Raw genomic sequence first — 72,089 nt, forward strand, 5'->3', positions numbered from 1 at the left:
ATCATCTTCAAGCTCAGTGTCACTTAGAGTTGCAGCAAGTGCCTTGCTTTTCCCAATGCTCTTGAGATATGTAGGACACTCATGTTTCATGTGTCCGAATCCATGACACCCAAAACACTTTGGTCCTGCAGGAACAGTGTACTGACCGCCATCCTTAGCATCCTTCTTGCCTTTGTCTTGGCTTTTAAACTGAGAAGAACTGAACTGCCTGCGGTCCTTGTCGAAGCTCCTTTCCATTGGCATTCTCCATAAACTTCTTGAATTGCCGGGTGATGTAGAACTTCATCTTGGAATCTTCATCATCGGAAGACTCATCTGTATCACTGCTTTTTGCCTTCAAGGCCATGCTTTTGCCTTTACTTGACTTGCCAATCCTAGATAACCCTATCTCATAGGTTTGCAAATTTTCAACCAGCTCAGTCAAAGGAATCTTGTCAATGTCCTTTGATTCCTCTATCGCCGTAATCTTGGCATGGAATCTCTCAGGTAGAGATCTGAGTACTTTCCTCACAATCTTGGGTTCAGGGATGGTTTCCCCAAGATTGAAGGCTGAGTTCACTATGTCCTTGAGCTTGGCATAGAACTCATCAAACGACTCATCCTCCTCCATCTTAATTTCTTCAAAGCTAGTAGTGAGCCTTTGAAGTTTTGAATCTTTGACAGCCTTTGTTCCTTCATAGGTTGTCTGGAGGATGGTCTAAGCCTCCTTAGCAGTTTCAGTTGAGGATATCTTTTTGAACTCCTCATTGGTGACTGCGCTAAATAGGGCATTCAACGCTCTGCTGTTGAAGTTTGCCGCCTTGATCTTAGCATCATCCCAATCGGCCGGTTCTTCTTTTAGCTTAGTCCAGCCAATCTCTACAAATTGCCACACCTTTTCATCTAAAGACTGCAAGAAAGCTCTCATGCGTACTTTCCAATATGCATAGTTAGTGCCATCAAATAAAGGAGGTATAATTAAAGATTATCCTCTATCCATGACAAGCAGGGGTCAATGGATCAACACAGCAAAGATTAAACCCTAATCAGAGTGTGCCCGCTCTGATACCACTTGATAGGCCACAATCTGAATGACCCCTTATGATTAACTCTAATTAATTAATTAGCCAAGTTATTAATTAATCAATTAATCATGCAATTGCGTGGAAGCACATACACATCACCAAAAACTAAATATGCAGTGAAAATTAAATAACACGGTGATTTGTTTACGAATGGGGAAAAACCTCGCGGCAAAAACCCCACCGGGTAATTTTTAGGTCACCACTCCCGAAACTCCACTATTATCAAATCAAGTGGTTACAAGTAAAGGAATCCCAAGTAACTTACCAACCTACAGTTGAACCCTTACCTCAATACCCAATTGGACTTGATCTGTACCGACAGTTCCCACCTTTGATGCACGGCTCCCAAGTACGTGACTAATCAATGCGCGGATCCTAGTACGCGACTTCAGAACACCAACTTAGGAAGAAAGGTTGGCTGCAAAGTTCTTCAGTTCATGCTTTATGATGAATAGCAGGAAGGTGCTTGGTTACAAAACCCTACAGTGCAAATACACAGGTGAAAGTCCAATATGGGTATGAAACACCCTTGAATGTTTAGACCCCCAGATATAAAAATACCAATTCAAGCTTTATATCAGACAATTAATGTGCGGAACATGATAACAAGCTCACAACAGAATTGATAAACAATCTAAGCCAAATAAAAACACATCCACAGCAGTAAATATAAGGCAAAGATAAAGGGAAGGAAGATGCAAACACACGGACAACACACGATGTGTTATCGAAGAGGAAACTGAAGTCCTCGGCGTAAAACCTCTCCGTCGCCCTCCAAGCGGTCAAATAATCCACTAAAGAATGTAGTTGAGATACATGAACAGCAGAAGACCCTCCAAGCCTAATCTACCCAAGTACCTAAGCCCTCCAAGCTTCTTGCTCCAACGAGGTTACGCCGAACCTATTTCTTCTTTAGCTTGTCGGATTCCGTTACTTAACCATAGCATCAACCAATGTATATTGGTTTCTTTCCAAACTGCTTCCCAAAGCACCAAATGGACCTTCTCACAGACGTGGGTGTGGTGAGATAAGGGTTTGGTAAATGACCTCTCAAGGGTATGACAATGGAGAGGAAGAGAGTAGAGGAATTTGTAGAGTTTCTTTAGATGAAGATTTGGGATGAATCAATCTTGTTTTTCTCTAGGGTTTTCTCTCACAAAATTCTCTCTAGAAGCTCTCTCAATATGATGGGTATAAGGGTGTATATATAATAGGGTGAGAAGGGAATGCAAAACGTCAGTTTTTGCCAAACAGGGCAAGTTGGCGACTTGATCTCGCGGCTTGGCCAAGTCGCGAAATCAAGTGGCGACGTAACGGCCTGGCTAGACTGGAACTTTTGTTTTGTAGCGTGACAGCTGGCACGACCCTTCAGCTTCCCAGTGTGCCTTTCACGTGCCTGCCTTTTGCGGCTTGCCAGTCGCGAACCACCCGCGAGTCCTAGCCGCGAGACTCTGTTTTTCTTGCACACTCTTGAGCTTTTCTTCACATTTTCTCACACACTACCCTTACAATTTTTCCACCTAAATACAGGGTTTCTAAGTGCTAAATTACAAGCAAATTGGTCACGGAATAAAGCCAATTAAATGGTTGATTAGATTCAACCTTACAATCTCCCCCTTTGGCTATTCCGTGACAAAACCCTACAACAGACTCTAGACTTAAACGTGAGTTGGGAACAGTTGGAAAACTCACTCACACCTAACTCTAGATTCTGTAAAGCTCTTGAACATATGAATAAGTAACTCCTAAAACACAATAACATAGCAATATCATTGTATGCAGAAAACTTAATATGCATATGGAGCAAAATATGCCACAGTTCAGCATATCAACACGAGCACTTCTACATGAAATAGGTGCTGTAGGTACTACTCCATAGCAATTATCAGTAGTCCTATTTCCTTCCAAGACTTGAATCCCTTTCTCATCAATGATTATGCACCCATTCTTTGAGAATTGAACAAGAAAATCTTCATCACATATTTGAGTAATACTAAGGAGATTTGCCTTCAATCCTTTGATGTATAGTACTTCTTTCAACAAAGGTAGTCCCGGTATTTCAACCGTTCCTTTCCCGAGACTTGAGCATGACTCCCATCACCAAAAGTCACATAATCACATGCCTTCTCTTTAAGAGTCATAAACAATGATTTATCTCTGTCATATGACGAGAACATCCACTGTCAAGGTACCATAAGCATGAATTGAATACCTTCAATGAGGTGTGCACAAACATACACGCATGAGACAAGCATTCTTGACCATCAAACAAAAATTCATGTTATTCTCCATGCTCATTCCAGATTGATTTGCTTTTTCAGATTATCAACCTTTTCACACAGTGATCTATTTCTTCTTTTGTATTTCTCAATCAAAGTGGTAGACTTACATAGACTATTGTGAAGAATGTGGTTCTTGCTTTCAAAATATTTCAGCATGTGAATGAACATCCTAGCATGTTTTCTGGATTTAATTAACTCTAAGAGTTCCTTTTTAGAGTATCCCTCAAATATACTGATAGAATCATTTTCACAAACACTTATACCACAATTCAGCATAACCCTTTTTTCAGCAGCATCCATAGCCAAGGGGTCTAGGATCGCACTCAGGTAATCAAACCACAAAGAATACACCCGCTCTGATATCAATTGAAAGTCCAATATGGGTATGAAAACCCTTGAACGTTTAGACCCCCAGATATAAAAATACCAATTCAAGCTTTATATCAAACAATTAATGTGCGGAACATGATAACAAGCTCACAACAGAATTGATAAACAATCTAAGCCAAATAAAAACACATCCACAGCAGTAAATATAAGGCAAAGATAAAGGGAAGGAAGATGCAAACACACGGACAACACACAATGTGTTATCGAAGAGGAAACCGAAGTCCTCGGCGTAAAACCTCTCCGCCGCCCTCCAAGCGGTCAAATAATCCACTAAAGAATGTAGTTGGGATACATGAACAGCAGAAGACCCTCCAAGCCTAATCTACCCAAGTACCTAAGCCCTCCAAGCTTCTTGCTCCAACAAGATTACGCCGAACCTATTTCTTCTCTAGCTTCCCGGATTCCGCTACTTGACCATAGCATCAACCAATGTATATTGGTTCCTTTCAAACCTGCTTCCCAAAGCACCAAATGGACCTTCTCACAGACGTGGGTGTGGTGAGACAAGGGTTTGGTAAATGACCTCTCAAGGGTATGACAATGGAGAGGAAGAGAGTAGAGGAATTTGTAGAGTCTCTTTAGATGAAGATTGGGGATGAATCAATCTTGTATTTCTCTAGGGTTTTCTCTCACAAAATTCTCTTTGGAAGCTCTCTCAATATGATGGGTATAAGGGTGTATATATAGTAGGGTGAGAAGGGAATGCAAAACGTCAGTTTTTGCCAAACAGGGCAAGTTGGCGACTTGATCTCGCGGCTTGGCCAAGTCGCGAAATCAAGTCGCGACGTAACGGCCTGGCCAGACTGGAACTTTTGTCCTGTAGCGTGACAGCTGGCGCGACCCTTCAGCTTCCCAGTGTGCCTCTCACGTGACTGCATTTCGCGGCTTGCCAGTCGCGAACCACCCGCGAGTCCTAGTCGCGAGACTCTGTTTTTCTTGCACACTCTTGAGCTTTTCTTCACATCTTCTCACACACTACCCTTACAATTTTCCCACCTAAATACAGGGTTACTAAGTGCTAAATTACAAGCAAATTGGTCACGGAATAAAGCCAATTAGATGGTTGATTAAATTCAACCTTACAATTTCCCCCTTTGGCTATTCCGTGACAAAACCCTACAACAGACTCTAGACTTAAACGTGAGTTGGGAACAGTTGGAAAACTCACTCACACCTAACTCTAGATTCTGTAAAGCTCTTGAACATATGAATAAGTAACTCCTGAAACACAATAACATAGCAATATCATTGTATGCAGAAAACTTAATATGCATATGGAGCAAAATAAGCATGATCAAGCAAAAATGAACATAAGCATAAAAGCAATAATTCATGGCAAGATCAACACCAGTAGTCACTTAAGCAAAAGTGATTACTATGTTCATTCACACAAGGAATGAACATCCGGACATGCAAAAATGATAAACTCAATTGAAGAGTATCATTTGCAAGTCCAACACTCAACCAATGCATACAAACATATATGCATCTAGGAACAATCCTACAAGGGCACAAGAGTGTTGTACTTAGGGTAATGCAAAGCATTAACAAGTACCAAAACACAAAGCACAAAGGCTGCATATGCAAAGTTTTTGCAAATACATGGCACAAACCATACAAGCCTACAATCATGCAAAAGTGCTAGAAACAACCCTCAAAGCTTACAAAAGCAACAATGGGTACAAAAGACAAACAAACAATGCTAAAAACTGAATAACATCATACTATATAAGTGCTGAAATAAACAACTACTACCAATAATTCACATATTGAGAGTTTTAAAACAGACTTAAACCAGTGTATAAAGCAAAAAGACTTTTTCAACAAAAATATTTAAACTCCCCCTTTCAATTCCAAAATGCACAATGTACAAACTCCCCCTTTCAGTATGCACCCTTCTTCTTAGTCTTAAGCTTCATTTCCCCTTGCTATGCTTCAATTATCTCCCCCTTTTTGGCACGAATAGCTAAAGGCTGTCTTCCAGCTTCTGTTGTATGTTATCTAACTGTAACTCAATGGTTCCGAGACGCATTTGAGTTTGATTATGAAAGGAGTTGAGAAGTCGTTCTAAGTCCAAAATCCGATGTAGCACGGTTTCAGTGAAATAACTTTGTTTTGGCATTTGGAAACCAGGTGGAATAGACGGAGTGCCGGTTGATTGTGCAGGAGGAACTGTAGTAGGGGCAGATGGGGATGCCTGTGTGGATGGCTCAGTCTTAGGTTTCTTGGAAGAGTGACTCTGGCTTGCTTGGAGAGAGTAGTGGGATATTGGTCGGGAACGAGTCAATACTCTCTCATTTGATGAAGGGCTAATACCTTTACTAAGAACAATCTTCATGACTAGACTGCAGAAGGGAAGAATTGTTCGTGTTGCTGAACGGGCCGATGTTTTCCCGATGATATGGAATATATGAGCACAGATGTCTATTGGGGCACCAGAAATAAGATCACACAGAAACTTAGCCCTTCCTAGGTTGATGAAGGTAGTGTTTGACAGTGGATAGAGATTGGAGAACATGATCAGCTTCAAGGTTGTCAATTCTGGAGAAAATAAGGCAGTGCTTATAGATGATCCTGTGCTTCCCACTTCATGTTCAGTTCCCAGAACATGAAGGATGTCTTGTGCATGAAGTTCGCGATCATCGTATGGAGTTCGATCCACATCTTTTGGTCTGGTTATGTGAAGAATCTTAGCAATGGAGTCTGGATTTATGGAAAATTCTGTTCCTCGAACCCAGCATTTTAACTCGACTCCTGTGTATCTGGCATTTGAAAAGAATTCCTTGACCAAATCTTCAGTTGGATCCTCAAACTTGCCAAATAAGTCAGTCCAATCTCTTCCTTCAAATATCTTGGGGATAAATGTTGCCTCTAGAGTATCAAACTTGACCACTCTTTCCACAATGGGAGTGGACTCTTTGAAGATATCAGTGTAGGTCTTTGAGTCAGTAGGAGTCCTGAACCTTTGAAATGTAGATTCTTCGGATGACTTATACGATAAACGAGTCCGTTTAGCAACCGGGGTTGGCGGATCATCAGTGACAATGCCTTTGCCTCTGGATGAACAACGAGATATCTGCAACAATGTTGACATACAGAAAAGAACCAAAATGCAATAGCACAGGAAGCAAACATCAGATTGCTTATTGTCAGGAAAGAAAAGACCAGATTTTTCACAAAAGCACAATAACAACATATTAACTAGACTAACCACAACTCGGAACACCAAATATAATGAGTGGCAGAACATTTCAGAACAGATACTCACAATATTACACATGACAAAATGCCAAAAACATAATATGAGGAATGCAACACATTCTAGAACCACATCATATAACACCGTCTTTCAATAGACAAACTCATGAACAAAAAAAAATCACAGAGAACCACAGTATGAGCAAGATAAACCATCAAAACACACAACATATAAACCCATAGACACATGTTCAAACCCATTACAACTCAACACAACAGGGACACTATTCACACCAAAAAGATACTTGAACCAAGTACAATGAAGGAAGATAGAAAGAATCCATACCTTTCTTTTGCTGTTTGATGAAGACATGATGTAAAAATGGATACTTTTTCAGTGAGAAACGGAGTGTTTGAAAGAAAAATGGGGAAGACAGTGAACAGTCATAAAACTTCGAGGGAAAAACTGAAAAACGATTTTAAAAACTGTCTTTAAAACGCAAAACACGCGTTTTTCGCGACTTAACCAAGTCGCCAGTAAGTCGCCAGATCAAGCCGCGAAACACTGTGAAGAAAAGATTCTAGAAAAATCTTCTAAGTGTTTTTCGCGACTGGAAGGTTTAGTCGCGAAGGAGTCGCGAGCTGAGCCGCGAAAATCACTGAGTAACCCTCGCGATTGGACCTTCCACCCGCGAACAAGCCGCCAAAATGAGCCGCGAAAAGAGCAAAACACAAGTTTTTCAAAAATTTTCTAAGTATTTTTCGCGTCTAGAGTAGTAACTCGCCAGTAAATCGCGAGAATCTCTGACTGAGCTCGCGACTGGGGCTTGCGGCTGAGCTGACCCGCGACTTAGTCGCCAAAACATGGTACCACTGTTTTTGAGAAAAATTCACAATTTTGGAAACACAAAGTACTTTCCAAAAACAAAACAAAAATACTCAAAAATCTTTTTGTGTTTGTCCACTAAGATTGAGCATGTGAAAACACATTTAAACAAGTACAATCACACAAATGAATATGGCATTCGTTGAACATAGACTTGAGTGATGTGTGTGGATATCAAAAATGAGATAGTTCTTAGTCCAATGTGAAGCTTCAATGATCAATTCAATCAAGGCATACACAACTAGCACTAGATAATGTGACCTATCTCAATTATAGAAACATGCATATATGACCTCCCACAAGTACTTGATACCAATACTTTGAAGCTTTTCATTTGGCTCCATATTCAACATATTGTTTGCAACATTTGAGCAAAGAGAATCTCATTGTGAGATAGATGCCTGAAATTTTTGATATTTCAATTGATGAGTTAGCCTTTGGCTTTTTGAGCATCACACATTTTATTTTGGTCGCTTTCCCTTTTTCCTAGTCAAATACTAGTGTGTGCGACAGGCTTTTGCAGCTCTATATCTCTTTTCATTTGGAGATTTACATTTAGAGAGCTCTTTTAAAGCATAAAAAAAAAAAAGTGGGAAGATATATAGGCATGAGTCTATGCATGTCTCAAGATCAACAAAACCATTCACTAATCATTCATGACAAGGTTGAAGATCTATTTACAACAATCACATAGATTTCAGAATTTCTTCCACAATGATATGAGTGCATGAGAGACAAGCTAAGCTCGTTAAATGCACAAAGCCATAAGTACAAAGGTACAAGGCAAAACATGCTTTGAGACAAAACTCAACAAAGTGATCAAACTTTTTGAATTTTCAACTTTTTATGTGTTTTTGGATTTTTGACACAAAAACAGTAGAAGAAAGATCAAAAACAAAAAGAATAAAAGCATTTTAAACACAAACAAACCACAAATTAAACAAATGCTCAAAAACACAAAGCAACTAACCAATCTTATCCACAAATCATAGGAAGAATTGATGCATGGACACGTTATGATGCTTATGCATGAGTACCCTTTGTCACCCACACGTCACGTGCGTTTGGGGTGATATCCTTGATGGATCGGGTACGAGAGTTAGGACTTTCAAACCTCCTGTTGAAGCTCTCCAAGCAGGTGGTGAAGGCGCCAATCATTTTCATCACGTCCGCCATTCCGGGATCATGGTTTTGGCTCCTTGATTGCTCACCACCCCAAGACCTCAAGACATTTCTTCTTCCTCGTGACCGAGATACACTCGCATTGTTGTCTGCTCTTAGCTTTTGACAGTTGGGTCTAGTGTGTCCTTGCAGTCCGCAATAGTGACAAATATAGTTTATTCTAGGACCCTGCTGCTGTCTTGGAAGAGATCTTCCTCTAGCTCCAAATCTGACTTCAGATTGATTTCGGGACTTGTTGAATTCCCGTTGATTTGCCACATTCTGTTTCTTCTTGACCTCAACTTTCTCTGGAGTAGGCTTATCAACAGCCGTCTCATTGGTTTTTACAAACTTTACTTCCTTGGTGACTTTGGCTGATGAGCTGCTCCCTCCGGTATATCCCAACCCGGACTTGTCTGAGGCATGTTTTTGGGATGAAATAACATCATCTAGCTTCCTGGAGGAGATCCTATCTACCTTGGCATGAGATTGTACTACCTCTTGCTCAAGGAATCTCACTTTAGTGTAAGCTTCTGATAGCTCACCATTAAGTGTTTCAATTTCACATTTTGCCTCCTTATATCGTGCCAGGAGACTTTTGTAATCTTCCTCAGCTCTCTTCATCTTCTTGATGGCTGCATTAGCCACTTTAGCATATTCACCGGTCTTCTCAAGGAGCGAGTTGTAAGTCTCTTGCAATCCCACCGTTTCTCCAACTTCCTCATCTTCAGACTCTTCGACTATTCCCATAGACTCCAAATCAGAATGTTCCCCAAGCTCTTTTACAAGTGTACCCAACTCATCCAAAGTCTCCACATGTGCAATGGTCATGAAAGCGGAGTAATTTCCTTCTCCGTCACAGCCATCTTCAGAGTCAGAATTTGATGAATCAGCATCACTCAAAGTTGTGGCATAGACCTTTCCTTTTGATTTCAAATAATTGGGACATTCCTTTTTGAAGTGTCCATGTCCATTACACTCGAAACATACAATGTCCGAGGAAGATTGAGACTCCTTCCCTTCTTTCCTCGCGAACTCTTTCCTATCACCTCTTGAAGATGAAAATTTCCTATCATTGAATGGTTTTCCACTGTTCTTCATCTTCAGGAATTTTCGGAAGTTTTTCGCCAGATATGCTACTTCCTTCTCCACTCCATCTTCTTCTGAAATATCATGAGATGCTACTCTCTCATCAATTGTTTTAAGAGCAAGTGATTTGCTCTTCTTCTGTGAGGGCAGGGACAATTCATATGTCTGCAGAGAACCAACCAGCTCTTGAACCTTGATGTCGTCAAGATCCTTGCTCTCTTCAATGGCTGTAACTTTGGGCCGGAAAGTTTCTGGTAGTGACCGGAGGATCTTCCTTACAATCTTTGAGTCCTCCGTCTTTTCTCCCAAGTTGAATTTACCAACAACCACTTCGTTCAGTTTGCTATAAAATGAATCAAACGACTCTTCCTCACTCATTTTTAACTCCTCAAAGCGAGTGGTCAGCATTTGAAGTTTTGTGTCCTTCACTTTCTTAGTTCCCTCATAGGTTGTCTCCAGAATTTCCCATGCTTCCTTAGCAATGGAGATGTGAGAAATCCGGTGGAATTCTTCTGGAGAAACACCGCAGAAGATAGCATTCAATGCCTTGCTATTTGCATTTGCTGCTGCAAGAGCATCCTTATCCCAATTTGCCTTAGGAGCCTCCGGTTTAGTCCAACCTATATCAACTGCATCCCACACAGTCTCATCCATAGAACACAAAAACGCCCTCATTCGGACTTTCCAAAATGCATAATTATTACCATCAAAAAATGGTGGAACATTGAGAGATTGAGACCTATCCATCTCACCAAGGGGTCAAGGATCACACTCAGGTATTAAAACCACAACAAGTGCACCCGCTCTGATACCAATTGAAAGTTCAAAAAGGGTATAAAACACCTTTGAACGTTTAGACCCCAAATTACAAAAATACCAATTCAAGCTTTATATCAAACAATTAATGTGCGGAATATGATAACAAGCTTATAACAGAATTGATAGAACAATCTAAGCCAAATATAAACACATCCACAGCAGTAAATATAAGGCAAAGGTAAAGGGAAAGAAGATGCAAACACACGGACAACACACGATGTGTTATCGAAGAGGAAACCGAAGTCCTCGGCGTAAAACCTCTCCGCCGCCCTCCAAGCGGTCAAATAATCCACTAAAGAATGTAGTTGGGATACATGAACAGCAGAAGACCCTCCAAGCCTAATCTACCCAAGTACCTAAGCCCTCCAAGCTTCTTGCTCCAACGAGGTTACACCGAACCTATTTCTTCTTTAGCTTGCCGGATTCCGCTACTTAACCATAGCATCAACCAATGTATATTGGTTTCTTTCCAAACTGCTTCCCAAAGCACCAAATGGATCTTCTCACAGACGTGGGTGTGGTGAGATAAGGGTTTGGTAAATGACCTCTCAAGGGTATGACAATGGAGAGAAAGAGAGTAGAGGAATTTGTAGGTTTTCTTTAGATGAAGATTTGGGATGAATCAATCTTGTTTTTCTCTAGGGTTTTCTCTCACAAAATTTATTTTAGAAGCTCTCTCAATATGATGGGTATAAGGGTGTATATATAGTAGGGTGAGAAGGGAATGCAAAACGTCAGTTTTTGCCAAACAGGGCAAGTTGGCGACTTGATCTCGTGGCTTGGCCAAGTCGCGAAATCAAGTCGCGACGTAACGGCCTGGCTAGACTGGAACTTTTGTCCTGTAGCGTGACAGCTGGTGCGACCCTTCAGCTTCCTAGTGTGCCTCTCACGTGCCTGCCTTTCGCGGCTTGCCAGTCGCGAACCACCCACGAGTCTTAGCCGCGAGACTCTGTTTTTCTTGCACACTCTTGAGCTTTTCTTTACATCTTCTCACATACTACCCTTACAATTTTCCCACCTAAATACAGGGTTTCTAAGTGCTAAATTATAAGCAAATTGGTCACGGAATAAAGCTAATTAAATGGTTGATTAGATTCAACCTTACAACAGCAACTTCTTGAAGGAAGATGAACTAGGTCAAGAACTTCGTCTTTTGATCACAATTTGCTTAAACAGGGATTGCTCAATGATTTTTCAACTTGTGTCACACTTGACGGCTCTTAAAATAATCCTTTTATATGTTTAGGGTTAGAAGAAAAGAAGGCCTAAAAACATATTCACGGATCCCACGAAAATTGGATTGGAAATCTGAGTTTTTAAATCTCGACAGATAGCAGGTGTTGAGGTAGCTGTCGAGCAGGTATCGAGTTTTAATGAAATTACACTTCAGCTTGCTTTTTCTTGGACAGACTTGATGACTTCAACACTTGACCTTAAAACCTTATTTCTTGAAGTATTAAAAACACATAGAACTACCAAATTACAAGTAGAGTGCGTTTTCTCAAAGGATTAGCCAATTTACATGAATAAGTGACATATATTCTTAACAAGTGAAAATATATATACCCTAACAGTACTCAATTTTATAACATATTTGAGTGAAATTTCTATTATTCCGTGTGCAAGAGGCACTTCTCTATCTTCCAGGTGTTTTCCTTTTATTTTAATTTTGGATAAGCTTCCAGTATTTTTCTGTGCATAAGACGGAGGTCGGCACAAATGGAGCCCACGTGAAAATAGCAACAAAAGTTGGTTTGGTAGTAAAAGTAAAATACAGAAGAATAAGAAAAGGTCTGCAGAGGGTGGAGCCCACATGAAAAAGCAGCAAATTTTGTTGGGTTTGAAAGTCCAAAAAAACAACGACAAATATGAAATGTCACTAACTTGTCTGGCCACGTCGTTTTGCATATGTTGCTTTTGCCTTACCATATGTCCGCATGGCCCTACGGGCGTAAATAACAATTAATGGCCAACTTGATATTTGATAAACAAAAATAACCAGACTTTATGGTGTGAAAATGGCCAACTTGATAGACAAAACAAAAGCAAGTGGGAAACTTCGCAGCTGATCTTCAGCCATAAAAAAAGTTCATAGCTGATCACCTGGAAGTTCACTCAGCCTTGCTAAGGCCTGTTTGGTCTCTTAACTACTCACATTTTTATATTTTAAACAACATTACACACATTTCCACCTACATATATTTCAAAATACTACAAAAATCTCATCTCAAATTACTCTACCAAACACCCCTTAAAATCTCTTATATATTGTTGCTCCCATTCTCTAAGTCTGCAACACTCTCTGGTACATATCGCTTAACAAGCTATAAGTTACCAATTGCTTCCATGGCCACTCAAGCAACTTCCTCCTCTCCCTCTTCAACCTCTTCACCTTCTTCTTCTTCTTGCCCTCGATGGAAATACCATGTGTTCCTCAGTTTTTGCGGTGTTGATACCCGCAAGAATTTCACAGATCATCTTTATACTGCTTTGAAACAAAAGGGTATTATTACTTTCCGGGATGATGAGAAACTTGAACGAGGAAAGTATATTTCTTCAGAGCTCTTGAAAGCAATAGAAGAGTCCAAGTATGCTATTATCGTTCTCTCAACAAACTATGCTTCTTCAAGGTGGTGCTTAACTGAACTAGCAAAAATTTTTGAATGCATGAAAAAGACCAAATTGATAGTTTTGCCTATCTTTTATCATGTGGATCCTTCTGACGTAAGGAACCAGAAAGGCACTCTTGCTGAAGCCTTTGCTAAACATGAGGAAGATACCAGAGTTAACACAGAAGACGTGCAAGTGTGGAAAGCTGCTTTGAAAGACTTAGGTCATATATCTGGATGACATTTGCATGATAGGTAACATTTGTCTTGAGTAATATTGCTCATACTATTATCTTTTTGTTTTGTTGAATCATACTATTATCAACATTGTAATTTTCTACACTAAAATTTTGCTGACTTTCTCATGGACTAACAGGAAATTTACTATTATTATTATTATTATTATTATTATTATTATTATTATTTACTTTTTCTAGTCAATCAAACCAGAGTAGATTTCTGTTTATCTCCTGTATGTCTATTATGAACTTAGGACATTATAATATCAAATTGGACTCTGGTTGAAAGAACCTTTGGGTAGTTTGAAGCATGGTAGTATATGTATATTAGTGATTTACTCAATATATACAAGTTAAGACACAAACTTAGCAATTAATCCGCATTCTTTAAAGTGATTGGTTTGGTATTTATAGTTGACCCTTAATGCCTCAATTCAAATTCTTGCCTCCTTTTAGTTCAAAATGTCTAATACTTATTTATCTCAAAAGCGTAACAAGACTCGTTACTAGACAAATGTGTTTAGACATCTACTTAATTAGTAGTTATTTCCAAAGTCTATAATAAGTAGGTTCTAATCCCATATATACTTTTTTTTTTTTTTTTTTTTTTTTTTTTTTTTTTGTATTTTGTATTTTGGGTTATAATCCAATAAATAAACAATGAATGCCAAAACTGTGTTTGTTTACAATTGTTGGAGTACAAAAACTAGAAGTAATATATAAAAGGCTGGCTTTCAGAATTTGATCGAGCTATATAGCTTGCAAATCTAGCTATGGAGGAAATTAATAAGAGCCCCAAACCAACGAATCATGCTGATAAGTGCAAGGTCGATATTGTACTTTTGATATTATCATCATTTCAATGGCTAGCTTAGCTTTACAATTGTGCTGGCAACTTGTGGTGTCAGCCATTACATTATTGGGGTGGTGGTAAATACTATATAGTATTAGTGCATGACGCTTGGGTACGTCATAAATTAATAATTACATATTTAACTAAATAATCAGACAGCTATGAGCAATGCTCTCTCTCTCTCTCTCTCTNATCACTACAATTAATTTGTAAAGATAGGAACAGCAGACCAACACTTAGACTTCCTATCTAACAGGATGAATCAAAGAAAGGGTCCAAATGGAAAGAAGTAAAATTTAACAAGCAAAACAAGAGTAAAAAGGCATATTAATGTATCATCGGTTAGCCGAGGAAACTTGTTACACTTTAGAGGTTACAAGTTTTAGTTTTTCTTCTCTCTAATCTCTAGATCCCAATCCCTGTTCACTGGATCCCTCCTCCTTTTATATTGGTCTCCTTTTAATCCCACATGGAGGGTGGTTGATTTCCCCACCAGATACCTGTCACATCCTACTTTTGGAGGCAGCACTGAGTGAAATACAGGTTGTCTTGACACTGTTCAGGTGTCATTCAGCCATTAATGCAGCTAACATAGTGGTTGCAGGGTATTTAATGCGGAGGAGATGGATGCTTCCCTTGGAAGTTTCCCTCCTCCTTTTTTCAAATACCTGTTATTGTTGCTTACCTCGGTTCATGCTTCCCAGCTTAGGGTGGAATGCATCTTGTCTACCTCAAGAGGCCCATATCCAAGGGGTTTCTTCATACGCTATGGGTCTGGCCACCAAGTTCCTCTTCCCATCCCTCTCAAGTTACACAGCCTACGACCATTCAGTTAAGCTCGTATGTTCCTTGAGCATAGCCTAGCAGAAGTGCCATCCTTGGATTCCCCTCCCACAACTACATATTTTGAAAATCTAACTATTGAATTGTATGTTCTCTTAATACACATGTCAAATTTTGTGTCAATTAGATATTATTTACTATATGATCTAGCTTATATTTTATGCATAATTCTAAACTACAATAACTTGCAATTTAAACAATTTAACAATGACATAACTATTGATTTTTAACATTCTAAAAATTTTGCAAGCATGAAAGATATAAAAAGAAGATATAATTTAATTGTGGATTTGTCAAAATTCACCTTCAATAAAAAGATATTGAGGAAGGATGTAACCTAAGGCTACAACTAATTTTGTAGCTAAACTTTGTCCATAAACAGAATTGTCTCAGTTTCTTTAAAGTTCCCTCCTCCAAAGTGTTGTATGAGAGGGACAAACACACTAGTTAATTGTTTTACAAATTCAACTTTTGTCTCTAAGTTCGCATCTTGTCACGAAGTTCGTAGGAGTGAAATACCTTAGCAACTTACTTTCATTTTAACTCTTTGACAACTTTACCTCACCGACCCAATACAAATGAAAGCCCCACAAAATACATGAACATATTAAAATTAAGATCAACAAAATACAAAAATATTTGTCATAAAATTAGCCAGAAGAGACCTAACAGGTATAATACATGCATCTTTTTTTTTTTTTTTTCCTTCTTCTCATTGGGGTCTATCTACCTTATAAATTAATTATTGAATTATCATTAAAAATTGGGAAAAAAGTATTTTTCCCTATTTATGTTTGGGTAGTTTACAATTCCCCCTCTTATCTTTAAAACCAATGTATTCTTTCTTTAATGTTTGGAAAATAATCAAATATCCATAATCCGTTACTTTTAAATTTGATGGAGTCACAATGATTAAAAATACAATCCAAGAAAATAACACTACAATTCTTAACTTTTTCCTCAACTTTTTCTCTTCTTTGTGATGTACAACTAATAACTTCTTGAAAAAACTCCATTGAATTTAATTAAGAAAGTAATAGAGTGAAAGTATTTGTTCATTTCCCGAATCTAGAGATGAAAATTGATTGGTTTTAGAGATAAAATGGGAAAATTGTGAATAATCCAAACATAAGGGGGAATGCTTTTTCCCAAAAAAACTTAGATCTTGTAGGCAAAAAGGGGAATGCTTTTTCCAAAAAAAACTTAGATCTTGTAGACAAAAAATTACAAATAAACATGAAAATCTAAAATTTAAATAAAATAGGAGTTAGATCAATTGTCAAGATAGAAAATGAAAAACATATTGAGGTAATGTTAAAACGAAGAATTTAATAAGTAATTATAAAAGTCAAGAATCTTGTAAAATCTGAGCTATTGTCAAATTACGTTTTGGAATATAGAAATGAGAAACTTTTTGAAAATGTAAATTTTAAATGACTATTGATATGATTTGAAACCGTCCACAACCATGACTATGACTCTCATTGAGGAGTAGTTAATTTTTTTTTAATAATTTAATTGTAGGGGAGAGGCGACGTTTCCAATATTAAAGACATCAGGGGCTGCGAGTACATCAATTGGTCTATTTGTTATAACTTTTTTCTTACTGTGAAGACTTAAGAAAATTAAAAAAGGAGTATGACATAGAAATCCCAAAAATGTAAAAAAAAAAAAAAAAAAAATGATTTCATAAAATTAAGAACACTCAAAACTTATTAAATTGTGTTAGTCATAAAGAAACATTTGGTTCTCACTTAGATTAAATGATCTGCTAAACAAATTAAACCTCAATTACAGTGCTACATTATAAGGGCATGGTTGGTAACATTTTTTTTTCCCCTTATTTTCTGTTTCCAAAAATAGTTTTCTATTTTTTAGACTAGAAACTTGTTTGGCAACCCAAAATGAATAGAAAACAAAAATTGTTTGCAAAATTTAATTTGTGAAGAAAAGTGAAAACAAGAAAATGGTTGTTTTCAATTTCTATTTTTGAAAATCCAATGAAAACTAATTTAATGAATTCACTCCATTAAATGAGTTAGCACTAAAGTTCTAATCCTAGTAATAACAAATTTCAATATTTTTATCTCTCTCTTTCCTCGCGCAAGATTTTTTCATTTCAACTAACCAAACATATTTTTGATTTTGAAAATACAAGAAAATTGTTTTTTCTTTCTATTCCCAAAAACAAGTTTTCTTGAAAACAAAAAATAAAAATGATTACAAAACATATCCTAAGCTTTTTGAATTGCATTTTTTTTTTTTTTTTTATTGCATGAAGCTAAGATTGTATTTTGAATGTTTTGTCTCCTTTATTTATACTATACTAGCTTAAAACTCATGTATACAATTAAGAATATCCACAATTAGATACATATATTGTCACAACCCAAATCCAAACCATGTATTTAATCGTACTGGCATGCTAATACCAACCCTAATTCTGATATTAATACAAACCAACTAACTTGACTATGAATTTTTTCTTTTTCTTTTAATAGATTGCTTTAATTTTATTTGCTAATCTCACAACATGGACAGCGTAGTCCAACTATAGGAAGCGATAACATCACATACATACTGTTGCATCTCCGTAGTTTACATTAACACCAAAATGCATAACACTGAAAGACTAATACCATCATAAAGAGATTAAATTCTATAAGGATGGAGTGTAAAACCTATGTTTTACACCATTCAATAAATGATTGCCACATTAGCATTTTACTTAAAATTTATTAAAATTCAATACATCCTACCACACCTAATAACATCTCAATAGATTCTCAATTTGGTTGGATTTATATATGGGTATTAGAATTGATTGAGTGTGATTGTGTTTATTCTTAAATATGTCATAAGATGATGTGTTATGTTGGGATTGGAGGGGTAAAACATGGGTTTTACACCACGTCCTTATAGAATTTAATCTCCCATCATAAATATCATTACAACCCCAAATTTTTGGTACAACATCACAATAAACTGCCCAACAGAGTTACATTACAGAACTAAACTTGTTCTACCACATAGCTAACTGTAGTTATGTACCATCCCAAAACTAGCCTCTACTTTGAGCTGCAAAAGGGTATCTGCTAACTAAAAATGTTAGAGGGGTGAGTTTTCCACTTGCTTAGTAAGGGATGTACGTGTGGCACGAGCATTTAATAACATGCATGGAATGCATGATAAACAAAATAATTTTCACATGAATATGACTTGCTTACAAACTGAGTTCATGCTAAAATGGTTTCATGAATTTGCATAATACATGATATAAACTTTCTTGAATTATAACATGTGATCAAATTTATTATGGAAACACGAATCATAAGCTTCATAGCATGTTAAAAGTCTCCTTTGAGAAACATAACATGAAATCATAGGTTTTGGAAAGCATTATCTTTAAAGTGAAAATGCATTTTTAATCTCTACATTTTAGGCCTAATCTTAGTTTGGTTCCTAACTTGATTTTGTACCTACCTCAGTCCCTTTAAACAGAAAGTCACATTTATTTTTGTCATTCCCGTCAACCCACTAGCAAAAATTCCTACCTAGTAAACGGAGTGTACTGTTTGCACAATAAATGCTAATGTGACTAATAAATAATAATAATAAAATTTATTTGATTTTAAAAATTCCACGTTAGCATTTAAATTAATCACAAATTTTTTTTTTTTTTAAATTTCAATTTCTAATTTTTTAAAATTTAATTATTCTAATTTTTATATCTAATTAAAGTAACTTAAAAAAAAAAAAAAAAAAAATCTTTAAACAACTCTTCTGGGACATTGATGGAAACAAACAAGAAAAGAAAAAATTGAAGCAGCCTCTTTTTCTTTTGGTTTCATACTTTTGAAGCATATTAGATGAGAGTTTTGAAGACTTGATGAAATGATGGAGTGGTTGTGTTTAAAAGTAACGTCAGCATCAATGGAGTGGTTGTGTTTCGGGGAATTCTTTTTCTTTTGCTTTCAGTTTCATACTTTCATCCGCCCACATGCTTTCCCTCCCTCCCTCTTCCTCCCACCCTCCCTCCATAAACAACTCTTCAAGCTGTGTAAAACCACCACAAAGTCACAGTTTATCAAGGAGCACCTTCGTTAATGGGTTTTGGTTTTCAAAGTTTGATTTTTGGTGGGAGTTTTTGGGTTTCTAACTTTCTAGATCTGTTGAGTTCTCTTACTCTCTGTCTCTCTGATTTCTCTCATTCTTTGTCTCTTTGATCTCCCATGAACCCACCCATGGCCAAAGACCCCAAGCTCTGCCTCTCATGACCACAAGCTATTGTGACTGGATTGTTGAGGATGATAGGCCAAGAATGTATTGACCCCTTATAATAAATTAATTGATTAATTAGCCAAGTTTATTAATTAATCAAATTAACATGCAATATGTGTGGTAGCACAAACAAATCACCAATTAAACTAAGTATGCAGTGGAAATTAAATTGACAAGGTGATTTGTTTACGAATGGGGAAAACCTACATGTCAAAAGCCCTCACCGGGTGATTTTAAAGTCACCACTCCTGAAAATCCACTATTATCAAAACAAGTAGTTACAAGTAAAGGAATTCCAGTACCTTATACCAATCTACAGTTGAACACTTACCCCAATACCTAATTGGACTTGTTCTGTAGTGACAATCTCTGCTTTTCAATGCACGGCTCCCAATACGTGACTAACCAATTGCGAGAATCCCAGTACGCGACTTGATCGCCAACTTGAGAAGGATGTTGGCTACAAAGTTCTTCTGTTTATCACATGATGAAGATCATAAAGTTGCTTGGTCACAAAACCCTGTGGTGCACAAATATAGTAGCTTCTTCAAGAACTAGGGCAAACAAGGTTTCCGGTCACACTCTTCTTCACACTAGTGGAATTTGCTCTTGTGCAACTTGTGTCACTTTTTACAGCCCTTAAAATAATCCTTATATATGTCTAGGGTTGTGAGAAAAGATAGCTCAAACATACATTCACAGATTGGATGAAAATCAGCTTGAAAAGCTGAATTTCATAAACCTTGATAGATAGCCATTTATCGAGCTAACTGTCGAGCCTCGAGCTTCAGTAGCTTTTAAATCTCAATAGATGCTAGCTGTCGAGCTTTAAAAAATCCTACACTTTCTCACTTGATTCTTGGATAGACTTACATGGCTTTAACACTTAAACTTGAAAACTTGTTTCTTGAAGCATTAAACACATCCTAGATCTACCCAATTACAAATAAAGTGTATTTTGTCAGAGGATTAGCCAATTACATAAAATGTTGACATATGTTCCTAACATTGAATCACATATGTCCTAACAATCTTCCCCTTTGGCAATCTGTGACAAAACAACAACAAACAAATGAGATATGAGAGAAGTCATAAATCACTTAACTCATATTCACTTGTTGAAAACAATAAAATCTATCTTAACACAAACTTTTGAAAATTTTTGCAAGAAGAGAGTTTATGACAAGTAGACTTTGACAACCTGTATTTTTGAAACACTTTAAAACAAAACTCATCAAGGCATCTTAGTGTGAAACAGAAATATAAGATTGCATACAAGAAATAAGAAACATGTGTATAAAGAAAGAAAAGAAGCAACACATGTAAAGATAGGTGAAAGAACTGTAATAACAACCTCAAATGTATATATATCAACAAGTACAAGGTTTGCTATCACAATATGATCACAAGATCTAAGGTACATGAACAATGTATCTAAAAATAGAAAAAAAAAATTAGAAAAATATACATAAAGTCTTCACTACATCCCTCAATATACATTCCCGAACAAAAATCTCCTATACTAACCCTCCCCCTATGAGTATGACTACTCTTATAACCAAAAATACTCCCACTTTTTGTCATGAGTGACAAAGGGTAAGAGTATTAAGTAGACATCTCGTCAGCACTGGAAGAGCTAGCATCTCTTTCCTTATTATCGTCATCATCGTCGGAGTCATCATCGTCCTCGGATGCCTCGAGAGGAGGAGAGGGAGACTCCACAAAGCCACCAAGGTGAGCTTGCCGTTTGGCAATACGGCCAACACAGGTGTTCACCTGACACAACTCATCACTAAGAGTGTCAAGGTGAGCATCCATGCACTGAAACTGCACCATGATCGTATCAAGAGTCACACCTTCTGCAGAAGAAAAGGGAGTGGAGGTGGATGGAGTTGAAGGAGTGGGAGGAGCTGCTGACCCGGACCGCCTCAAACGTAGCTGTGCCTTGCTCCGTTTAATGATAGCAGCGTCTATGGCATACATAACATGGAAGTGGTCGGAAAAATCCCCTTGATAGCCGAAGGGAAGATGAGCTTATCATGGGTTGCCGTATCCCTATATACATCTATGATGGAAAGAATAAAATGAGAGGAAAAATCTATAGTAAGATGCTCTAAAAGAGAAAGCAAAAATTGAGCACGGGGCTCTATAATGGAGTTATAATGAGATAAGGGATTTAAAATAGAAGTCATAACCATGTTAAGAAATCGAGGACCTTTAACAAAGGCCGTACAAGAAGTAAACTAACGATCACCCCAATCAGAGGGACGCTCACAAAAAGAAGATATGAGCTCGTCTTTGGACATAGTTCTCAGACGATCATAACTGGGGTAGTCAGGATGCTCTACCCTCGGGACATGGAGCACCTCGGATACAATATCCGGAGTGACCATGATGTGCGTACCTCAAACGCGAGTAACAAAAGAGGTATTGAATAATTAAATCCATGCATGTTGGAGTAGAACTCCTGTATTAGCATATATGGACAAGTGACCAGGACGTTACACAGTGCTCCCAACCTCGACTGTGAATGACAGTGGGTAGGTTAGTGTCGGAGAAGTCCGAAAAAATGACTTGGCGTTCCGAATGAACGCCTTGTCTAGAAAAGTTCTCAAAGAAGTCCAATTTGGCCTTCTCATCATGGAACTGGACAGATAAGGGAGTAGGGTCAGAAGAAGTGGATGCCCCGGATGAAAAGGGTTCCGGGACGGAGTAGATTTATGTTTAGGTGCCATGACGCAACTAACATAAACAAGAGAGAGAGAGAGAGAGAGAGAGAGAGAGAGAGAGAGAGGGAGAGAGAAACATGCAGAAAAGCACCAAATACAATCAATATAAAAGAATATAGAGAATGTAAGGTACGTATGCATGAAAATGCATGAGCATGTGATATGCAATAGTAAAGACATCATGGGCTCAACCCAATCCAATCCTAGCAGCACACAAGGAGACACCATATAGAGCACACATCTAAAATGAATGACAATATAGTTAAAATGCTCATGAAATGCAATGGATGATGATTTAGAACCATTTAAACACAAACCCATCCTAAAAATTTTACAAAAACCTCAAAAATTTTGAAAATTCCCAAAATTTTCAAAACAACCCCAAATTCTAGGTCAAAAGATGTGAAATGCATGATAAAGGGATGAAAAAGAATCATACCAGAGAGAGAAGTAGATCTTGAGACCAAAAAATGAGTGGGAAAGAAAATTTGAGTGAGGGAGAGAGGTTTGGGAAGGTGAGAGGTCAAAAACTGTCGAAAGAGATCAAGAGAAATGAGATCTAAATTGCGAGGAAGGCTTATATAGCAGCTTCATAAATCTCAACAGATCGAGAGCTATTGAGGTTTAAAATATGATAGATGCAGCTATTGAGCAGGTGTCTAGAGGTGTCCATAGCAAAAAGAAGCTTGATGGATCGAGGAGCTATCGAGCATCTATCGAGGAGACAGAAACTTTCTCGATGGATCGAGGTGCTATCAAGATCGCAATTAGAAGAAGCTAAAGAGCTCGATAGATAAGCCAGGTGTCGTGAGGTGTCAAGAAGCTGTCGAGATTGCTTAAAAACAATTTTTCAAAGAAGAGAGAAACATAGACATGAATGCAATCAAAAATGCAACTCAACCAAGAATCCAAACAACAATTTAATCTCTCAAAAACATCTCTCAACATGAAAAATGTTAAACACATAGATTTCAAAACACACACACACACACACACACACTAAACAAGTCTAACTAATTTTATATTTCAAAAATAAGTTAAGACAGTTTAGTGAGCATACAATAACACATGTATTCATTGTGATAGCCAAATCACATTGTACCTACACATGTATTAAGAGTAGCAAAGAATATTGCGTGTTGTGTTGTGAAAAACATTGCAAGATTGCAGAAGTGTCTACATGTTATGATGATTTGAGATATGAGAAAATTACTTTAACTCACACACAATCATAGCTGTTTGATGGAGACTATCACTTTTGAGGTACATCCTATAACTCCCACATTTCCTAGAATAGTCACTTACAATCATACATAAAGCATTTTGATCTTTTTACTTTTATTTGTCTTTGCATATTTTTCTTTTAATAAGCATATCATACACAGACATATAGGAGAGAGAAAAGAAATACCCAATGATGTTAAGATTTTGACATTGCACTTTTGCTATGTCGAAGCATACAGATGTCATTTCATGATTGGCGGGCAACAGTGGTGAGATGGTTATTTATGCCTTTCTCTTAAAATTTTCTAGTCATTCCCGTAAAAAAGAGTGATATGAGTGTTAAGTACAAGATATCATTTAATCTTACTCATCACAAACTCGAGTCACACAGCTCACTTGCTTAGTTGTGCATAAAGATGCTAATCTAAGCTACAAAAGATACAAAGTTTAGAAAACTTTGTTTCAATGGCCATCAAAAGTACACAAGTACCAATGTACACAAACACACACTGTTTTTGTATTTTTCTGATTTTTCAATTTTTTATTTTTATTTTTATGAAAAACAAAGTAAAACAAAACTGAAAAATAAACAAACAAAAACATGTTAAACAAAACGAAGTAATGCATAAAACTAGACTGACTCAAAACTAAAAAGCAAAACACACAAGTAATGCAAAACCAAAACACAAAGTGGAGAGAGAGAAAAAGTGACAAAATCACTTGGAGCCCTTTTCCTTCCATACCATGGAAGAACCTTTCCGTCTAGCAAACCCTTGATTCGGCTATGAGGGGGAAGAGTTAAAACCATTCAAGTTCGAAAGGAATATGAGGGCTTTGAGAAAATCTCCAAGAGGAGCAAAAGAGGATGGAAACTGATTTTGATCTCCCGACGCGATCATGCTATTGCTCTTTTGAGTGGCTAGCCACTTGTAGCAATTTGGTTAAGTATGTCCAGCTGCTCTACAGTAATGACAAAAATGTTGCTTTTTTTGCTTAGGCTTTTGAGAGTTTCCCTTCTTAGCCCTAGGGTGTTTAATCTCTTTTTTTTATCAAGCTTAAGGGGTGCTCATAAGATAGATTTACCCTTGCCTATGTTCTCACTAGCTAATTTTTTTTTAACATCATTGTTTTCAGCTTCAATATTATTAGCAGAAGGAAAAAAAATAGTAGCACTAGTAGAAGCAATACTAGGAGAAGAGAAATCATACCCTAAACCAGTTTGATTGGAAGTAGATTTCTGAAGATTGAGCATCTCATTGAGCTTAGCGCTTGAAGTCCTTTCCAGCTGGGCTCTGACTTGGAACAGTTCTACCTCAAGCTTCTTGGTCTTCTCAGCTAAGAAATTATTCTCAAATCTCAATGCTCCAATAGTCTGATTGGCTTCATCAAACTTTGTAGAGATTTCTTCTCGCTCAAGCTCCACATCACTAAGCTTCTCGGTGGCCAACCTATACAACTTCTCATACTTTTCTGATACCTTGTATAACTTTGCATAGGCTGTATGGATGTCATCTTGTTCATCCATCTTCTCAAACTTAGACTTCACCAATTCTTCCATTTCATCCACATCTTCAACAATCCCTTTAGTAGGATTTACGGTGGCAATAAAGGCATTTAGGATTCCATCATCCTCATTATCGGAGTCATTCTTAGGCTCAATGTCGCTTAAGGTAGTAGCAAGTGCCTTGCTTTTTCCAATGTTCTTGAGATAAGTAGGGCACTCTTATTTCATGTGATCGAAGCCTTGACAACTAAAGCACTTTGGTCATAAGGGAATAGTGTACTGACTGCCATTCCTAGCATCCTTCTTCCCTTTGTCTTGGCTCTTAGACATGCAAAGCCCGTGGTAGCACAAACAAATCACTAATTAAATTAAGTGTAGTGGAAATTAAATTGACACGGTAATTTGTTTACGAATGGGAAAAACCAACACAGCAAAAACCCCATCGAGTGATTTTAAGGTCACCACTCGCGAGAATCCATTATTATCATAACAAGCGGTTACAAGTAAAGGAATCCTAGTACCTTATACCAACCTACAGTTGAACCCTTACCCCAATACCCAATTGGACTTGTTCTGTAGTGACAATCTCTCCTTGTAATGCACGGCTCCCAGTACGTAACTAACCAATTGCGCGGATCCTAGTACGCAACTTCAATCACCAACTAGAGAAGGTTGTTAGCTGCAAAGTTCTTCAGTTCATCCAGACGATGAAGATCAAGAAGATGCTTGGTCACAAAACCCTACGGTGTACAAACACATCAACTTCTTCACAATAATGATGAACTAGGGAAAAACTTTATCTCTGGTCACAATTTGCTTAAACAAACTTTGCTCAACACTTGTGCAACTTGTGTCCTCTTTGACGGCCCTTAAAATAATCTTTTTATATGTCTAGGGTTGTGAGAAAAGAAAGCCCAAACACATAATCATGGATTAGAGTCAAAACAGAACTGAAATTCTATTTTTCATAAACCTCGACAGATAGCCATCTGTTGAGCAGCTGTCGAGCCACGGGGCTGGAACAGCTCTTCAAGCTTGATAGATACTAACTGTCAAGCTAGCTATTGAGCTTTAATGAACTTGCACTTTTCAGCTTGAATATTGGACAGGCTTGCGTGACTTTAACACTTGATCTTGAAACAAGATTTCTTGAAGTATTAAACATATCCTAGATCTATCCAAATACAAGTAAAGTGCGTTTTGTCAAAAGATTAGCCAATTACATAAAATAGTAACATATGTTCCTAACAAGTGAATCACATATGTCCTAACAGCTTTGCTAAACATGAAGAGAGTTTCAAGGATAACACAGAAAATGTACAAACATGGAAAGCTACTTTGATAAAAGTTGCTAATCTTGTTGGATGGGATTTAAAGGATAGATATGAATTTCTTTAAAATAATGCTAGTTATGGTAAACTCTTTTTTTTCTTTTTCAAAGTTTATTTATTATCACTTAAACTTTTTTACTAGGCTACCTGATAAGAGAATATATAAGTATTTGTAGTATAACCTTGACTAACCCTATTCTAAACCTAGTAGGACTAGATTCTAGTCATGCAAAGTATATACTTTACAACTTTGCAACAAATTTGGCCCTTAATAGCTCTAAAATTGCCCCCATAATACATAGAAATGAATTTCTAAATATAATTAGGCATTTAGGCACTATTTATGTGGTCAATCAAAGCTAAGATTATGTTTATGATGAATGTTTTGTCTCTACATGTGGCTAGCTCTGTGTCATCAAAATTATTGTTTTGCTATTTTCTCTGCAGTCATGAATCAATGGTTATCCAAAAAATCATTACAAGGATATTTAATGAGTTGTGTCACAAACTCTCAAATGCTTCTGAGGACCTTGTTGGAATGGACTCCTGTGTGGAGGAAATATTAGATTCATACTTGAGTGAAGAATTGGGTGATGTTTGTCTTGTTGGGATATGTGGGATGGGGGGAATGGGCAAAACAACTCTTGCACAAGAAATTTATCGAAGAATTTCTAGTAACTTTGAAGCTAGTTGCTTTATTGCCAATGTTAGAGATGAAACTAAAAATCAAGGTCTAGTTTCTTTACAAAAACAACTTCTGTCTAAGATCCTTATGGAAAGTGAAATAAACATATGGAATGTTTGTGAGGGAATCAATATTATAAGGAATACACTATGTAATAAAAATGTTTTTATTGTTCTTGATGATGTGGATGGAGATGAACAACTAAAAGCATTAGCAGGGAGACATGATTGGTTTGGTCCAGGGAGTAGAATTATTCTAACAAGTAGAGATAGTCAACTCTTGAAAAGAAATGGAGTGGATGATGTATATAACATTACAGGGTTGAATGATGATGAATCTTTGGAGCTGTTTAGTTGGAGCGCTTTTAAGAAACCCTATCCTGAAGAAAATTATGTGGATTTGTCTAAGGACTTTGTGAACTATGCTAAAGGCCTTCCTTTAGCTCTTAAAGTTTTAGGTTCTTCGTTGTTTGCTAAAAGAATGAATGAATGGAAAAGTGCCCTAGATAAACTAAAAGATGAACCTAATAGAGACATCTTGGATATACTTCAAATAAGTTTTAATGGGCTTACAAATTCGCAAAAAGGATTGTTTCTAGATATTGCATGTTTTTTCAAAGGTGAGAACAAAGATTGTATAAGAGATATACTAGAAAGTTTTTGTTATTATCTAGACTACAATATTGGTGTTCTTATGGACAAATCTCTCATAACCATTGATGACCACGGAATTTTGTGGATGCATGATTTGCTGCAAGATATGGGTCAAGATATTGTTCGTCGTGAATCCCCTAAAGAGCCTGGTAGACGTAGTAGATTGTGGATTTATAAGGATGTCCTTCATGTATTGAAGAATAATACTGTAAGTTGACTAGTATAAACTTGAATTTAAATAAATATATATATATATATATATTACTATAAAATTTTCTAAGATTTTTTACCAATTATTCCAAATTCATTGTTTTTGTTTATTAGGGAGCAGAGGTAGTTGAAGGCATAATGCTAAATCTACCTATTCAAAAAGTGGAACACTTGAGTGCTGAAACCTTCTCAAAGATGAAAAATTTGAGATTGCTTAAAATTGGTAATGAGAAACTTCCAGAAGACTTCATAAATGGTACTGTGAAACATCCAAAAGACCTCAATAGGGGTAAAATGCAATTTCCAAAAGGCCTCAGCTATCTTTCTAATGAGTTACGTGTTATTGAATGGCATGGATATCATTTAAAATGCCTACCAACCAATTTCCAACCAAACAAACTTGTTGAATTAAGAATGCATTGTAGCAGCATCAAACAACTATGGAAAGGAAATTTGGTAAGATTATTACTTATGCAAATGTGTATTATATTCCTTTTCATTAAGGCTTGACTTTATCTAATTATTTATTGGTTTATAACAGATTTTAGATGAGTTAAAGCTTATAGACCTCAGTGACTCTCAAAACTTGATCAAGACCTTGAATTTTAGTGGAGTCCCAAATTTGAAGCAGTTGATTCTTCAACGTTGTATAAGACTATCTAAGATTCATGCATCTCTTGGAAATCTCAAATGGCTTATTCGATTAGATCTAACTGGTTGCAAGTGCCTTGAGAGCCTTCCACCCAAGATCAACTTGGAATCTCTTGAAATTTTTATTCTTTCTGGTTGTTCAAGACTAAAGAAGTTTCCAGAAGTTGAGGGAAATATGTCAAGTTTGTTGGAACTTTATTTGAACGAGACTGCCATAAAAGAACTACCGTTGTCAATGGAGCATTTAACTAGCCTTACTAAATTAGATCTAAGAGACTGCAAAAACCTTTCAAGTCTTCCAAATGTTTGTTGTTATTTGATGTCTCTAAAAATTCTCACTTTGTCCGGCTGCTCAAAAATTAACGAGCTGCCAGAGAATTTACGGAATATCAAAGGTCTTGAAGAGCTAGATGTGAGTGAAACTGCTATAATAGAATTACCTTCTTCGTTTGTTCTCTTAAAAAATCTCAAAGTACTATCTCTTCGTGGATGTGAAGGCTTATCATCTATATCATCAAAAAAACTCATCAGTTTTTCTTTGATGCGAAAAAGAAGAGTAGAAGATCCCATGGGCATGTTAGTGCGTTCTCTTTCTGATTTATGGTCTTTGACCGAATTGGATCTAAGTTATTGCAATCTTCAGGAAATCCCTAATGATCTTGGTTGTTTGTCCTCTATAAAATATTTAGTTCTTAAGGGAAATGATTTTGTTTGTCTTCCTGAGAGTACCACTCAACTATCTAATATGAAGATTCTTTTTCTAAGTGGTTGCACACATCTTCGATCTTTGCCAGAGCTTCCATTAAATATTGGGCGTATTGATGCAGAAGGTTGTACATCACTGGAAATATTACCGTATGGTCCTTATCAATTGTGTTTTTGGAACCTCAGCCTTCTTAATTGTGTTAAATTGATTTACAATGAAGACTACAATGACATATTTTTAACAACACTAAAACATCACATTCAATTTAAGGTCTCTCTCTCTCTCTCTCTCTCTCTCTCTCTCTCTCTTTCTTTCTCTCTCTCTCTCTCTCTTTCTCTCTCTCTCTCTCTCTCTCTCTCTCTCTCTCTTACCTGTGAGGTTCTAAATATAATGATTTTGTAATTTTGTATGTTTCAGGGAGATATAGCTTATAGAATTGTAATTCCTGGAGGAGAAATTCCAAAATGGTTTAGCCATCAAAGTGTGGGAACTTCAGTGAATTTGCAAGTGCCTTCAAATTTATTATGTAATAAATTGAAGGGAGTTGCTGTGTGTGCACTTTTTGTACTCCACCCACATCATCAACTTCCTTTAGCATCTAATCTGGGTGGAGGTTCTAGGTATACGCATTATATTTTGTGTTACTTGAAAGCCAATGGATATGAAAGCCAAATGATATCTAACTTTCATTTTACGGAAGAATTTGGTAAGATTGAATCGTATCATCTTAAACTGCATTACCATCCCCATAAATTATTCAATCAGGAATTGAAAGAATATTGGAGTCAAATAGATGCTAATGGATTCGGTCAAATTGAGATTAGATTTGAAATCTACGGTCCAAGATTAGAGGTCACAAAATGCGGGGGTCGTTTGATATTCCAGCAAGACATTAAAGATCTGAACCAAACCATGAGTGGGTGTAGCAGCGGCAATAGCTGTGCTATCACTCCTTATGAGGATGATTTGGAAGATTTAACAAAAGATACCAAAACTGAGTGAAAGCCATGATGAGTATGATAGGGATGAGAATGGAACAAGTGGAGAAGGTACCTCTAATCTAATTGAAAGACTCATTCCACGTTTGTGAATGTAACTCTAATTGCAAGGGAGAGCAATCCCAGTGAAAGTGGTGGCTTTGATGAATCTGTACAGCTAAATTTTTTGTAAGTCACCGATATCTTTCTCCCTTGTTCAGATTTTTTTTGTAGCTTTATATTTCGTTTTTCGTTTTTTAAATTCATTGGCATATATGCTTTCATTTAAGTTCAGCAATTTGTGATTCTTATTTCTCCTAGTTGCCCCATACTGGATACGATGAAGTTGTTGGACTTTGTAGTTTATTGGTGAGGAGAAACTGTGGCATTGTCTAGATCAAAGAAGATACATGCAACATATAGCACACTCACGATTATTTTGTGGGGTAAAGACAGATAGCACACTCTTGTTGCTCTCTTGGTATTCACCACAATTTTCCAACTCCAGTGTTATTGTAAAATCTAAAGGAAAGAAGAAAATTAGGGCTGTTTTTCACCAAAGACGTTACCTTCTCTCAGGCCAGCCATGTGTTTGTGTTATTTTTTTCCTCACTTCATTAATTATTTCAAAGGCAGATTCAAGATATTTTTCCTTTTGATTCTTCTAATTAGTTTTTATAGAAATAGGTAGATTCAGGCAATGAAATTATTTGCAAAGTTTTCTTGTTGAATACAATATACCTTGATTTATTATGCTATTATATTGAATACATATGAGAAGTAAAGACGCAAGTAAATCAATAGTTAAACTAATGCAACTTCTTGGTTTGATGAATAAGAATAATGTATTAAGAAACAGAGGGAAGGGAAAGGGACCCAACTTTTTTGTTTGATTTATTTTTATGTTTGTTGTATTAAGAAAGATAGAGCCTAAGGTATTTCTTAATGACTGTTTGGAATTAGAAACTTTTCATTGTCTTATTTGTCTGTCACTTGGAAATCAGTATCATGTTGTTCCATCTAGGTGAATGGATGTGGTAGTTACATTGAAGCTAAAAGTTGCAAGCTATTGCCTGAGCTTGGCAATGCAGAAGTGTGGGCTTCGTCTCATAACAACATGATAATACATAGAGTTCAAGCAAACAGTAAGGCATGACATGGCTTCTTTATTAATTTATGATTGATAGTATTGGGGAAAGAAATAAGCAAAGTTGTGATTGAAAAGATTACATGTGTAAATACAACATTAGGCTACTAATTGTTGAACTAATATATAATGTTCCACACCATAGTGTTGCAGCCCTTCTTTGTGACATGCTACAAACTAAAACTGCCTATATTCTTAGTTCATTAGCCCCATCATATCAGGATAACTAGTTGGGTTTATCACAATTGGCCTCACATTTGGCTTGCTAGTAGTCTTTCGGTAAACTCAGTTCCTCTTCTAGAATTTGGTACAATGGTGTCTACATTGGCAAATCTTTGTTACGGCTAGGGAGCAAAATTTTAATAAAATATTTTTTATAAATTAAGTATGTAGATTTTTTTTTTTTTTTAAATTTTTCGAAACTTTGATGGACGAATACTTTTAATAGTTACCAAAAATTTATCATACCCAAATTGATGCATTTGCTCTGTTTAGCTTTCTTTTTGATCAAATTTTCCAAAGTCTGCATGCTATCCTTAGTATCCCATATTATCTTGGATTAATTATTGGTTGATTTCATATGTATGCCACTTTAATTATGAAGTGGTTCTGGCTGAGGGAATATGAATTTGAGTTTTAATTCAATCTAAACTTGATGTTTGTAATTAGATGTAAGTCCATTTCTTTCTACTGGTTTGCAATAGGGAGGACTGAAGTTGGAGCAGTTATTGGTGTTGTTGGAAAGGACTATCATTGGATTGATAGGACCCACAGAAAGCATTGTCATTGAATATGAACAATATACTTCTTCCCCTACAATCAAATTTGTTGGGATGAACCATGATAAATTTAGTGTGATGTAGCTTGTATTTTTCTTCTGTTTGTTGTCAAATGCATGCTAATTATGTAATCACTTGAAAGAGTTGTATAATACTATAATCTATCATGGGACAGATATTTCCTACCCTTTACCGCATTAAAGTTATCCATGGTTGTAATTAGAAGAATAGAGAGTATTTTAATGTAAATTAAATTGAATTTTTCAAAATCTCACTTGATCAAGATTTAAATTTTCTCTAGCAAAATTTAGCTTTGCTCAAGTGATTTAAGTTCCGCTCCAATAAAGGACAAGCAAACTTTCTGTAAAGACCTTGCTTGAGTGAGAGATAAGTGAGACTTCTAGTCTAATTTTTTTTTTTCTATTATTGAAAAATTTACTCAACTAAGAAGGGTCGTTCACTCAAGGAAAAAAAAAAACGGAGTTTACTAGAAAATTTTGTAGAAAAACAAGAGAGCCTTGGCAACATTTTAGAGTGTTTGTTTCAACATAAGTGACCTTTCAAATATGTATTTTATTTGGCAATGAAGGTATAGGTTATTGGAAAAACTGGCTTTGCACCTCATACAAAACCCATAGCGGAAGCAAAAGAAGGATCTACTTCATTCATGAGAGATAACATGTAACCTTGAATTCTAGAACAAAGAAAAGAAAGCGTACCTTGCTGCAATGAGATTCAAAAACAAAACTTGAGAATACCTTCAATATTCATCCCAATTCCACATGGACTAATAAGGCTTTAGCTCCAATGGACTTCATACTTATCTGTCAACTCTTGACAAGCCCAAAGTTACCATTAATTATATAACAAGTACCACCATGGAAATATAATTGCACTCTAGGCCTTATCTATGTCTATATATTACCAAAAGTTGAAGCGTAGCATTTAATGTTGCTACGCTCACATTGAGCCACGTCATTCCCATCCTCTTTTCTAAATTTTTAATTTAATTTTAAAATAGATTTTACCAATTTTAAAATACTAATAAAAATAAAATTATTTCTAGCCCTATTTCTACTTTAAAGTCCACTTCTTATACATTTAATTCCACTATAAAACCCAAGCCCACACCCAAAGCCTTTTCAAATAAACCCTTGATGTTTTTTCACGGTTACAACTTCCTATCTCCCAGTCCCACATTTTGTTTCATTGTTTCAAGTTTAGTCCCTTCCCCTTCCCCACATTTTGATTATCATGGTTTCAGCTTCTGTTCTACTGTTTCACTCATGGTTTCATCTTCCTAATCTACGGTTTTAGCTTCTGTTTTTGCTTCTAACGGCAGCCTCTCTGTCTTCCTTCCTCTCTTTACATCTATATAAATATTGATGTAAGTGGGGTGGTTCAGTTGAGGTATCCCTCCATTCCAATTTCTTTTGTGCTCTATTCTTTTGCTTGATGGTTTTTTTTTTTTTCCTTTTCGACGTTTGTTTCTGCCTAGGGTGTTGAATTTGTTACTGCTGGGTTATTTAATTGAAGCATTGCTTCTTTTGGGTATGTTCATTATGATTTTACTAGCTATATTGAATCTATATATTAAATCTGTCACCTTTTACTATTTCGTGCTATGCTCTATTCTTTTGTTTGATGGTTGTTTTTTTTTTTTTTTTCTTCCTTTCTACATTTTTTTTTTCTGCTGAGGGTGTTGAATTTGTTATGTTATCTGTCACCTTTTACTATTTCGTGCTATGCTCTATTCTTTTGTTTGATGGTTGTTTTTTTTTTTTTTTTCTTCCTTTCTACATTTTTTTTTTCTGCTGAGGGTGTTGAATTTGTTATGTTGGGTTACTTAATTGGAGCACTGCTTCTTTTGGGTATGTTCATTCTGATTTTCTAGCTTTATTGAATCTATATATTAAATCTGTCATCTTTCTTATTAATCTTATTTTTCCACTTGTTGGTTGGTTTCTCACTGTCCCAAAAAACTGATAATGAACAATCTCACACTTAGGATTGTTCATTATCGGTTTTTTGGTACATTCTAATGTTGAAATTTTGTACACACCATGTGTTTGACAAAATGTCTTACTTACTCTTGCATTAGTTTATATCCACTTCATGGTTTATGCCTGTTAGTTTTAGTTGCCATTGGAGCACTGCTTCTTTTGGGTATATTTATTCTAATTTTCTAGCTATATTGAATCTATATATTAAATCTGTCATCTTTCTTATTAATCTTATTTTTCCACTTGCTGGTTGGTTTCTCACTGTCCCAAAAAACCAACAGTATTATTTTGAATTCTAGGTTTTATATTTTATTTTGCAAATTGGAAGGTTTAACATCAATTAAGACAGATATCATGTGCTTTCTTATGATATAAAAGCTATGGAAGAGTTGGGTTTTGGCTTTACAATATTCATGGAATAATTTAATTAGTTTTGTAGTTTCGTATATTTGATAGTCTTCAATTTGTTTGTTCTGTCTATTTGTTATGTTATTGTTGTTGTTTGTTGTGTTATAGGAACTGTTCAATGTGTAAATAAGTTGTATATTTATGTTTTAAACTATTAATTTCTTTTATTTATAATAAAAATTGATAATATCTTAGACATTATTCAGAAGAAAAAAATCCTATATCTTAGACATTGATACATGAGGTGTGGATTTCTGACTTGACTTTGATTGTTTGACTATTTGATGTGCTCATCCCACACTTAGGATTGTTCATTATCGGTTTTATGAAACATTCCAATGTTGAAATTTTGTGCACACCCTGTGTTTGACAAAATGTCTTACTTACTCTTGCATTAGTTTATATCCACTTCATGGTTTGTGCTTGTTTGTTTTAGTTGCCATTGGAGCATTGCTTCTTTTGGGTATGTTCATTCTAATTTTCTAGCTATATTGAATCTATATATTAAATATGTCATCTTTCTTATTAATCTTATTTTTCCACTTGCTGGTTGGTTTCTCACTGTCCCAAAAAGCCAACAGTATTATTTTGAATTCTAGGTTTTATATTTTATGTTGCAAATTGGAAGGTTTAACATCAATTAAGACAGATATCATGTGCTTTCTTATGATATAAAAGCTATGGAAGAGTTGGGTTTTGGCTTTACAATGTTCATGGAATAATTTAATTAGTTTTGTAGTTTCGTATATTTGATAATCTTCAATTTGTTTGTTCTGTCTATTTGTTATGTTATTGTTGTTGTTTGTTGTGTTATAGGAACTGTTCAATGTGTAAATAAGTTGTATATTTTTGTTTTAAACTATTAATTTCTTTTATTTATAATAAAAATTGTTAATATCTTAGACATTATTCAGAAGAAAAAAAATCCTATATCTTAGACATTGATACATGAGGTGTGGATTTCTGACTTGACTTTGATTGTTTGAACTATTTGATGTGCTCATCCCACAATTAGGATTGTTCATTATCGGTTTTATGATACATTCTAATGTTGAAATTTTGTGCACACCATGTGTTTGAAAAAATGTCTTACTTACTCTTGCATTAGTTTATATCCACTTCATGGTTTGTGCCTGTTAGTTTTAGTTGCCATTAGAGCACTGCTTCTTTTGGGTATGTTCATTCTGATTTTCTAGCTATATTGAATCTATATATTAAATCTGTCATCTTTCTTATTAATCTTATTTTTCCACTTGCCGGTTGGTTTCTCATTGTCCCAAAAAACCAACAGTATTATTTTGAATTCTAGGTTTTACATTTTATTTTGCGAATTGGAAAGTTTAACATCTGTGAGAGTGCCTTTTCTTTTAGCACTATGGCCCAAGGATCCTGGGCCGTGTGAGAGGTTCTTGGTGGACTGGGATCAATTCTCCGTAGCTAACGGGCTGATTTAAGAATAGATTTGTGCACAGAACAAGCTTCCTACAATTACAAACAACTAAAAAAAAAGTATTTGTATTGAATAACGTTTAACAGTAAAGGAAATGTATAATAAATGAAATATAATGCAAAGAACATGTTAGGGATCCTCTAATTGGTGAGGTATGTTTCATTAGTTTCTTTTAACTGTGATTACAAAGCTCACTAAGACATGATGCAAGGTTCAAATGAGTTCAAAAATTACAGACTTTGATAGCCATTCAAGCTTCAAAGACTTGCAAAGTTTGAATTCGTTGAATCCGAGCGTGTACTGTAATGGCTGCCTCTGGGATACCGGGAACAGATTCCTCTGTTTTCCCTTTAGTTTAACAGAGTCTCTTCTATATCTTTTTTGAGACTTTTAGAGAAATAACTTTAAGTGTCCTAACGAATGATCTAAGCATCCAGAATTGAATGTCCTATGCTTTTCCTTTCCCCCCTTTTTATAGCACAGCTTCGGGCTCCTAGGGGTACTACCGATTTTTCCTTTTTGCCCTTTGAAGTCGGTTCAGTGCCTGGTTGTTCCAGGATCATGTCGTTTCCTTTTTTTTTCATAGTTCCTCTCTTTTTGCTGCGACCGGATGAAAGTCTCCCAGCTAGTTTCCCATTTCCAGATTTTCCTGTTGGTTGACCTGAGGCGCTTTGGCTTTTTTGCTCTAGCTTTCCCAGCTTTCCCAGTTGTACTTTCCTTGTCTTTTTCTTCAAATGGTTGGAACCAAATCTCCTGCATCTTTGTCTTTTGTCTTTCTTCAAATGAAAGTCTCCCAGCGTGCCTTTTTGTCCTTTTTTTTTCTCATCAAATCTGCTTTAATTTCACCTCACGCGTCCGGGGATCCTCTGGCTCTGGTATTGCTTCTGGGCGTCCCGACCCAAGTCTTCCTTCTGGGCTTGCTTTGGCTTGCTGTTTCCTTTATCTGTTTTCTTGGGCCCTTTTCTTCGTGGACCTCTGGATTAGGTCCTCTGGGCTCCTTTCTTTTTCTTTCTTTTCTCCTTCCTTTCCTTTATTGTGAGAGCTCACCCTTTATTTTCTCTCTCTTTTTTTTTTTTTTTTTGTGTGAAATGGGCCCAAAGTCTTTTTCCATCTCTCTTTTCTTTTTTGGGCCTATTTGTGGCTATTTAATTATTTTGAACCTCAACAACATCAATTAAGACAAATATCATGTGCTTTCTTATGATATAAAAGCTATGGAAGAGTTAGGTTTTTGGCTTTACACTGTTCATGGAATAATTTAATTAGTTTTGTAGTTTCGTATATTTGATAGTCTTCAATTTGTTTGTTCTGTCTATTTGTTATGTTATTGTTGTTGTTTGTTGTGTTATAGGAATTGTTCAATGTGTAAATAAGTTGTATATTTATGTTTTAAACTATTAATTTCTTTTATTTATAATAAAAATTGTTAATATCTTAGACATTATTCAGAAGAAAAAAAAAATCCTATATCTTAGACATTGATACATGAGGTGTGGATTTCTGACTTGGCTTTGATTGTTTGAACTATTTGATGTGCTCATCCCACACTTAGGATTGTTCATTATCAGTTTTATGGTACATTCTAATGTTGAAATTTTGTGCACACCATGTGTTTGACAAAATGTCTTACTTACTCTTGCATTAGTTTATATCCACTTCATGGTTTGTGCCTGTTGGTTTTAGTTGCCATTGGTCATTGCATTTTTTCTAATGTGCATTTAGGCATACTATGTCATCAACATAAGTGGCAATTTAGTACTATGTACACTAGAACTTTCCATCATCAAAACCCAAGTTGCAACATTAGAAAATTTAATAATCTTCTTAAATAGGAATGAATTCTGGACTATACTTGCTTTATTAATATATGTATATATATAACTAAACAGCTACAACTTTAAATTTGATTGAAATCATCTAGATAGGCATGTTTTAAAAATTAATTGCGGTAAAGTGAAACAAAAAAATTACATCTAATTATATGTATCCATTCTTAGACCTCATACTCTTATTAATGGCCCGCATCTTTCCTAAATATCTAGGTCAAGTTAATTACATTTCAAATGTATGCAATTCATATCACTTCCTGGTGGTAGTTTCTTATTTGATGTGTTGTTTAAGAAAATAGGGCAATGACTAGTGAAGGAAAAGACAATTCAATTTTGGTTAGTGGAGATAGAGGTGTTGGTAAAATTGAGACAACAAATATGCTCATGAGATATCTTGCACACTTAAGCAGGCAATCTGGAGTAGGACGCACAGTTGGATTTCAAATTTTCCTAAATGAGTACATGCTTGGCATATTATCAAAAGAATTAAGTAAGAATCAAGGTTTATGTCCACATTGACCTTTAATATCACAGTCCAACCTAGTTCTTGACGCCTTTGGCAATGCCAAAACAATTCGAAACAACAACTCAAGGTTTTTATTAGTTTTCCATGGTTTGCTTTTCAATGAAGACTATCTTTACACTTTTATTTCTTTCATTTCAATTATACATACTACATATATATTTCTTAATTATGCATATGTTTTAGGTATATCTGTTTGAACTTCTCATTATAATGTCTCTTTTATGTCATAGTGACTTTTTTTTTTTTTTGAAAAGGTCATAGTGACATTATTATGTAGATATAATTGGGTAGAAATTAGAACGAATTTGCTAGAAAGTTTGCCTGTTTGCTAGATTACCAATTCTGAAAGAAAATACCATTGCTTTTACCTCATATGTGCCACACCACCTTAGGTATTTTACAATATTCTACTCATTAATTTGTCTCTTTATATATGTTATTTTAAATATAAGTTCTATTTCAAGTTTTTTATTTTATTTTTATTTTTATTTTTATTTTTTAAATTTGCTCGCATTTTCTTTTTATTAGGGAGGATTTGATATGATATGCGGTGGGAGAGATAAGATTGAAACTCCAGAGCAATTAAGATTATTTTATTATTATTTTGTTTGGCTTATTTATTGACTTTCTACCAAGTTTTTATGCACTAAGACTAATTGATTGCAAATGGATATGATTTTCAGTTTAAGCAAGCAAAAGAAACAACATTGAAGCTTGAATTGGACAGGCGTTAATATGTTGTTACTTATGCAGTGAGCCACATCAAGTGCAGTTTCTACTCATTATAATGTCTATCAATATTGTATGCTTTGTTTGAGGACTCAGGCTGTGTTGTAAAGCTATTTGTACCATAAAATTGTTCATTTCCCTGCCATTGTATTGATTAATAATAGCAGCTAGATAAATGTGTGGCCTAGCAAAATGCCACATGTTGAAGTTATAATGTCTTTAAACTTTAAAGTTCATCTGTTAAGGCAACATGGAGCAGTTGTAAGTTATTAATGAAAAGAGAATATGGACGTACTAATATAGGTGAGTGAGTAATGGGGATACTTTGTCATGGACAATGGGAATTAAATTGCGAGAACCATGATTGGGGCTAGGGGGTTTGGTGTCATGGTGAAGAATAAGTTTTTATTTAATTTTTTGGTTATCTTATATTCATTATCAAGGAATAGGATATTTTCATGATAGTTGAATGAGCACCCTTTTCAATATTAATTGTTTAGTAACCAATACCAATCAAGCTTTATACTCAATAACAAAAATTCAATTCCTTAATTAAATGATTAGTGTTATTCTATAAAAATTCAATTCATAATACATTTGAATTGTCATTGTAAATATGAGACTTCTTTTTTGTTCGTTTGTTTGTGTTTGGATTTAATTTAAGTTTATGGATTGTGTTTTTGTTAATTGTAATTTAAGTTTCATTGATATTTTTGATTTAGTAAATTAATGTTTCATATCAAAAGTAGGAATTTTTGAGACTAGAATTCAATGTACAATCATAGAGGAAGAAACAAAGAATTGTTTAAATTTTCATACACAATAACTTTCCTGTGCATTGCACGGATTAGGGACTAGTTAATAAATTATATTCTAAGACACTAATATGATATTGTAGGGACTCATTTTGTAAAGGTTCCCCAACAATAAATTTTTAGAGAGTGGGCTGAAGGTTTAGGCCCTAACAGACTAGCAACAGGATACAAATCACTTCTTCTTCATTGAAGGGGAGTGAGCCCAGTTTACAACTGAAGATAGCTCCTCGGCAATCGTCCGAGGAGACCCCTCTCCCTCTAGCGCACGCCCCCTCTCAATCCTCCCAAGTTCAAAAAAAAAATCCTCACCCAACTTCTCTTGCTCTACTTTCTTATATCCTTCTCCCCTTTCCTCTGTTGATCATCCATTGGCCTCTGTTCTGACCGTCCGTCCCATCAGAGGTCTTATCCGTGCTCAAGTGGCTCACCCTGATCGATGTCGCCCTGCCAAGGGGTTACATCCCCATTAATGCGGCTAGGGGGGTTAGGTGAGCGCATTCAATGCAGAGGTGACAGTTCACCTTAGGCCTGCTCCTTCGCCGTTCTCCTGTCGCCGACGCGTGGCACTGGGCCCTCTCCTCCTCGGATATTCACAACGTCCTCTGGTGGGATGGCTCCCGTGTTCCCCCGAGGTCTCGGATGCCCGAGGGCGGGCGCTCCTCGGATATGATTCTCGGGAGTCGGTCTTCGCGCTTTCATCCTCGGACTACTCATGAATCCTCGGCGTGGGCCTTTTGGGCCTGGCTTGGAGTGGGCCGAGGCCGCCCAATATTCTGGCCCCACAGATATCATTTGACCCCTCTATGAAATATCCACAGTGAACAAAGTCATAATGAATTGTCACTTTGTAAACAACTATTTTATTCCTTAAGTACCCAGTTTAATCTTTTAGTTATTCATATTTATGAAATCTAATTTAAAAAATATATAAACTTTAATAACTCTTTACTAAAGTGGCTGGCCCTGAATAACCACTTCTCTTTAAACTTATCTCAATGGGATATTTCGTGTCTCTATAGAAAGAGATTATGGATTCCATCTTAAGAATACATGTTCCCTCAACACTACATGTGGTTAAACTAGATCTCACTCCTGATATATCAAAGTAATCTACATTTCATGATCTGGTTCACTATCCTCTCAAGATTGAGAGTCTATGAAATTAGAAGTTGTGAGATTAATTATTCATGTGACAGTTGTTAATTGAATAATTAATTTCACAGCAGTCCAGTTCAATATATCTACACACTTAAGACATATCAACACATTAACTAGAAGTCTTCACTTCCATGATCAAGACAAAACATCTTAGTTGATGTGTTATAGTTTTTGTAAATGAAACGCCCAATTTCATCACCGACTACGAATTACCTTTTGAGTTTACAAGGAATTTGTGATTTATATCTTCTATAACTAAATCACATAAATTACATACAATGCATCTCAAGGACTATGATAATGTCCAATTAGTTCATTTACAAATAGTCTCATATAATTAAATAATTTAATCATTTATAACATGCCAATAAATTGGATTTTAGGGCATAAACCCTAACATAGGTCACCTTTCAAATGTGTGTGTGTGTGTGTGTGTGTGTTTTTAAAATTTATTTATTATTACAACTCTTCATTGCTTATAAATAAACAACCATATTTAGGGGGTCAAATTTTGCTCTCCATATAATGAAATTCACAAAATTCCCCAATTCTGTTATTTGTAGAATCTTGTTGTCTCGAGATGCTAGGATGCAGGATACATAACACCTAGACATGCAAATATGCTATTAATACCTTGGACTCCTAAGAAAAGTTAAGGGAGTTATAAGGCTTTTGGCCTTATATATACTATATAACTAAAGATAAACTACTCATATTTTTCATAATTTTATAAAAGTCAGTTAGTAACGGCAACTTTGATAAGATGATTTTGCAGAAAATTAGTTTATAAAATTGAGAGAGAGAACACATTAAGTATCATCAAAATAATTATTTTCTTGTACATCCATCTACTCATCAGAAGGCTTTTCAATGGTATCTATGAGAGTTAGGGTGCCCAATTTGTTCAAAATCGTTATTTCAAGTTCTTAATTTTTTTTTTTATAAAATATTTACAAAGATGTGATAAAAATTAAAACATTTGAAAATATATCATACCCTCAAAAACACACACACACACACACACACAAAACCAAAAATGTTTCTCTTATCAAAGGAATAAGTCCGGTAGCATAGATTTTCAAGTATTTTTGCATTCTACACTTGGATACCAATAGGTCCAAGCTCAAACTCTACCATAATCACTTCTTCTGTTGATGCAAGTGAGTTCATTCTTTTCAATTGTTAATTACATTTACCTTTCATTTTTTGTTCTTCCTATTTGCATTTGTTGTGTTAATTCACTAACACCCTTTTAACTGATACATAACCAAACCTCAAACTAATAACATTTATCTCATAGAAAAAAATTAGTAAACAAAATTATGATATCTGTTCCAAGAAACTAATGGCATGTTTGGATGTTTAAAAAAGGAGGGGGAGTAGAGTAGAGGGAGGGAGAGTAATGCAATTATCTTGTTTGGAAGTTTTTTAAAGAATGAGGGGGAGGGGTTTGGAGGAGTTTGGAGGGGTTTGGACTCCCTCTAGCCCCCCAATTTTAATTCTCCCAAATTGGAGAGATTTGGAGGGAGAGTAGAGTACATAAACTATTGACCAAGTAAATTACCTAATTTACCCTTATTATATTAACAAAATTACACAAGGGGAAGGACTAATTACTCTCTTCCCCCTTACTAATTTTAAAAACATCCAAATAAGGTGGAAGTGAATCATTCTCCTCTACTCTCCTCCCTACTACTCCCCTTCCCTCTACTCCCCTCTACTCTTCTCCCTCTCTAAACTTCCAAACAAGCCATAAAAGAGAAGAATAGTCGTCTACTCAGCGAGTGAAACGCGTCTCACTGTCTCGTCTAAAGCAAAATGTGGTCGTTTCTCATTAAAGGGAAACAATGCCATTTCTGATGTGTTTATATTGTTAGTTAAGCAGCTCTTGTACACACGTGTTAGAGGCAGTTATCTCACATGTTAGTGTTAGTTATAGGTTAGCAAAAATATCTCAGAGATTAGGTAATGTATCGTGCTTTCCAACTTGCTATTGCTTTTGGTCTCTCAAACACAGGGCCTGGAACCAAATTACTGATCATAAAGAACCTTAGGGTGTGTGGGAATTGCCATGAAGCAACCAAGTTCATTACGAAAATTTTTAACAGAGAGATTGTTGTGAGGGATGTGATCACGATAAGCTTATGTGGTGATAGGTTTACTTTATGCTGGACCTAACTGATTTTATGGCCAACACAACCAAGTTGTCGGCACTTAGCAAAAGCAGTGGAGAAGGAGGAGGAGGAATGCTAAGTTGCACAGACTCGGGTATGAGTACGGGTATGGGGTATAGCAATTCTTGAAAAATTAGGGTACAACATGTCAGGGGTACGACTATTAATTAATTATTTAATATTTATTTTTATGTATAATATAAATATTTTTAGACATAATTTATGTTTATTCTAGGTTTAAAAATTATGTAACAACTAAAAAATTGCTTGAAAACATATCTAAAATTAAATATTTATGTGATGTCAAGGAGTTTTGGAGTAATTTTCTAATTATTTATGTGCTCATGGGGTTTATTATTAGTAGTAGTAGTAGTAGTTAGGAAATTCTGATTTTGGGTTTGGGAATTTCATATAGTAGAATTATTTTTGGGTTAGGCTGTTGGTATATTTTTGTTGTGGGCTAGGCCTGAGTTGGTTTAAATTTCAATATGGGCTTTATTGTGATAGGTTGGGTTGCTGGCTCGTGTCTATTCGGGCTTGGTTGTTTAGGTTTAAAGGTAAATGGAACTGGGAATTTTTTTTTTAAATAACAATAAATATTAAAAAATTTAGTTAGTTGTCACGTTGCAAAAGAATTTTGAAAACTAGCATCTCGAGTGTCTAAAACTCGAGTTCCAAGATAAAAATCAAGTTTTTGAGGCCTGATTTGTAAAAAAAATCCAAGTGAAAATCGAGTTTTAAAAACTCGAGTTCAAAAAACGCCGCTATAGGGCTTAAAAACGTCACTATAGGGCTTAAAAATGGAGTTATAAAAAAATTTAGCAGAAAAACGCCACTATAGGGCTTTAAAACGTCAGTATAGGGCATAAAAACGCCACTATAGGGCTCCCTGAATCTAGTATTGAACATTTATGAAAAAATTTTGCAGAAAAACGCCGCTATAGGGTTTTAAAACGCCACTATAAAACTTAAAAACGCCACTATAGGGGCGATAAAACTAAAAAATTTTTTGCACTGATTTGTAAAAAAAATCCAAGTGAAAATCGAGTTTTAAAAACTCGAGTTCAAAAAACGCCGCTATAGGGCTTAAAAACGTCACTATAGGGCTTAAAAATGGAGTTATAAAAAAATTTAGCAGAAAAACGCCACTATAGGGCTTTAAAACGTCAGTATAGGGCATAAAAACGCCACTATAGGGCTCCCTGAATCTAGTATTGAACATTTATGAAAAAATTTTGCAGAAAAACGCCGCTATAGGGTTTTAAAACGCCACTATAAAACTTAAAAACGCCACTATAGGGGCGATAAAACTAAAAAATTTTTTGCGTGGAGCTCGAGTTTTAGAAACTCGAGATTTATGTAAATGGATCTCGATTTTCTAAAACTCGAGATGTCTATTTTCCCTTATAGTTTCAAGCTATGCCTAACTAACTATATACAAATGATTTTCACCGTTATTCTGCACTTTTCCTCTGGAACTGGACCAATCTGTTTTTGATCTACTACATTCTCTCCATTCTCTCTCTCTCTCTCCCGCTCGCTTTCCCTCTCTCAATCTCGCCCTCTCTCTCTTGATTGATCTTCTCTGTCTCACTTTCTCTATCTATCACGACCCAAACCTCAAAATCGATTCAAATTTTAGAGCTTATCGTGGCAAGGGCGTAATGGCTTCGTTGGTCAACGATATACGACGATCTACGGCGGAATGGCTTCTCAGAGAACAGAGCAAGAGAGGCTGAATGTCTTCTCTTTTTTGCCGCTCTCCCGTGTTCGGGATGAACGCGGCGCGTTGTGACCTTGTCCGGGCCGTACCCGGAATTAAAAAAAAAAAAAATTCTCTCTGGTACGCGATGGGTACGTTTTCTGGGCGTGTAGACACGGGTACTTGGTCAATTTTGGCGTGTCCGTGCAACATGGTTCGGATGTTGATTATTGAAGATTTGAAGTTTAAGAATTTTAGAAACATGGGAATTTTGCTACAAAATGTGTAACCACACTTCAGAAATAGATACATTAACATTGCCAACATGTATATATTTTCTATTCTTTTGGATAAAGTGATAAAATTGTAAACATTGAAAAAACTTAAGAGGTTTGAGATCATTGTTGTTTGTAAGTTATAGTTGAATTAGATTGGCACTGACAGAAAAGAAAGGAAGTAACAAATGAGAGAAGCATGCTGCTTGTGTATATGATCTGTTAGAGATCAGGTACAGAAATTTTTATTGGACAATGTCCCAATTTGGAATTTTGTTGATAGATCTCATGTGCATGATTTATACTAATCTCTGTAAAATATATTCTCAAGATTTATGAAATTTTTATTGGACAATGTCCCAATGTATTTTTTATTTTTCTCAAACTTAAACAATGATTTTTGGCAGTTGACACTGTCTTCTACAGGTCATGCTCATGTAACTTGGCTGGGCAAATGCCAGTGAATTGACTATTATCTTCTGGAGGAGAAGAGGACTTGCCTCCATAAATGGTGGTTGGTTTTGATTCTGCTGATGACTGTGCTATTAAGCCTTTGATGAGTTTAGCTGCTAAGTGGGGAAAGAGGCTTTTCATAGGATGTATTCCAATTGAAGCTACAGTTGATAATGTGTGGTCGCATTTCAGTCAGTTTGGCCATGTTTTGGACGTGTATCTTTCTAAGGTAAAAATAGCTAATTTGTATCTAGTTCAATTGGGAATGGTCAGAATAGTTAGCCAATGAAAATATTACCACATCTTTTTTTCTTGACAACTTCATTCTAAATGCTTAAACCGTGGCCATACACTAGTAATAGCCGAAATCAAGATGTTGAGATATGACTACAAGACGGAAAATGAACACATGATGAAAAACTTAGTGGTACCACCAATTGGAAAAGAGATGAGATATTCTGCCAAATTCATCCAGGGCTGCATATTGCAAATTAATAACTTTTCTTGGTACTAATTGATTGCATGTATTTTAAACGTTTCTATTTGCACATCATGGAAATTGATTTATGCTATATATAATTGTTATATATTAGTATTATTATATCCTTTTCGAGTTTTGCCCATGTGTTATTGGCTACTTGCACTACAAACAACTTTGAGTTTTTTCAAAATATTTTTATCCATGGTCACTAAAAAATGTTAACAAAAGCTTTAATTTTCTATAGTTTTACACAACTGTGGGGTAAAAGCAAGGAAATTAGAATACTTATTCCCATGGTTAGAATAATTGTTGAAATAAGTGTTTAAAAAAATTCAGTTTTTTCCTCAGCTTTGTGATAAAAAGGGGTCAAAAAAGTTAGATAGGAAAAAGTTATATCAACGGCATGATCAATGTGGACAAGGTAAATTAATGGTTTGTAAATGTTGAAAAGCTTTAAATTATTCAGGAATGGTTTGTAAATGTTGAAAATAGGAACTCCAGGAACTTTATAATCAAAGTTTTATAGAGCATACAATTTCTACGATAAATCACAGTCTCTCTCTTTCGCTCTCTCTCTTTCTCTCGAAATTCAAAAATTACAAACCGAATTTCATAGCTCTTGATCTCCATCATGGAAATTTCAAAGCTCTAGATCCTGGCAATCATGGCAATCACATAGCTCTTCATCTCTCTCGATGCGGTGGTTTCAGCTCCTCTGATTAGGTATGAATCAGTTTTCTCTCTCTCCGCAATTACTTTGCTTTTCTTATTTGGTTGCTAAGAAAACTTTTCTATTCTTTCTCAGCAACCAAACAGAGTTATGGCTTTCCTTGCCATCAAATTGATTTTGCTTTTCTTCATATTCAATAAATTTAATCTTTTTTATCTAGTTCTCAAAACTTAGGGTTTCATTCTGTATTTCACTCTCCCTTCAAATTTTTAACTATTAACATGTTTAACAAATGTTCATAATCTGTTTGTTTATGTGTTTATATTTGGTGTATTGTTTACAATTGAGATTTTAGAGGCATAGAATTGAATAGGTCAAAGGCGTACTTGAAATCATTGCATTGACTAGCAAATTTGGTATCAAAATTTCAATTTCTTGTTGAAGCAAATTTTCAGTTCTCTGACTTTTTTTATTTTTTATTTTTTAATTTAAAGCAAATTAAGATTTACAATTAATTATGTCTTTTTCTCTTGAAAACTTCACTGCAACAAATAAAAACACTTTTTTGTTTATAGAGTTTTGGAAAATGGTGCTTGCCATTTTTTTGTGAATTAGCTAATATAGTTTCATGTTTCTTTGTGCATAAGGAATTTATGAATTATAAGAATTCTTGTGTTAGAGTCATGAGGGCTATTTGGTTGAATTTCATGATGGTGTTGTTCTTGGTGTTGATATTGGTGGGTCCATGTTCTGCCCCAGCCCTGATGTGAACATCAAGGCTGATAGCTTCATAGCTAGGCTCCATGATGGTGGCGGCTTAAGAAGGTGAATTCCATGAGAGAGAAACAAAAGATGGGCTAGCAGGGCCCATTAAGTGGTACAGTAAATAACTAAAGATTTGAAAGGATGGGGTTATGATTGTGTTTTTTGATCACCTTTTGGAAACCATGGAAGAAGATTGGAGTTTGAATTGTGGTTTGTATCTTTTGATGGTTTTTTCTTTTTATTGCATTAAACAGGGTATGTATAGGTTAAGGTTATACCTTTGGTTGAGGTTCTTGTGATGGTGGTTGAGACACAACTACTGGCTTTGGTTCTTGCTCAGATACAAATGATGGGGTTTGAGTAGAAGTGGGAGTAGGCTGAGAGGTTTCTTGAACTGTAGGTTGTGAATTAGTTGGACCTGTTGGTTGTACCTAAGTGGTTATGAGAGATGGAGATTGAGTAGAAGTGAGAGTAGGCTAAGAGCTTTCTTGAATTTTAGGTTGTGAATTTGTAGTCGAGTTGGTTGTACCTGAGTGGTTATGAGAGATGGAGATTGAGTAGAAGTGGGAGTAGGCTGAGAGCTTTCTTGAATTTTAGGTTGTGAATTTGTTGTACCTGAGTGGTTTTGAGAGATGGAGAAGAAGGTTGTGATGTTGTTCGATTAGTCGGTTCAGAGGACAAACAAAGTGGAGCCTCAGGCTAGGGATTTGTCTGCGATGCAAATTTTGCTATATTAATGAATGTGAGTTTTGTTTTCAGGCTTTCACCTATTTCATGGTATTATAGTGGTAAACCTATGCAAAGTTTTGCTATATTAATGACTTTCTGATTCTGATTGTGGTTTTTTTTTGTTCTGTCACCTCTTTGAGCTACTTCTATAGTAGTTGAAGAATATGAGTTTGGGTTTAAAGTTTGTCTTGTTTGATGTTGAGATGTAGTTGTTGGAAATTCAGTGTTTGTATTGTGTACATAATTATGCATTTTCAAGTTAAAACTGTTAATGGAAAGCGGCGGGTATCCTGGGATGGTGTTAAGGGTGGTAAACAAGCTGGCAAATGGGTAGCAAGGGAGAGTATTGATGCTCAGATTAAATCAGTGGGTCTGGGCCCTTGCAATCAGAAAACCCACACAACTTTGGGTAAAACAATGGGTCTGTTGGGAACTAAAACTTCTAATTTGGGCCTGGGTTGGTCAAGCCCACGTAACTTGGAGACTGGACAGAGTTCTTTGAGTGGTCCATCTGTTTTGGAGACTTCTAATCAGAATTGTTTCTCTATTCCAAGCTCAGGTAGGAGTGAGCTCACTACCACGAAGAATCTTGAGAGTTCCATGGTTTTGCCTACGACAGAAGTTCAGCTTTGCAGTGTCGCCGAAGGGGACCTTAGCCACGATCTCTCCTATAGCACTGATGGAAGTGGAAGGTGAGGGTGATCGGACCAACCCAAATCGACTGGCACTGCCTCCCATTGTGCTGACAAGACCAGAGGTGGTGGCCCAAGCCTCCGACGAACTGTTATTAGCGATTAATTCTCCAAATGGGTCTTTGTTGGTGCCGGTGTTGCCTTTGGCCACATTATCATCCATTATGGTATCAGAAGCGACGTGTGTCGATGCTTTAGGTAGTTCGAGAACCCATACTCAATGCTCTTTTATGCCGATCAAGTCAGTAGGGGTGGCCTAGGCATCTAGTGAATTGGTAATGACTTGTATTGATCCGGTAGTGTCGACATTGGTGCCTTTGACTTCTCAAATGGCAATGGAAGGTAGGGATGAGGATTTTGTGGGTTTGGAAGGATCGGACACTATAAATACTGATTTGAATTATGAGGAAGCTCATTTAGCTGGCCCCACAATTAAGGAGTTATTTGGAGATTTGGATAAGTCTTGGGGTAATGCCAAAGACCGGTTGCTACAATTGCGTGATGGACGACAGCCAATGCTCCCATTGTCACTGTATCGTTCTCCAGATAGTCTGTCAGTTAGCTCAAGTTTGGAGGGAAAGTGTGTACTAGGTAATGATTCTAGTACTAATGAAGGGCAAAGGGTTAGTTGGGCAGATGAAGGTGAGGAGCTAGTACAATTTTCGTCTGTGGTTCCTGGGTCAGAGAGTGAGTTGTGGGATTTTGGTAAAAGGTTGAGGTCTTGTGACGGTGGTGATAAGCCATTAGTTGTGGTACCTTTGGCCATTAAAGGTCCGTTGGAGTTGGAGTCTAGTCATGTGAAGGAGATTAGGTGTAAGGAGAGTGTGGATAATTGTTAACTATCACAATGGGTAACCAATAGGATAAAGGCTTTCAAGAAATCTGTGGGCACTTCACTTGAAGGTTTTAAGTAGCAGATTATAGGATTGTTATTAGTCATTGAGGCCAGAAAGAAAGATAAATAGAAATGTGTGGTGGGTGATCAGACGAAGTTGGTCAAGATAGGTCAGAAAGGTCAACGGGAGTTGAAGAATTTGTTGTCATCTTTGAATGTTGAGTATGATTCAAATAAAGCAAGGAGTGCAAGTTTTGAGCGAGCTGTTGTGCCTTATCAATGAATGTGAAGATTATTTCTTGGAACGTTAGAGGGTTGAATGAGAAGGATAAAAGGCTTAGGGTTGGAAACTTGATTAGAAAATGGGGGCCAGATGTGGTTTGTCTACAAGAAACCAAAATGGGGCTAATTAATAGAGCGATGATACGTAGCTTGTGGGGTGGACAACATGTTGATTGGTCTTACTTAGGTTCTTGTGGAGCTTCTAGTGGGGTGGTAGTGATGTGGGACACTCGGGTAGTGAATAAAATAGAGGAAGTAGTAGAGAGATTTTCGGTTTCTTGTAAGTTTAGAAGTGTATCAGATCAGTTTGTTTGGGCATTTTCTAGTGTTTATGGTCCTAATTTACATAGAGATAGGAGGTTTTTATGGGAGGAACTCTGTGGCTTGAATAGCTGGTGGAGTGTCCCATGGTGTGTGGGCGATGATTTTAATGTGGTTAGATTCCCATCAGAACGATTGGGGTCTAATTCTTTCACTACTGCTATGCGGGAGTTCTCCAATTTTATTTCGGAACAGGGTCTCATTGATCTGCCATTGCAAGAGGCTCTTTCACTTGGTCAAATTCTAGAGAAGTTGCTTCCAAGGCTAGGCTGGACAGATTCTTGTTTTCTACTGATTGGGAGGATAGGTTTCCAACAGTTTCTAAAGACAGATGTCTAGGTTGTGCTTGGATCATTTTCCAATTGTTCTTGAGGGTGGATCTTTTCAGAAAGGGAGTATGCCGTTTAGATTTGAGAATATGTGGCTTAAGGATGAAGGTTTTGTGAATAGGATTCGGTCTTGGTGGGATTCCTATCAGGTTCATGGTGCACTGAGTTTCATTCTGGCCAATAAATTAAAGCTTTTAAAAAATTATTTAAAAAGATGGAATGTGGAGGTGTTTGGTCATGTTGAAATTCAGATTAAAAAATTGTGGAAGGACCTAAGTGCTCTAGAGAATATGGAGGAGAGTCGAGGTCTATTAGCGGAGGAAAGAGTAGAAATGGGAAAAATTCGTGATGAGTTAGAAAAAGTTACTCTGTTGGAAGAAACAAGTTGGGGGCAAGTATCTAGAGTTCTTTGTGTTAGGGAAGGTGACAGGAATACTAAATTTTTTCACTGCATAGCTAACTCTCATAGGAGGGTTAATTCTATTGATAGGCTTATGGTGGATGGGATGTTGTCTTCAGACCCAACTGCTATAGCAAATTGTATCTCTTAGTTTTATGGGCAGCTTTATTTGGAGGATGCGGCTCATAGATCTGTCTTAGATGATGTGGAGTTTTCTAGTATCTCAATAGAAGATGCAAGTTGGCTAGATAGGCCTTTTGAGGAAGAAGAGGTGTTTGGGGTGATCAATGACTTTAATGGTGACAAGGCACCTGGCCCGGATGGTTTTTCAATGGCATTCTTCCAGTCTTGTTGGGGTGTTTTGAAAATAGAAATTATGGCTATATTCCATAATTCCCATACTCAGGCGATGTTTGAGAAGAGCCTTAATGCTTTGTTCCTTGCCCTCATTCCCAAGAAAGTGGATGCTGTAAGGATGTGGCTCATAGGCCTGTCTTAGATGATGTCGAGTTTTCTAGTATCTCGGTAGAAGATGCAAGTTGGCTAGATAGGCCTTTTGAGGAAGAAGAGGTGTTTGGGGTGATCAATGACTTTAATGGTGACAAGGCACCTGGCCCAGATGGTTTTTCAATGGCATTCTTCCAGTCTTGTTGGGGTGTTTTGAAAACAGAAATTATGGTTGTATTCCATAATTTCCATACTCAGGCGGTGTTTGAGAAGAGCCTTAATGCTTCGTTCCTTGCCCTCATTCCCAAGAAAGTGGATGCTGTGGAGGTCAAGGACTTTCAGCCTATTAGCTTAGTTGGTGGGATTTATAAGATTATTTCTAAGGTGTTGGCTAATCAGCTTTGTAGGGTGGCGCATGGGCTTACTTCAGATTCACAAAATGCTTTTGTGAAGGGTAGATAGATTTTGGATTCTGTCTTGATTGCTTTTGAATGTATTGATAGTAGATTGGAGTCAGGAGTTCCAGGTGTGTTGTGTAAATTGGATGTGGAGAAGGTGTATGATCATGTAAGCTGCGATTTTTTTAATATATATGCTTTAGCATTGTGGTTTCTTAGAGAAATGGAGAAATTGGATAAGGCATTGCATTTCAACTGTAAAGTTTTCCATTCTGATCAATGATAGCCCATCTAATTTCTTTGGAAGCTCTAAGGGGCTTCGGCAAGGGGATCCTTTATCTCCTTTGTTGTTTGATATTGTGATGGAGGCTTTAAGTCGTATGTTGGATGTGGCTACCTCCGTCGGGAAATTCTCAGGTTTTTCTGTGGGTAATACAGCTGGTTCATTAGTGATGGTGTCTCACCTTTTATTTGCAGATGACACTCTAATTTTTTGTGATGCTGAACCTTCTCAGATTGCTAATCTGAGGGCGATTCTTGCTAGATTTGAGGAGGTGTCAGGGCTTCATATTAATTTGGGGAAGTCTGAGCTGGTACCTGTTGGTGGGGTACACAATTTGGAGGCTTTGGTGGGTTTGTTGGGGTGTGGGCAGTCTTCTTTGCCCTTGAATATTTGGGTCTTCCATTAGGTGCAAAATTTAAGGACTTATCTGTTTAGAATTCTATCCTAGAGAGAATGGAAAGGAGATTAGCCGGTTGGAAGAGAATGTATTTATCTAAAGGGGGTAAGGTGACACTCATTAAAAGCTCACTCTTGTCTTTTCCTAAATACTTGCTTTCCCTTCTTCCTTTACTAGGAAGGTGGCAAAGCGCATGGAGAAATTACAGAGAGATTTTCTATGGAATGGGATTGGTGGTGAACCTAAAATACATTTAGTTAATTGGGCCAAGGTTTGTAGGCCTTTGCAGGTGGAAGGGTTAGGTATAAGACGGTTGGGCAACTTTAATTATGCTTTGCTAGGAAAATGGTTGTGGAGGTATGGCATGGAGACTGATGCTTTATGGAGTAGGGTTATGGAGGCTAAATATGGGAACATGTGGGGTGGTTGGTGTACAAAAAAGGTGACAAGTCCTTATAGGGTCATCTTGTGGAGATACTTTAGAAATGGCTGGTTGAACTTCTGTAAACTCCTTGTTTATGATGTGGGGGATGGTACTAGAATGAAATTTTGGAAACATGTGTGGTGTGGGGATTGTACTCTCTAAGAGGCATTTTCGGAGCTTTATTGTCTTAGTAGGTCAAAGGATTCCTTAGTGGTTGAAGTTATGGGTTGGTCTACTAGGAGGTTTCACTGGAATGTGCAATTTCGTCGTCCACCACAAGATTGGGAAGAAGAAGCCTTTGATCGGTTTATAGGGTTGGTCTATTCTTCGATAGTGCGGGGGTTTGGCCTAGATAAGATTTGTTGGAAACCTACAAGGAATAAAGGTTTTGAGTTTAGAGGTTACTATAGCTCCTTCTACCCTCCTACTCCTGTTTCCTTTCCATGGAGAATGATATGGCAATCGAAGGTTCCTCCAAGGGTGGCTTTCTTTTCTTGGTCTGTTTCTTTAGGTAAGATCTTAACTACAAACAACCTTCGTAAAAGACGTGTGATGGTGCTTAACTGGTGCTATATGTGTAAGAGGTGTGGGGAGTCGGTGGATCATCTTCTACTTCATTGCTCCATAGCTTGGGAGTTGTGGTCCTTGGTTTTCTGCTTGTTTGGTATTCAATGGGTTATGCCTCATACTGTTCTTGAGTTGTTTGAGGCTTGGCAAGGAAAGTTTGCACGACATCGTCATATTGATATTTGGAGATTAGTGCCTCATTGCTTGATTTGGTGCATTTGGCACAAAAGGAATGCTAGAAGTTTTGAGGGTTGTGAACACTCTTTGCTGGAGATGAAGCCTTTTTTTTTTGCACACTCTCTTTGAATGGAGTGTGGTTTTTTCTCACTTTTCTTGTTCTTCCTTTTCTTTTTTTCTTGACCGTTGTTCTTTTGTTTCTTGATTTGTGCCCCCATAGTACATCCCCAATGTACTTGATTTGGCATTCTTTTTATTTTTAATAATATTCTTACGTTATTTAAAAAAAAAAACCTTTCTTTCTATTAACCGCTTATATAGTGGATTTTTCTGAACTTCCTTTTGGAATTTGCTTGCTTTGTTTCCCTCGTGGATTTTTCTGAACTTCCTTTTGGAATTTGCTTGCTTTGTTTCCCTCTCTCTCTCTCTCTCTCTCTCTCTGTCTCTGTCTCTGGGTAAAATATAATATGATTTTTTAGAGTAAAGCTGCAACTACTCCCTTTCTTTGACTATTAAGCTGTCCCTTCAAATGATGAACATACCGATACTTTAGGCTCTTTACAGTTTCTGCTGATTCTCCACCCATATGCATAGCACCTGTAATCTAGAAAAGATTAGCCTTTTTATTTTTATTTTTGGCCCCTTTGCTCTGCATAATTATGTCTCCACCTTTTAGTATTACTTTGAATATGTGATCAGTGATAATGGTGGAGACTTGCTCTGTTGCCTATAAATGCCGTCGTATTTTAGATTCCTGTTGTTAAACTAGGATAAGTAAGAAAATAAATTTTTTTTCTTTGATAAGCATGTATTAGAAAGATCATATTAATTAATAAACAAGCCATATTGCCCTCTCTCTCTCATGGATACATTTGAATGAAAGTGCTGTGTTTCTTCCCTATACATGGCAACAAAGTAACTTTGCTATGTATTTTCCAGTTTGTAATTGACAACCAAGTGCTCTCTTGTTTTCTGTCAACTTCTTACACAAAATCACAAAAAAAAAAAAAAGACATCAAGTCAAAAGCTTGTTGGACGATCTCAAATATCACTGCTGGGAATAAAGGTCAAATATAGGTCTGTGATTCACTTTCAATATGAATTAACATCAAGATTCTTCCATGTGCTAAAACAAGGTAACTCTGGATTTCCACAAAGATAGTGGAAGAACCACACACAACATAATATTTTGTATGTAAACCCACCTTTGGTTTGCATTTTTTTTAGATTAATACAGTTTTCATTTGAACCTTCTTGTTCATTTGGATTGATTTCCCTAAGACATTTGTTGTTGGGAAATTAATCCTTCTTTTTTTTAAGGCCTTTGAATGTATATAAGTATAATACGTTGTATTGTAACTTATAGTTTCAATTGTGTGTGGTACGAATGAATGAAATAAACTTTAAATGCATTAGTTTTGGCTAATTATATTAGTGTATTGCAAATTTAATTGAATTTTTTAAATAATAAGAGGATATTTATTTAATCTTTATAGTAAATTATGAGAAATATCATCTAATCTTTAATCAAGTTATACTTTCAACATCTTTAAATACTGTTTTTGTTAAGATTGTTAACAGTTTCATAATTATTTTATTTAATTTCATATTAATTAATTATTAAACTATTTATGACATTATTATGGTCTGCCCTTGGTCAAAACCCGATTGAACCTAAAAAAATTTAAACCTCTTCCTTTTACGGTTCGTTGAACAGTCTAGATTTTAAAACCAGGGCCATGGATTGGCTATAAATATTGACAGTTGTGTTCTTGAATGTGCTTCTCATTGAATAGACAATTAGTTTTAATACAACTTGCATTTGGTTCTTTGTAAGGCTGCTAAACTGCTAGATGAATATAATGTTTTAAAGTCTAAGGTGCCAATTATATTGTAACATTTTGTCAATTAAGTATGCGTTTGGATACTGCTTATTTTGCTGAAAACTGAAAACAATAAAAAAAAAATTTTAGTTACTGTTCATTACTGTTTAGCACTGTTCATTTGCCTGTTTGCACTATTTATGTCTCATGAACAATGCAAGAGGCGCTGAGCTGAAGGAAAAAAAAAAAAAAAAAAAAAAAAATTTTATTTTATTTTTTATTTTTTTATTTTGTAATTAAAAAAAAAAAAAAAAAGGGAATATGGCAGAAAAGGGGAACGACGTCGTTCCTTGCCCCTGAAAACAAAACAAAAAAAATCACAATACGATTTAGCCGGCAAAATTTGCCAAATATTAGATTTTACGAAATTTTTTTGCACAAACGCACATGGGTGAAACATTTTAGTAAGTTGGACTGTTTTTGGAAATCGAGTTTAACAAACTCGATTTCCAACCCATTGAAATTGCGTAAAGTCTGACATGGACCCAAAAAAAAAAAAAAAAAGTGAGACTTGAGTCTAGGAAACTCGAGTTCCATTTGAACAGAACTCGAGTTTCTTAAACTTGATTTCCACTTTTTTTTTTTTTTGAAAACAATCTAACTTACTAAAATCTTTCACCTGCGTGCGTTTGTGCAAAATTTTTTCTAATAATCTAATATTTGGCAAATTTTGCCCGATTGAGCCCTACTTGAGGAATTGAGGGAGAAAGAAAGGGTGAAGGAGAAAGAGTTAGGGATCGTCGGATTGGCAGGGGAGAGAGAGATTGCGAGTCGGCGAGGGACCGCAAGATTGAGACTGAGATAGAGAGAGAGAGAGAGAGATTGAGACCGAGATAGAGAGAGATATTGACACCGAGAAAGAAGGAGATGGATTGCGATTTCTTAGTTACCAAACAGAGGCCTAATACTTGTTCTCATACTGATCTGTTGTACGGTGCCTGTTTCCTCTCTGATTTGCTAGTCTTTTTTTTTTTTTTTTTTAGTTGTAAATTGTTTTTCCTATTTTAAAATTTAAAAAGCTTTCTATTTTTATTTTTTGTGAACTATATTAGTTGCTTGTAGTTGTAGATCTGTGTTTCTGTGCTTGTGAGCTATATTTATTATTTGAATTTGTGTGCTGCGCTACTTTGAACCCATGGCTATATTAGGACCACCCGTTGGGTTTCCGCAGATGGCTATATAATCTTAAATATGTAAACTTTTTTTTTTTTTCCAAAATTTTGAAGGATAATACTTTTAACAGTTATCAAATATTTATTATAACCAAATTGATGTATTTTCTCTGTTTAACTTTCTTGTTGATCAAATTTTCCAAAGTCTGCATAGTATCCTACATGCATGGTCTTGGACTTACCATTGGTTGATTTCATATGTATGTCACTTTTACTTAAGAGGATGAAGTGGTTCTGGCTGAGTCAATATGCATTTTTCTAATACAATCTTTGTAATTAGATGTAAGTCCATTTCTAGACCCACTTTTGTCCAGTAACTTGTGTTGATGTTTTCTGCTGGTTTGCAATAGGGAGGGCTGAAATCAAAGCATTTATCAATGTTGCTGGCAAGGATGATTGAATTGATAGGACGCAAGGAAAGCATTGTCATTGATTATGAACTTTATACGACTCCCTCTGTAATCTAATTAGTATACTTGAAATCTGATGGAATGGACCATGCTAAATGTACTGTGATGTAGTTTGTATTTTTCTTCTGTTTGCTGTCAAATGCAAGCTAATTGTTTCTCCAAATCTATATATTACTAAAAGCTTAAACGTAGCATTTAATACTGCTGCTCTCATGTTGCGCCACATCAGCTGCCACGTCATTTTTAAAATATATATATAATTTGTCCTACAATTTTAAAATAATTTTTACAATTTTCAGCCTTATGAATACAATCCACTACTTATTTATTTACTTCCACTATCACCCTATAATAAATTCAGCCCACTACTTATTTATTTACTTCCACTATCACCATATAATAAATCTGTATAATTAATCTAGCCCACCTCTTATTTATTTAGTTTCACTATCAAGTCCAACCCAAAACCTTTTCAGTTCAAATTTAGGGTTTTATGTGAGCCTTTTCAGCTTAAAGGAAAAAATAAAATAAAACAAAATAAAATAAAATAAAATAAAAAAGTTGAAGCCTTTCAAGCTTTAGGTTTTTTTTTTTTTTTTTTTTTTTTTTTTAAAAAAAAAAAAAAAAAAAAAAAAATTTTCCTATAATTGTTTTTAACATTTTTTTTAATATTTACATTTCTCCAACCTTTCTCTCTCCCTTACCATTTCATCTCCCCACTACTTCTTCAATTTTTCTCCCTCCCTTACCTTTTCATCTCCCCACTACCGTCTACATTAATATCATTCTTCCTTTTTCCTTTCATCTTCCTTTATTTTTGTCTCTTCTTATTCACACCATCTTACTATAAATTTGTCACTATCTCTTCTATTCTATGCATAGTTTTTCCTCACAAAAAAAGGTACTCTCTCTCTCTCTCTCAATTTTTTGGTGGATTTTATTTTTATTTTTATTGCATCTCTACTTTAGGTTGATAATTTTTTATATTCTTTAAAATCTATTTTGGGTTAATGCGATTTAGTTTTGTTTTTTAAATTGTTGTTGTTGTTTATTTTATTTTTTATTCTCTTTGATTGTTAAATGTTATCCTATTGCGATCTAAAGAATTAAATATAGCGTATAAAAATATAATATTATTCTATTACATAGCATGATTTGGATAATTTGGTATTTATTTTGTTACATAACATGATTTTTTATAGTGCTCAATTAGGATATTAAACTATGAGACTTTACTAATTTTTGTTTATTTTCTAATCCTTTGTGGTGGACAAAGTACTTTTAATAGTTGTATTAGAAGTACTCTATAATGCCATTCACTTAAAGAAAAGCAAAGATTAGCCAAACGAAAATAATTGTATATGTGACAAATTGCAAAAGTTAAAATTTGTATATATACAATAATTGTTTATTTGATAATATGTTTTGGGTGGCCGAAATTATAATTTCTACAAAGAAAATAACCTTAATAGATTATTAAAAACAAAATTTTATCATAATATTGGTTCAATTAATCATTGTTAAGTTTTATTAATTTTTTTTAGTTTACATTTTTTTGGTGTTTTAGATTGTTCCTATATTACATATATGATTGTTCCTATAATAAATAAAAATATAATTACAAAATGCATTACTTATTATTAGATTAGTTTAAATTGTAAAAAAAAAAATTAATAAAACCACCATAAAATAATTATCACGCGCAACACGCGGGTCTGCGACTAGTATATATAATCACGCATGCAAAGCCAAATGCGATTACGTACTCGGTGACACAAATCAAATGAGAGAGAAAAAGGAACCACATCTGTCCAAACTCCAAAACTTCAAACGTGATCTTCACTCAATGTGGTGTACACAAATGATATTCTAACACTAGAACTAGCTAGTAGCTAGTCCCTATAAATATGTAGTGACTACATGCATGCATCTTCAATCACAGAGAAAATAATATAAGGTAGACACATTAGGAAGATGTTCTAGGAAAACTTTAATTTAAGTCCTTTGGTTGGAAGATGTTCTAGGAAAACTTCTTGGTCTTCATCAAGCACATTAGGAGAAGCTATTAATTAATCACTTTACAATCTTTACTTGGTTGGTTTAATTTGTATTGACCTCTTCCTATGATGCATATAACATACTATATTCTCTACTAGACGGTCTTTAAATTGGCTTAAGGATGGGGTAGTAATAGATTGACAGCCAATGTAAAACCATACTCAAAACATGAATGTATTAATCGAAGTTTTATGAATTATTGTAATGCTAGTGTGTTTGGATCAAGTATATAACTTCTTGTAGGCAAGAATTAATTCATTGTTAGAGTCATAAAACCCAAGCATAGTTTAGGTCCAAGCCCAATCGTTGATGCGCAAGCCAAGAATACTACTTGTATTGTAAATTAATCATGGTCATTGTATGGTTATTTTAGGGTTTTGCCTATTATAAATATCCTATATATTGGCTTCATTGTAAGTATGAATTATGATTATATTGAAGAAGTGGCTCTCTCTTTGTGGACATAGATTATTAGGTCAAATCACGTAAATCTTGTGTTTGTCTCTTCTCTCTATACTCTTTTTTCCACATTTCCAAAAAATCTAACAACCATGTTATGAGGTACACCAACAACATATTTGTCTACTTAAAGAAAGAGAAGGACTAAAAAAGGGTACAAAGAATAAATCACAATATGGCTCTTGTGAATTGACATCAAGGTGTTTTTTCTTCTTCTTCTTCTTCTTCTTATTTGCTAACTTTGGGTTTTTTTTTTTTTTTTTTTCTTTTTTAACTTGGATAAGAAAAGGCCAAGAATAAAATGAAAAATTGGTCCTTTAGATAACATTTAAAAAAAAAAAGTTTAAATTAAATAAAAAAAACTTATATCAAATCACTCAAAATGGAAACTAAATCAAATTAAACAAACTGTGGGCTTGAATATTTAGCTTTCCCTCTTTGTAACAGTTGATTATACCTCATTGCTAACTTCTCTCCCTCTCTCAAACACACAAAAATCTTTTCTTTTTTTTTAATTGAACAAACAAAGCAACCACCCCAAGGTTGTAATGTTCAATGCAACTCAGTACAGAATATAGTACATGGCAGTGTACTTGGTTACTTTGGGAGACCAATTAGGTCAATGTGGTAGGAAAAATAAAAACATAATGAACACCCCAAATATCATATGATCCAACTTTTTCTAAATAAATAAGGCCTAAAAATGTCAACCCAAACGCAAGTCCATTGGGGAGAAACTTGAGTTCTTTTACTTTTTAAAGTTATCACGCTATTAATTATCAAACTAAAATGCAAATTGCACATTTTCAGTTTGTAATCAATTTGATTTCGGTATATGATGTTTGGCAAATTTGATTTTAGTCCCTCGTGTTTGAGACTATTTTTTAGATGCTATAATTAAAATGTTTCATATCATTTTAATATCACCAACTTTGACTGCTCTAATCAATTGGATTACAACTTTTATTAATTTTCCTTTTATCAAAGTTGCTTGTATAATTAAAATGTTTGAGGCATGATTGCTTTTATCAATTGGATTATGAATTTTATTATTCATACAATTTCAAGCACAGTTGGTGATAGGACAATGTTTATATAGTTCATTATATCTTCCAATTCAGTAAAAGCATATTGTGGGGCTAGAGAATTTGGCGACCTCGGCCCGTTGCATAATGGGCCTAAGGCCCATGCCGAGGATGAAGGAATGTCCGAGGACAAATAAAGAAAACCCAAATGGCTGAGGAACATCACCGAGGACAATCCTATCCTCGGTCAACTGAGATCATCGAAGGGGAGAGCGGCACACCCTCAAAGGCAGCCTCCCAGAGCATTCCAAAACGAAGGACAAGTACGATGGACTAGTCATGGGAGCATGATGGAGGAGCAATTCAAGGAGAAGCTGTCACCTTCGCATTAAATGCCCACAACGAATGTTCTGGCCGCATTAATGGGGAAATGACCCCTGAACAGTGCTACCTTGATTGCTACAACTCACAGAAGGTTTGGGAAGACAGCTGATGGGACAAGCACTTGAGTAGTGGCCTGCATTGTCAACAAATGGAGGGCCAAGATCAACTAAAAGGGGGTATATAATGTAAGAGATCCTCCAAGAAGGGGGATCAGAGAAAAAAAAGGAGAGAAGGAGAAAAACTCAATAGCCGTTTGCATGGTCTTTGAAGTCCTTGTAACCAAACACCGAAGAAGTAATAAGAACTGCAAGCTCCTCCTATGAGGGCCGAGAACAGAATTTCATATTTTTAGCCCATGTTCTTGTTATTCAAATCAACCTGCAACTGTGCCGAGTTGTAATATCCCTTATTAAGACCTAGCTCTTTGGCCCACTCTCTAGAAAATTATTGTATTGGGCTAGTTGGGCTTGAGTCCGCTCTTCCAGTAGCAGAAGTGCTCAAATCCAGTCCCTACACATATAATATATCTACAGGCGTGCATTGCATTAATCATTGATTTTTTTTTTTTGAAAAAAAAACAAAAAAATAACTTATATGATTATTTATATAAATTTGATATAAGAAACCATTTTTTGTTGTAGTACTTATTATCCAAATAATATTAAAAATACAGATAAACATAGAAATACACCTAAAAAAATATAAACATAACAAATAATATTATTACTATAATAATAATTATTATTGTTATTAGTAATCGATTTATATATGAAGAGAGTGGATATGAAAATGCCACCAATAAACATAGTCCTATCACTAACTATACTTAAAACTGTGTGAATAATAAAAACTGCAATCCAATTAATAATTTAGTTGTGCCTCTGTCTAAAGCCCTATAACTCAAAGTTCATAATCCATGCAAAGGTTCTTAGGCTAGGTGAATAAACTAGCATGTACATAACAACAAGACATTCAATAGTCCATCCATATTTGGAAAAGCTTAGGTCATAAAATATTTTTCCTTCATCCATGCAAAAAAATGACTTGCATTGAATGAATTTTCTCAAGATGTGGATTGAAGTTCACATTGCACAACAAATTAGCATAAATTGTAGCCTACATTGCTCATGGATCTTTAAATATACATGGAGTGCATAATCAGCCTTTGCAACCTAGTTTATCAATTAATATCCCATTGATAAATGGACCTAAGAAATGCAACATTTTAAAAATTAACTCAAACTTCCAATCCATCTCACTTAGGGGCCTTTCATAAATTATCTGATTCCTTCCAATGCTTGTTGGATGATTTGGACTATTAGACCACAAAAAACAAAAACAAAAAAAACAAAAGGCATACATAACAACACGTCTTCCCATCTTTTAAAGAATTTGGTGCAGTAACTATACGATCATACTGTTGTTGTCTCAATAGGGGAATATTGTATCTCAGCTCCTAAAATTTTCAATTGACTTCATCAGCAGGATAATTTTCTTCCATAGCATCCCTAATTTCATCTTCCCTGTCCTGGTAAAAGAAATTAATTAAAAAAAAATGTAAACCATTGCAAACCCATTTAAAATTAGTTATCTCATTCTCCCTCAACTCTGTTTGAATCTACTCCTAAACTAAGTTAATATTTAGTTGGCTTATAGAAATATCATAGAAAATTTATGATATCATATTTACGTTATTAAAGTATGATAGTAGTTAATTAAACAATCAGTGAAATAGTAATATCCTACTAATTGAATTTTATTATAATATTAACATATTTTGCCGTAAAATATGTATATTTAAATCTTCATATATATATATATATATATATATTTGAAATGGCAAAAATAATTTGGTTAAAAAATAATTTCTTTCCCAACCTGGGTCGTATTGTGGAGTTGTTAAACATATCCAACTTGTTTAAATACAACGTGTACGTGTTTCCTCTCTTTGTTCTATCATGCTCGTGCTTAAAGCCAGCATTTACCCATAAAAAAAATTAATTCATTTTTTATGTTTAATTGGCTTGAGTTTTATGAAGGCTGGCCTTTCAACAAAGCTAATTCAAATAAAACAAATAGGACTTTAGCCAATTTATATTTTGAAGAAGAGTGCAATGAATTTGAGGTGGAAAGTTAAATGAAAAAAAAAAAAAATACTCTAATAAAGCACCACATGGCATAACTACATGATCTACTACAAAAGATTTTTTCTTTCATATATAAAATTTAAAAAAATACCTATATATAACCGTATAAACTACTTAAACACACACACGAGCGAGCACGCGCATGCACACACACATATAAATACATACATTTACTCTACTAAGAAATTCAATGAACTAAAAAGCTCACATAAATTCAAACTTTATTGAGATGGAAACTTAAATAAAAGTCTCAAAAAATGTACCACTAAGTAGAACCTATTGCTCTATAAGCATGCATTGCATTAATCATTTATATAATCATTTGTTTAAAAAAAATAAAAATAACTTTTATGGTTATTTATATAAATTTGATATAAGAAACCATTTTTAGTTGGAGTAGTTTTTATCCAAATAACATTAAAAATAAAGATAAACATAGAAATACACCAAAACGTAAATATAAACATAACAAATAATATTATTTACATAATTATAATTAGGGTAAAATTCAATAAATTACCTTGAGATTTGGGGTAATGCCAAACACATCCGAGACATTTATAAAATGACCAATTTAATCCTTCTTCTCAAACGGAGTTAATGTTTTCCGTTTATAACAATATTTTCATAAAACCAAATTGAAATTCAGATCTACTCTCTCCCTCTTCTTTCTTTCTTTTTTTTTTTTTTCCTAACTCACCAACTCTCTCTCTTAACTTTCTTTTTCTTTGCTTGTACAAATCTTTGTACAGTTTGTCATGGTCCCAAAGATTCATTCTTTGAATTTTTCTCCTTTTTCTGCTTAAAATCAACAATAGAAGCAAAGCTTTTCTTGGTTCTTTTTCTTAAAATAATTTTTAACAAAAAAAGGTAATTGCTTTGCTACTTTACGTTTGGCAGCCGAGAACCTCTGAGAAAATCAAAAGGTAAAGCCATAGAAAAAGTCACATCTCCTCCATGTAGCTTTTGACAGCCAAGAAAATCTGAGAAAATCAAAAGGAAAAGCCATTAAAAAAAAAAAAGTGACATCTCCCCAGGTAGCGTTTGGCAGCCAAGAAACCAAAAGGAAAAGCTCCTTAAAAACCAAACCTTTTTCTACTCTACAAAGACACCCAGTAAGAACCAATTACACAAGCCAAGTCCTAACTCCACAAAGTTGCCATCAACCCCCAAGCAAATATCAAACTCCTAATACCCACAATGGCCAAACCCAAATCCAGTAAACCCAAACACCATTAACCCATAGAAAGCCGTTGAGTGTTGACCCACCACCACAAGATCTCCATTACTGAAACAAAGAGCTGAGAGAGAAAGAGGATCCATAATTAACAAGATTTGGCAGTTAAAGGAAAAGAAGATTGAGAGTGAAAGAAAGAGTCAGATGAGATTAGGAAAAAGAAAGGACAGGAGAGAGGAGAAAGAGAGTGAAATTCGGATAAGCAAAGTAAAAGAAAAATTGAGAGAGAAAGATAGAGTCAGGTGAGATACAGAGATTAGGAAAAAAGAAAGAGAAGAGAGGGGGTCAGATTTGAGTAACAGCAGCTACTATAAGAGCATCCACAGCAGTGGAACTAAAAATTTAGCTTTTTAGCTCTACCAAAAGTTACTTTATCTATTATACCTACACTCATGCTACAGCAGTGAATCTATTTTAGCTTTCAACATAATAAAATAATATAAACATCACAATAAAATAATATATTCCTTACAAAAAAAAATATATCCTACCGACTGAAAATACATCTGCAGCACCCACCGCAACCGACTCTACGATCAACCACAACCACAATCACCACCACCACCACCGGCCACCGGCCACAACCACCACTCTACTTTAGCAACCACAACACAAAATAGAAAAAAAAAAAAACAAAAACAAAAACAAAACCAAGAACAAGCTACTGCCAAAGCCAAAATACACAAAACCCACTATCAAAGCCAAAATCATCCACCACCACCACCACCACCACAACCAAAATCTACAAACCCACTATCAAAATCATCCACCACCACTACCATAGCCAAAATCAACAACCACCACCACCACAGCCACTAAACCCATATGAAAATACATAAAAATAAAAATAAAAATAACTCAATCACAGCAAAGAGAGCTGGCCGGCGATGAGGGATGAGGGAGCTGGCCGGCGGAACAGATCGGCGAGCTAGAGAGAGGGAGCTGGCCGGCGAGCTGTTGAGTGAGTGAGGTGGAAGCGGTGTTGAGTGAGTGAGGTGTTGAATGGAAGGCGGAACTGGCCGGCGGAACAGATCGGCGGAACAGGCCGACGATGAGGGAGCTGGCCGGCCGGCGATGAGGGATGAGGGAGATGAGGGACTGTCCGGTGAGCTAGAGAGAAAAAAAAATTGAGGAAGAAAGAAAGAAAGAAGAGAAGCCGGAGAGAGAGAGAGAGAGAGAAAGAGAAAAATTTATTTAATGGGAGAGGTGAGAGGAGTGGATTAAAAAAATTTTTTTTTTTTTAGCTGTGTGCTACAGTGCACATCTAAATATAGATATGCACTGTAGCGGAGCAGCAAAAAATTTTGCTTATAGCTCCACTGCTGTGAGCTTTTTTTATGTGCAGTGGTGCTAAAAAATAGCAATATAGCTATTTAGCACCACTGCTGTGGATGCTAACACCGGTTGTGTTAAGGATTAAATTGGTCATTTTTTGAAAGTCTTGGATGTATTTGGTATTACTCAAAACCTCGGGGTAATTTATTGTATTTTACCCTTATAATTATTATGAGAAATTACACTTTATTTCCCTAAGCTATGATCCATGCTACACTTACTCTTTAAACTATGTGATTGCATGCTTAATCCCCCCTAAACATTATCTCTTGCACACCATGCACCCTACCATTAGTTAGTTGTAAATTTAGATGGAATTTAGAGTCACGTGACTTTCACATGACAACTCAAATAATGAAAACAACCGAATTAACCCCCATTTTAATTTCTATAAACATCACAAGACCCTCATGTGTTCTCTCTAAAGTCTTCCCTCACGTATAATATTTTGTTCATCTCTTCCTCTGTCTCACTTTGTCCTAGATCAATTTATGCCTTAGTCTTAGATCAAGTCTCAGACGTAAAGACGCGGCAAAAATGTGCCACACGTAACACAATACAATACTCATCAGAAAACAATTGTACATACAACTATAAAAGCAATATTCTATACTCTTGGAGCATTTTAATATTAAATAATTAAAATGAATAAATATTATAACATAAAGTAAAGATGTGGAAGTGAATATGGAAGATGAGGAGTTGGTGAAAATGGCTAATCCCACATTGAAAAAGAGAGAGACTATTTTATTCTTTTTAATTGTGGTGATTAATGGGCTAAAATAAATTTTCTCAAATATTGGATTAGATATGTGCGCAAGGGGGAGGTGAAGAGTGGGGGTAATCAGATTAATATCAACAATTAATACACCCAGTACATTAGAATAATGCACCTAATTAATCAAATTAATTTGGGTAATAATTTCGTGAGACCCATTAAGCCTATAAAAAGACTCATTCATACACAATCCAAGTTACTGCAATATACAATATACACACAAAAAATAGAAAGGTTCTTGTCAAAGAATGGTGTTCTTTCTGGTGGAGCTTTGGACTTGAACACTTTGTGTAGAGGTTGTTCTAGCAACACGACACTTGTTGGATCCTCCTACTTGACAGCCCATTCAAAGTAATTACCATATCCATTGGTGAGTAAATGACCCGAATTAATACTCCATTTTTATTATGGACAATGAAGAGCCATTAACCCACTTAATAGACTATCCGTTTGGGCCTTTTCATTCTTCAGAAACTCCTTTTCTCACCATTAATTGAGTAACTTCAACACATCAGATTAATATCGAACAATTAATACACCCACTACATCAGAATAATGGACCTAATTATCAAACTAATTTGGGTAATAATTTCGTAAGGCCCATTAAGCCTATAAATAAACTCATTCATACACAATCCAAGTTACTGCAATATACAATATACACACACAAAATAGAAAGGTTCTTGTCAAAGAATGGTGTTCTTTCTGGTGGAGCTTTGGGCTTGAATACTTTATGCAGAGGTTGTTCTAGCAACACGACACTTGTTAGGTTGTTGTATCCTAGGAGAGACAAGTCAGAAAAGGTTTACACGGATTACAAAGTTTAGCTAACCAAGGGCTTGAATCTCCTTAAAAAGAGCGAGTGCCGCGCCTCAATCCAAATAGTGTTGTGTAATTTCTTTCTTTACGTTAATAATATTCAGAAGTATTATTCAGTTTCTCGTTGTGTTATTTCCATTATTATTGTTTGCACCAACATATACTATAATAGCATATGGGGACGAGTTGAACACATTATTCCAACCAACAACTAACTTTCTCAACAGAAGTTAATAAATCTATCCAAAAAAATTCACCACGCATCCACACCACATAAATTTTTTTCACCCAATATACTGAAATAATATTCATTTTACATAGAATTCTAATGGTTCATGATTTTCAATTTGGTATAACTTTGGTCTATAAGATTTTTTGGGGTTGTGTCTAAGTGGAAACGAAAGACTGAGAAGGATTGAGGAACTGATGAGAATTGAGAAGCTTGCCTTTGTAGTTGATGAAAGAGAGAGACTTGGACTGTGGGAGTGAAGCCAGAGACAATGAGGAAGAAGAGGCTAAAACATAGAAGGAACCAAATTAGTTTATGAGCCAGGGCAATTCAATCTTTTTTATTATTGCAGTTGTCATGTGCAAGTCACGTGACTCTAAATTCCATCTAAATTAACAGCTAACTAACAATGAGATGTTCTATCTTTTCAATAAAAAAATAAAAAAAAAACTAATGATAGGATGCAAAGTATGCAAGGGATAATAGTTGAGAGGAGTTAAGTGTACAATCACATAATTTAGGCGGTAAGTGTAACATGAGATATAATGTATGTTTGGATTGTACTGAAAAGGAAAAAAATTTGCATCTGGCATTTTTTCTGTGGATCTTGTGCTCTGTTCACGGGACTCGCAAATACAGAAAAATGCAAAAATTAAGTTAAAATTGAGTCCCACAGCACTATGCACACATTTAAAAATTATTTTGCAATAATATTTTTAGTTTTCAACAATAAGCGGTATCCAAACAGACCCATAGTTTAAAGGAGTAAAGTGTAATTTTCCCTAAAATTTAAAGATAAACCTACCATTTAAACAAATAAGAATGAAAGATATTTGGACTTTGGAGTGTAAATATGTATTAATGGTTTTTATAAATGGTGGACATTTAAGATTTATTTATGATGAAAATTTGAGGTTTTGGATTTCTAATATGAAATAGCTAGGAAATCTAATTTTTATTGTTATTAAGTCTATTTTAGAGTAAGTTGAGGATTTTGATTAGCTTTATCATGGTGGATGTAGTGATGATATTTGTTTCATCGGTTCCTCTTGAATATGTTGTGTAAATCATATGGAAGCAAATTATAAGGTGTAGGGATTCTTGGGACTTTATTACAAAGGAGTGGATAGGAAGGACTCCCCAATTTTTTTTTTTAATTATTTTTTAATATTGAGGTTTGCCTAATAATCATGATGTGGGTTTTATAACTCATGGACTTCACTTCATGTTATTATGGGCCTCATAACCTGGATTGTCTTCTACTTCATAAATTGAGTTTATGACTCGTGTCTTCTTTTACCTCACACACTAGGCTTACTGCCTATGTTCCTCCATACTTTGTGGAGTGGGCCTATGTTCACCACTCACATTTTCTTTCTACACAAATTGAGCCTAGCAAGCCAGTTGGGCTGGTTAGGCAACAAATCTATACAACCCATCAACATTTATGAAGAACATGTCTATCAAATTCTTATGCAAAAAGAACACCAACATTTTTCAGAACACATCCAGTTAGAATGAAGTGCTTGCTTATTGATGTGGCTAAGCCCTTGTGTGTTTTTCATGCAACATGTAGTCATTTAACTCTTGGCATTGTGGACAAAAGTTTTATTGACCAAAACACATTAATTTCTTTGAGCTAAGGGTGCTACTATTTTCTTATTCTTAGACTGTATTTAAAATTCAACATGCAATCAAACTACCATTCACCCAAATTTGTACAATACTGTACGCCTAAATTTGTATTCATTCCCACGTGAAATAAGGTTACAAGAGCAGATACATAGAGGTGGGATGCAACAAATGATGATGTTACCCACATATACAAGCAAGGCAAACTTTGAGGAAAAGCCAATCAAAAGTGCAAAAGTAGACATTGGAAGAGAATTTGAAGTCTAGTGAAAGTCTATTTATGGTCTATTTGAATTAAGGAGAAGCGAGGGAAGCAAAGTATAATAGATTTGGTCTAAAATTAACTTATTTTCAATAAACTCTACTTTACTCTCCCTCATTCCCCTTTAATCCAAACAAGCCCTTAGGCTTCATCATGTCAACCCTAACTTTTATTTTAATATAATACATTATATGATCTCTCTATTGCAAACACACAAATTAATGGGTTGATACATCTTCACCTACACCTCTCTTAGAGCCGGGGTCTATGTCTTTCTCTTCCTTTCCCCAAACATACTTAATAAATTCCTTAAAATTCTTTAATTTATGAAGACGTTCATATATTGAACTTTTACGCTGAGGTACACTTGTGAACTTCCACGCCAAAAATATGACATGTGCAATGAGAGCAAGCAGGCAAGCGAACCAACATACGACAAAGAGACCCGTAAAGCTTTTAAGCTGAAGTTGGTTCACTTCAGTAGTTGTGCCTTGCGCAGTGCATGCACTTCTCATAAGCCATTTGTCATGAATTCTCTGGAGGTCACCATTCTCTGACAATTTTAAAATGGCAGTTGACATGTCAATTGCTAAAGGTGAGTCCCGTGGAAAGGCCTGATGATCAATGAAGAATATAACCATGTTATTATAAGCCAGCAGCCACTAGCTACCATTAAAAAACACACACACACACACTTTTGGTTGGTTAATGCATGATGCTAGGAATGTTAACATAGAGAATGATATATACAAAGATTATGCTCAAATAATGCTTATTCAACATGTTAGGATTTCAAGTAAGCATGCATGTTGGCCAAATTTTGAAGATTGTTAAAATCTTTTAGGACATTTTAAAGTTAATACTCTCCAAATTTCTCTTTCTTCCATAAAATAATGAATTGATAAGATACTTCAATATTCTTCGTTTGTTTTCATTAGAATTTATGTTGTGATTATGAGTGAGATTGATACGAGATAAAGATAGAAAGTGAAAATAAAATTAACTTGATTTGGCTTAACAATTTACATCTACACATAAACGTCTACACATGCACTATATTGAATCGGGTTACAACAAGCACATTAGGGGTTTATATAAATAAACTAACTTTAGGCTAGCCATAGAAGCTAATTATAGACAAACCATAGAATATGGTATAAGTTAGGATGTGTAGTACAAGTACATCCAATATGGACTAACATCTCTAACATACCTCTGCAAATTAAGGGAAAAGCTTGAGAACACCAAAAGTTTGGAAAAAAAAAAACTTAATGTGTAGTAGAGCAAGCAAGACAAAATCAATTGTAGAATAAATTGGGCTTGACATGAAGTGGAACGTTGAAGATAATTGTTGACATTAACGGAGGAATGGTGGCTCAAGGATGACATAAATATATTGATGATTGTAGCAATTAAAGAAGAACGGTATTCGGAGAATGACAACACTAACAATAAGAGCATTCCCATTGGCAATTGTAAATGGGAAATGTAGGGGAAATTTAACATCAAGGCACAAAAAGAGTCCAGCAGCCAGACTTGTAAAATTTGAGAATTGCAAATTTTTTTGCAATTGTGCTACAATGTCATCCTACAATTGTAAAAATTATAATATATTTTAATTCCAAAAGATCACTGTAGTACTGTAGCAGCAATACGAAAATTATATATTATATTATTTTTGTGGGTAATATATATTATTTTAATGAGGAGAATAGGAAAATAAAAGTTAAGATGTTGGTTGTGTTGTAAAATGGTATGGTATAATTGATCAAGTAGCTTTTTGAGATGGTAAAATAAAATAGGATAAACGTTGCAGATACGAATGCTCTAAGAGGAAAGGGACCATTTTTCAAGAAGGCAGAATTTGATCATTAATTATGTTAGTTATTAATACACATTATTAGAGCATTCACATTGGGTATTGCAAATGCCTTATGTTGATTCAATTTAGCATAAAAGCCCAAAACTCCCAAGCCACCCGGACTTGTAAAATCTTACAATTGCAAAAAAATTTGCAATTGTGCTACAATGTCATCCTAAATATATGATGGCACAAAAGCAAGTTTGCATAAAATTTTATTATTATTATATTCTCTGTTTTCTCTCTCTATTTATCACTTTTTTGTCTCTTTCTTTCCTTTTCTCTGTCTTGCTTCTCTTCTCTCTCACTCTCGTTCTTGGTTTGCTCTTTCCTCTCCTCAAACGCAAAACTCACTTTCTCAAACCCAAA

The 72,089-nt window shown here is 35.5% G+C and overlaps 3 protein-coding genes and 1 long non-coding RNA gene across 5 annotated transcripts in view; 3 read left to right on the forward strand and 1 right to left on the reverse strand.

Moving 5' to 3' along the window:
* Nucleotides 1–13,235: 13,235 nt before the first annotated feature.
* Nucleotides 13,236–13,739, forward strand: LOC111986847 (TMV resistance protein N-like). The gene has a single exon (XM_065766738.1). It carries the CDS (start codon nucleotides 13,236–13,238, stop codon nucleotides 13,737–13,739), a length of 504 nt encoding a protein of 167 aa, XP_065622810.1.
* A 13,220-nt stretch (nucleotides 13,740–26,959) lies between these two features.
* LOC111986846 (disease resistance protein RUN1-like) lies at nucleotides 26,960–29,615 on the forward strand. The gene is made up of 4 exons (XM_065766749.1): nucleotides 26,960–28,048; nucleotides 28,165–28,506; nucleotides 28,592–29,531; nucleotides 29,593–29,615. Exons 1-4 carry the CDS (start codon nucleotides 26,960–26,962, stop codon nucleotides 29,613–29,615), a joined length of 2,394 nt encoding a protein of 797 aa, XP_065622821.1.
* Nucleotides 29,616–45,820: 16,205 nt separating this feature from the next.
* LOC136064443 (uncharacterized) lies at nucleotides 45,821–57,651 on the forward strand. Of its 2 annotated transcripts, XR_010626053.1 has the most exons (3): nucleotides 45,821–46,061; nucleotides 46,806–47,036; nucleotides 57,435–57,651. It is a non-coding gene; the product is annotated as an uncharacterized LOC136064443 (long non-coding RNA). The 2 variants fall into 2 exon arrangements; XR_010626048.1 differs by lacking the exon at nucleotides 45,821–46,061 and having other exon boundaries at nucleotides 46,584–47,036.
* Nucleotides 57,652–70,077: 12,426 nt separating this feature from the next.
* LOC111995061 (glutamate receptor 3.6) overlaps nucleotides 70,078–72,089 on the reverse strand; it is an 8,657-nt gene continuing 6,645 nt past the window's right edge. Inside the window, exon 8 of the mRNA XM_065766752.1 lies at nucleotides 70,078–70,473. Within this exon, the coding sequence (XP_065622824.1) occupies nucleotides 70,078–70,473 (396 nt within the window). The remainder of the gene's footprint in view (nucleotides 70,474–72,089) is intronic.

Source organism: Quercus suber, unplaced genomic scaffold, assembly GCF_002906115.3.
Source record: "Quercus suber isolate HL8 unplaced genomic scaffold, Cork oak 2.0 scaffold_24, whole genome shotgun sequence".
Lineage (NCBI taxonomy): Eukaryota > Viridiplantae > Streptophyta > Magnoliopsida > Fagales > Fagaceae > Quercus > Quercus suber.

What these genes read in the sequence shown, in the direction of transcription:
- LOC111986847 (XM_065766738.1), top strand. Translation starts at nt 13,236, where the DNA reads ATGGCCACTCAAGCAACTTCCTCCTCTCCCTCTTCAACCTCTTCACCT.
- LOC111986846 (XM_065766749.1), top strand. Translation starts at nt 26,960, where the DNA reads ATGGTTATCCAAAAAATCATTACAAGGATATTTAATGAGTTGTGTCAC. An exon ending in ATGTATTGAAGAATAATACT is followed by an intron (nt 28,049 to 28,164) that starts GTAAGTTGACTA and finishes TTTGTTTATTAG; the next exon opens with GGAGCAGAGGTAGTTGAAGG. An exon ending in AACTATGGAAAGGAAATTTG is followed by an intron (nt 28,507 to 28,591) that starts GTAAGATTATTA and finishes GGTTTATAACAG; the next exon opens with ATTTTAGATGAGTTAAAGCT.